At 39.0% G+C, this 72,089-nt stretch overlaps 1 protein-coding gene and 3 pseudogenes across 7 annotated transcripts in view; 3 read left to right on the top strand and 1 right to left on the bottom strand.

Annotated features, from left to right (window-relative positions):
• Window positions 1–2,529, top strand: part of LOC100397046 (protein C-ets-2-like) — a 5,030-nt pseudogene extending 2,501 nt beyond the window's left edge. The window contains exon 2 of the transcript XR_013522282.1: window positions 1–2,529. This exon is cut by the window's left edge and continues 1,718 nt beyond it. The product of XR_013522282.1 is annotated as a protein C-ets-2-like (transcript).
• Window positions 2,530–3,119: 590 nt separating this feature from the next.
• On the top strand, window positions 3,120–7,191 carry LOC128928529 (keratin, type II cytoskeletal 8 pseudogene; annotated as a pseudogene).
• A 26,278-nt stretch (window positions 7,192–33,469) lies between these two features.
• Window positions 33,470–71,232, top strand: CD163 (CD163 molecule). 6 transcript variants are annotated; one of them, XM_078337977.1, is made up of 17 exons: window positions 33,470–33,603; window positions 34,677–34,763; window positions 35,781–36,104; window positions 38,697–39,017; window positions 40,658–40,978; window positions 42,380–42,700; window positions 54,324–54,638; window positions 54,738–55,052; window positions 55,419–55,511; window positions 55,607–55,921; window positions 57,071–57,391; window positions 58,159–58,467; window positions 58,830–58,868; window positions 59,068–59,187; window positions 60,592–60,687; window positions 61,943–61,993; window positions 71,015–71,232. In XM_078337977.1, exons 1-16 carry the CDS (start codon window positions 33,558–33,560, stop codon window positions 61,960–61,962), a joined length of 3,363 nt encoding a protein of 1,120 aa, XP_078194103.1. In that variant the 5' UTR covers window positions 33,470–33,557; the 3' UTR covers window positions 61,963–61,993; window positions 71,015–71,232. The 6 variants fall into 6 exon arrangements, with proteins under 6 accessions (XP_078194103.1, XP_009001776.2, XP_002752343.2 ...); XM_009003528.4 differs by having other exon boundaries at window positions 61,940–61,993; XM_002752297.6 differs by having other exon boundaries at window positions 61,857–61,993.
• LOC108593106 (uncharacterized) lies at window positions 51,745–53,222 on the bottom strand (annotated as a pseudogene).
• Window positions 71,233–72,089: the final 857 nt, after the last annotated feature.

The following is a 72,089-nucleotide window of genomic DNA, read 5'->3' as shown; positions in this document are numbered from 1 at the left end:
TAAGAATTCAGACATCTAAGGTTTTATTTCATTCTTCAACAGCACATATGGAATTTTGCAAAGATTTAATCTGCCAAGGGCCAAATAAGAGAACTTGTAAAGTATGTGTCATTTACATTTAATAGACTTACAGGGATAAGGCCTCTGCAGGGTAATCCCCTCTTTTTGTGTTTTTTGTTTTTGGGGGTTTTCTTGCCTTGGTTGTCTGGCAAGGACTTTGCACATTTAGGGATTTTTATGAGAAACCTAAATGTTATTATCTGGGGTTATATCTGGCCTCTGCTTTTTCCTTTAATTGTAGTCGAAGCTATAAAGCAGTATTTTTCTTGACAAATGGCATGTTTTCCACTTGTGCATGCCTTTCAGTCAGTTTATACACAAAATAGACTTTGTTTTTTAGTTTAACTGCGTTTCTCCAACAGCTCACCTCTCCCTGACCAACCAGCCATTTCCTTCCTGTGCTCCACGTTCTTCTGTATGATTAAAATAAGAATACTAGTTTTGGAAATAGGCAACTCCTTTTCAGAGATCAGGAGGGATTTATGTAGCAGCTATTTTTACTGCAAAAGTAATTCACTGGAAAAAAAATGTAATTTGTAAAAAAGCTTTATTTTTATCTCAGCTCCATGTAAAGTTAAACTTACTGTACAGAGCTGAAGGACGGTGGGCAGTGGGGGTCTCAATGAGACCTCTTCAAGGAAGCACGGTTTGTCCCATCTGTCTTCACTTGCGTGTCTCAAACCATCTGAATAGCATGCTGCCCCTTTCTGCTCAGTGCCCACAGTGCCCTTATTCTTGTTTTCTTGGACTCAGAATGTTCTGAGGCACAGAGCAGGTACTTAAGATGGGAAAGAGAACGCATCGGAGCCATTCGTTCGGAGAAATTGTTTTGATCGAGATGGAGACTTTTGTAGTCATTTCAAAAGAGTACCTGAGTCATGTGTATTCCTGGCCTTTATAAATGACCTGGTCAAGTTGGTTTCAAAGTCTGATGGGCTTGACTGTTTACTAGCTGTGTGGCCTTGGACCGGTGGCTGACATCTGTAAAGAATCCTCCTGTGATGAAACTGAGGAATTGGGTGGCCTGGCAAGCTGGGAAGAGCAAAACCAGAGCTGCAAAGCCTAAATACCCACAAAAGAACATTTCCAGTATACTTAAACACAGGATGTTTTTCTCAAGAGGAACGTGTTTATCACTCACACATTTGTTTATAATATAAACAGATGATATATCTGTTTTTGATATAAACAGACACGTGACTGGGAACATCTTGCTGCCAAAAGAAGAGAAGCCATTGGCTCATTGGATGTGAGGTTGAGCCATGCGAAATTGTCAATATTAGACTGGTTTTTATCTAAGGAGTTTCATGGGGTTCAACCTAATAGCTATGGAAACTAAAGTCCTTATAAACCATTGGCATGGTAATGAACGGATCTTAAGTATAAAAGTTTTGTAATTGGGCCTTTACTCTCTCAGTAATAAAGTATTTTGTTTATATATAAAAAAATTACATAAGATTGAATAATTGATGAAAATATTACTTTTATAACTTTTATTTTAAACATTGCAAGAGGGAGAAAACAAAGGAGAGAACAAGAGTCTCTGCCTAGTAATACAGATAATTCTCACAGATCTTGTCCAAGACCATCAGTGTGACACATCTACAAGTTTGCAAGAAGCACAGTATTACTGGGCTTGAGGTGCTCCCTAAAGCAAATACAGCTTAGATCACAACACTCAAGCCCTGTGGAATATCTGGAAAGCCTTCCCAAGAAGGATGGGTACAAATAAGCCAAGACAGTGAAGACTACAGTAATTCCTCCATGGCTACAAATCAAAGAACATCTATGAGCATCAACGCCATCCAGAAAACATCACTTCCCCAAGTAAATTAAATAAAACACCAGGAACCAATCCTGGAGATACTGAGATATATGACCTTTCAGACAGAGTATTCAAAATAGCTCTGTTGAGAAAATGCAAAGAAATTTAAGATAGCACCAAGAAGAAATTCAGATTTCTGTTAGATAAATTTAACAGAGATTGAAATAATTAAAAAGAATCAAGCAGAAATTCTGGAGCAAATAATTGCAGTTGTCATACTGAAGAACACAATATAATCTTTTAATAGCATAATTGATCAAGCAGAAGAAAGAATTAGTGAGTCTGAAGACAGGCTATTTGAAAATACACAGTCAGAGGAGAAAAAACAACAGCAACAATAGCAAAGCATGCCTACAGAATCTAGAAAATAGACTAAAAGGGTAATTCTCAGAGTTATTGGCATTAAAGAGAAGGAGAGAAAAATATAGAAATAGAAAGTTTATTCAAAGAAATAATAATAGAGAACTTTTTTTTCAAAGTGATAAGAACAGAGAACTTCTCTTAAGAACCTAGAGAAAAGATATTAATATCAACAATACATCAAGCAACTTTAACCCAAAGAAGACTACCTCAGGCATTTAATAATCAAAATTCCAAAGTTTAAGAAAAAAGGATTCTAAAAGCAGCAAAAGAAAAGAAGAAAATAACAAACAAGGGACCTCCAATACATCTGGCAGCAGACTTTTCAGTGGAAATTTTACATGCAAAAGAGAGTGGAATTACATATTTGAAGTGTCAAGAGAAACAACAACTTTTACCCTAGCTTAGTGTATCTGGTGAAAATATTCTTCAGACACGAAGAAGGAATAAAGACTTTCCCCAAACAAACCAAACTTGAGATGCTTTATCAACAGTAGACCTGTCTTATAAGAAATGCTAAAGACAGTACTTCAATCAGAAATAAAAAGACATTAATGAGCAATAAGTAATTATATGAAGGTATAAAACTCACTGGTAATAGTAAATACACAGAAAACCAGAATATTATAACACTGCAAGTGTATTTTGTACACTACTTAGGATAACTAAGTAGAAAGACTAAGCAATGAACCAATAAAAAATGATAACTACAAGACATAGTTAACTTTTCAAGACATAGTTAAGACAAAAAGATATTGATAGAAACAAGAAAAAGTTAAAAAGTGGAAGGATGAAGTTAAGGCATAGAATTTTTTTTCTGTTTTGTTTGTTTATGCAAACAGTGGTGGGTTATCAGGTTAAAATAATGGGATATGGTCTAAGAAGCAGCTTCTCCGCTCCTTCTGGAATCTCTCCCTAGTTCAGCCCACCTATCTCCACTCCTGCCTCTACCATGTCCATCAGGGTGACCCAGAAGTCCTACAAGGTGTCCACCTCTGGCCCCGGGGCCTTCAGCAGCTGCTCCTTAATGAGTGGACCCAGTGCCCGCTTGAGCTTCTCCCGAGTGAGCAGTAGTGGCTTCTGGGGTGGCCTGGGTGCAGGCTATTTTGGGGCCAGCGGCATAGGCATGGGAGGTATCACCACCGTCACCATCAACCAGAGCCTGCTGAACCCCATTAAGGTGGATGTGGACCCCAACATCCAGGCCGTGCGTACCCAGGAGAAGGAGCAGATCAAGACCCTCAACAACAAGTTTGCTTCCTTCATCGACAAGGTGCGGTTCCTGGAGCAGCAGAACAAGATGCTGGAGACCAAGTGGAGCCTCCTGCAGCAGCAGAAAATGGCTAGGAGCAACATGGACAACATGTTTGAGAACTACATCAACAACCTGAGGCGGCAGCTGGAGACTCTGGGCCAGGAGAAGCTGAAGCTAGAGGCGGAGCTTGGCAACATGCAGGGGCTGGTGGAGGACTTCAAGAACAAGTATGAGGAAGAGATCAATAAGTGTACAGAGATGGAGAATGAATTTGTCCTCATCAAGAAGGATGTGGATGAAGCTTACATGAACAAGGTAGAGCTGGAGTCTCGCCTGGAAGGACTGACTGACGAGATCAACTTCCTCAGGCAGCTGTATGAAGAGGAGATCCAGGAGCTGCAGTCCCAGATCTCCGACACATCTGTGGTGCTGTCCATAGACAACAGCCACTCTCTGGACATGGACGGCATCATTGCCGAGGTCAAGGCGCAGTATGAGGAGATTGCCAACCACAGCCGGGCTGAGGTGGAGAGCATATACCAGATCAAGTATGAGGAGTTGCAGATGCTGGCTGGGAAGCACGGGGATGACCTGCGGCGTACGAAGACTGAGATCTCCAAGATGAACCGGAACATCAGCTAGCTCCAGGCTGAGATCGAGGGCCTCAAAGGCCAGAGGGCTTCCCTGGATGCCGCAATTGCAGATGCTCAGCAGTGCGGGGATCAGGCACTCAAGGATGCTCATGACAAGCAGAAGGAGCTGGAGGCCGCCCTGCAGCAGGCCAAGCAGGACATGGCAAAGCAGCTCCGTGAGTACCAGGAGTTGATGAATGTCAAACTGGCCCTGGACATCAAGAACACCACCTACCACAAGCTACTGGAGGGCGAGGAGAGCCGGCTGGAGTCTGGGATGCAGAACATGAGTATCCACACGAAGACCACCAGCGGCTATGCAGGTGGACTGAGCTCTGCCTATGGGGGCTTAACAAGCCCCAGCCTCAGCTACAGCCTGGGCTCCAGCTTTGGCTCTGTCATGGGCTCCAGCTCCATCAGCCGCATCAGCTCCACCAAGGCTGTGGTTGTGAAGATTGAGACCCGCGATGGGAGGCTGGTGTCTGAGTCCTCTGACGTCCTGCCCAAGTGAACAGCTGCAATAGCCCCTCCCAGCCTGCCCCTCCTGAGGCTGCCCCAGAGCCCAGGAGGGAGGTTGCTGTGCAGAGGAGCGCAGGGAACAGGAGACCCACCTGACCCTCAGCCCTAGCCCTCAGCCCACCAGCAGGGAGTTTACTGCCTGGGGACCCCCCTGGCCCATGCCTCCAGCTGCAAAACAATTCAATTGCTTTTTTTTTTTGGTCCAAAAATAAAATCTCAGCTAGCTCAGAAAAAAAAATAAAATAATGGGTTATAAGAGTATTTGCAAGCCTCATGGTAACTTCAAACAAGAAAACACACAAGCAATAAAAAAAAAAAAGGAAGAAACCTTCACTAAAGGAAAGAAAGAAGGAAGAAAAAGCCACAGATAATCAGAAGACAATAAAATGGTGGAGTTAGTTCTTACTTATTAATAATACATTAAATGTAACTAGACTAAATTCTCCAATTGAAAGAGACATAGACTGGCTGAATAGATGAAAAAGCAAGATCGATTGATTGGCTGTCAATAAGAAACACATTTCACCTATAAAGACACCAAAGGACTGAAAATAAAGGGATGGAAAATGAGATTTCAATTCAATGGAAACCGGAAAAGAGCAGGAGTAGGTAAAGTTATACCAGAAAAAATAGATTTCAAGACAAAAACTGAAGAGAAAAATAAAGTCACTATAGGAGGACAAAGTGGTCAATTCAGCAAGAGGATATAAAAATTTAAAATATATGTACACCCAACATGGGAGTACTCAGATATATAAAGTAAATATTATTAGCACTGAAAGGAGAGAGAAGCTCTAATACAATCATAGCTGGAAACTTCAACATCCCATTTTCAGCACTGGACAGATATCCAGACAGAAAATCAACAAAGAAACATCAAACTTAATCTGCACTATAGACCAAACATTTCATCCAACATAGTAAATGAAAACTTAGAAAAACTGAAATAATACTAAGTGTCTTTTTGTCCACAATGGAATAAAACCAGAAATCAATAACAAGAGGAATCTTGGAAACTATATAATACATACAAATTAAGCCATGTGCCCCTTAATGACTAGTGGGCCAATGCAAAAATTAAGAAAATGTAAAAATGAAAAAAAAAAAAAAAGACATTTGAAAAAGGAAAAGGCGAACAACCCAGGATTGGAGCTCTCCTTGAATCCGTGGAGAGGTGAGTCGGAGCTGCATTTCCAGACTGATCTTTGTTGCCCACAGAATGGGGAAATTCCTAAGTATAAAGGAGACGCGGGACGCCTGGCAGTACCTCTGCCTGGCAAAGCCGGCAGCCTGGGTGGCGGCGGCCGGCCCTACCCATCGCTCCCCACAGGGCGCGCTTGTCAGGGTGCCCTGTTGAACCAGCAACCTGAGACTTGAGAGGGCTGGACTTGAGACTGAACGAGACTTGCACAGTGGGCCAGCCCAGGGGATTGCAGGGACAGAGCGTTTGGGCTAGCCCAGTGGGACGAACAAAACCGCGATTTCAAACGATCCCTGTGCAGTTGGTCTGAGACGCTCTGTGGGGGAGGGGCATCCACCATTACCGAGGCAACCCGCCCCAACTGAGATACACGCCCACTGCTGATGCAGCCAGCCGTTGCCGAGGCAACCCGTCCCTACTGAGATACACGCCCACTGCTGACGCAGCCTGCCGTTGCCGAGGCAACCCGCTACAACAGAGAGACTCCTCCTCAGGGCGTGGCGGAGACCACAGCAGAACAGCAGAGCCTGCCCCAACAGGGCGAGCCCCACAACAGCAGGGCGGAGCCTCGGCAGGCAAACAGTGGCTAGTCTGCCTTCTAGCTGGGCAGGACACCTCAATGAACATCCAAAAATAAAGCCCGAACCCCCCACCACAGAGCATTTGAGAAACAAAGGGTTTTTAAAATGAGCTCTGTTGCAGCAGAATCAAACATAGCAGCCTAACAGCCCTGAATGAACAACAGAGATCACAGCTCAGCAATTGAGCTCCTATAAAGTACGGACTGTCTCTTCAAGCAGCTCCCTGACCCCCTCTATATCCAAAAGACTGACACTTTGCAGGCATCATCCTGGGACAAAGATAGCAGAAAAAGAAACTGGTAGCATCCCTCACTGTGCCACAGCTGCTAGAGGTGCACCCCAGACAAGCAGGGCCTGGAGTGGACCTCAGCAGTTGTACAGCGAAGGGGCTAGACTGGGAGAAGGAAAACCAAGTAACAGAAACACTTCATCAACAATCTGGGTGTCCACTCAGAGACCCAATCGAAAAGTCAGCAACTACGCAGATGACAAGCGGATAAATCCACAAAGATGGGAAGAAACCAGCACAAAAAGGAGGAAAACAACCAAAACCAGACCACCTCGCCTCCTAGAAAGGACCAAAACTCCTCCCAGCAAGGGAACAAAGCTGGACGGAGAATGACTGTGACGAAATGACGGAATTAGACTTCAGAAGGTGGATAATGAGAAACTTTTGTGAGCTAAAAGAACATGTATTAAATCAATGCAAAGAAACTAAGGAACTTGAAAAAAGATATGAGGAAATGATAACAAGAATGGATAACTTAGAGAGGAATATGAATGAATTAAAGGAGCTGAAAAACACAATACGAGAACTTTGCGAAGCAAACACAAGTTTCAATAGCCGAATTGACCAAGCAGAAGAAAGAATATCTGAAGTCGAAGACCAACTCAATGAAATAAAACGAGAAACCAAGATTAGAGAAAAAAGCGCAAAAAGGAATGAACAAAGTCTCCAAGAAATGTGGGACTATGTGAAAAGACCTAACCTACGTTTGATAGGTGTACCAGAAGGGGACGAAGAGAATGAATCCAAGCTTGAAAATACTCTTCAGGGCATCATCCAGGAAAATTTCCCCCACCTAGCAAGACAGGCCAACACTCAAATACAGGAAATACAGAGAACACCACAAAGATATTCCGCAAGAAGAGCAACCCCAAGGCACATAATCATCAGATTCAACAAGGTTGAAATAAAGGAGAAAATACTAAGGGCAGCCAGAGAGAAAGGTCGGGTCACCCACAAAGGGAAGCCCATCAGACTCACAGCAGATCTCTCATCAGAAACACTACAAGCCAGAAGAGAGTGGGGGCCAATATTCAACATTCTTAAAGAAAAGAACTTTCAACCCAGAATTTCATATCCAGCCAAACTGAGCTTCGTAAATGAAGGAAACATAAAATCCTTTGTGAACAAGCAAGCACTCAGAAATTTTGTCACCACCAGGCCTGCTTTACAAGAGCTCCTAAAAGAGGCCCTACACATAGAAAGGATCAACCAGTACCAGCCATTCCAAAATCACACCAAATGCTAAAGAGCATCAACATAATGAAGAATCTACAGCAACTAACAGGCAAAACAGCCAGCTACCATCAAAATGGCAGGATCAAATTCACACATAACAATATTAACCCTAAATGTAAATGAACTAAACGCACCAATCAAAAGACACAGACTGGCAAATTGGATAAAAATCCAAAACCCATCAGTGAGCTGTATCCAGGAAACCCATCTCACATGCAAGGATACACAAAGGCTCAATATAAAGGGATGGAGGAAGATTTACCAAGCAAATGGAGAGCAAAAGAAAGCAGGAGTTGCAATTGTCATCTCTGATAAAATAGACTTTAAAGCAACAAAGATCAAAAGAGACAAAGAAGGACATTACATAATGGTAAAAGGATCGATACAACAAGAAGAGCTAACGATCCTGAACATATATGGACCCAATGCAGGAGCACCCAGATACATAAGGCAAGTTCTTAATGACTTACAAAGAGACTTAGACTCCCACACAATAATAGTGGGAGACTTTAACACTCCACTGTCAATATTAGACAGATCAACCAGACAGAAAATCAACAAGGATATCCAGGGCTTGAACTCAGACCTGGAGCAAGCAAACCTGATAGACATTTACAGAACTCTCCACCCCAAATCCACAGAATACACATTCTTCTCAGCACCACATCACACCTACTCTAAAATTGACCACATCATTGGAAGGAAAGCACTGCTCAGCAAATGCAAAACAACTGAAATAATAACAAACAGCCTCTCAGACCATAGTGCAATCAAGTCAGAACTCAGAATACAGAAACCAACCCAGAACCGCACAGCTTCATGGAAACTGAACAACTGGCTCTTGAATGTTGACTGGGTAAACAATGAAATGAAGACAGAAATAAAGAAGTTCTTTGAAACCAAGGAGAACGAAGACACAGCATGTCAGAACCTCTGGGACACATTTAAAGCAGTCTCTAGAGGAAAGTATATAGCAATAAGTGCCCATATGAGGAGAATGGAGAGATCCAAAATTGACACCCTATCGTCAAAAGTGAAAGAGCTAGAGGAGCAAGATCAAAAAAACTCAAAACCCAGCAGAAGACAAGAAATAACTAAGATCAGAGCTGAACTGAAGGAGATAGAGACACGAAAAACCCTTCAAAAAATCAATAAATCCAAGAGCTGGTTTTTTGAAAAGATCAACAAAATAGACAGACCACTAGCCAGATTGATAAAAAAGAAAAGAGAGAACAACCAAGTAGATGCAATAAAAAATGATAAAGGGGAAATCACCACAGACTCCACAGAAATTCAAACGATCATCAGAGAATATTACAAACAACTCTATGCACATAAACTAGTAAACCTGGAAGAAATGGATAAATTCCTGGACTCCTGTGTCCTTCCAAGCCTAAACCAGGAGGAAGCTGAAACTATGAATAGACCAATAACAAGGTCAGAAGTCGAGGCAGCAATTAAGAGCCTACCACTCAAAAAAAGCCCAGGTCCAGACGGGTTCACAGCCGAATTCTACCAGACACACAAAGAGGAGCTGGTACCATTCCTTCTAAAACTATTTCAAACAATCCAAAAAGAGGGAATCCTTCCCAAATCATTTTATGAGACCAATGTCATCCTGATACCAAAACCCGGCAGAGACCCAACAAGAAAAGAAAACTTCAGGCCAATATCCATGATGAACATAGATGCAAAAATCTTCAATAAAATATTGGCAAGCCGATTGCAACAGCAAATCAAAAATCTTATTCATCATGATCAAGTAGGATTCATCCTGGGGATGCAAGGCTGGTTCAACATACGCAAGTCTATCAACGTAATTCACCACATAAACAGAACCAAAAACAAAAACCACATCATTATCTCAATTGATGCAGAGAAGGCATTCGACAAAATTCAACAGCCCTTTATGCTAAAAACCCTCAATAAACTCGGTATTGATGGAACGTATCTCAAAGTAATAAAAGCTATTTATGACAAACCAACAGCCAATATCATACTGAATGGGCAAAAACTGGAAGCATTCCCTTTGAAATCTGGCACTAGACAAGGATGCCCTCTTTCACCACTCCTATTCAATATAGTGCTGGAAGTTCTAGCCAGAGCAATCAGGCAAGAAAAAGAAATAAAGGGTATTCAAATAGGAAAGGTGGAAGCCAAATTGTCTCTATTTGCAGACGACATGATAGTATACCTAGAAGACCCCATCGCCTCAGCCCAAAAACTCCTGATACTGATAAGCAGCTTCAGCAAAGTCTCAGGATATAAAATCAATGTGCAAAAATCGCAAGCATTCGTCTACTCCAATAACAGACTTTAAGAAAGCCAAATCAAGAACGAACTGCTATTCACAATTGCTACAAAAAGAATAAAATACCTTGGAATACAACTAACAAGGAACGTAAGGGACCTCTTCAAGGAGAACTACAAACCACTGCTCAACGAAATAAGAGAGAACACAAACAGATGGAGAAACATTTCATGTTCATGGTTAGGAAGAATTAATATCATGAAAATGGCTATACTGCCCAAAGTAATTTACAGAATCAACGCCATCCCCATCAAGCTACCATTGACTTTCTTCACAGAACTGGAAAAAACCACCATGAACTTCATATGGAACCAAAAGAGAGCCCGCATAGCCAAGTCAATTCTAAGAAAAAAGAACACAGCGGGGGGCATCACACTACTGGATTTCAAACTATACTACAAGGCTACAGTAATCAAAACAGCACGGTACTGGTACCAAAACAGAGATATAGACCAATGGAACAAAACAGAGGCACCGGAGGCAACACAACATATCTACAACTATACAATTTTTGACAAACCTGACAAGAACAAGCAAGGGGGAAAGGATTCCCTGTTTAACAAATGGTGTTGGGAAAACTGGCTAGCCATGTGCAGAAAGCAGAAACTGGACCCCTTCCTGACACCTTACACTAAAATTAACTCCAGATGGATTAAAGACTTAAACATAAGACCTGGCACCATAAAAACCCTAGAAGGAAATCTAGGCAAAACCATCCAGGACATAGGAGTAGGCAAGGACTTCATGAACAAAACACCAAAAGCATTGGCAACAAAAGCCAAAATAGACAAATGGGACCTAATGAAACTCCACAGCTTCTGCACGGCAAAAGAAACAGTCACTAGAGTGGATCGGCAACCAACAGAATGGGAAAAAATTTTTGCAGTTTACCCATCTGACAAAGAGCTGATATCCAGAATTTACAAAGAACTCAAACGGATTTACAGGAAAAAAACAAACAAGCCCATTCAAAAATGGGCAAAGGATATGAACAGACACTTTACGAAAGAAGACATATATGAGGCCAACAATCATATGAAAAAATGCTCATCGTCACTGGTCATCAGAGAGATGCAAATCAAAACCACATTGAGATACCATCTCACGCCAGTTAGAATGGCGATCATTAAAAAATCTGGAGACAACAGATGCTGGAGAGGATGTGGAGAAAAAGGAACACTTTTACACTGTTGGTGGGAGTGTAAATTAGTTCAACCATTGTGGAAGACAGTGTGGCGATTCCTCAAGGCCTTAGAAATAGAAATTCCATTTGAGCCAGCAATCCTATTACTGGGTATATATCCAAAAGACTATAAATCGTTCTACTATAAAAAAGTGGCACATATACACCATGGAATATTATGCAGCAATCAGAAATGATGAGTTTGTGTGGTTTGTAGGGACATGGATGAATCTGGAGAACATCATCCTCAGCAAACTGACACAAGAACAGAAAATGAAACACTGCATATTCTCACTCATAGGCGGGTGATGGAAAATGAGAACACATGGACACAGAGAGGGGAGTACTAAACACTGGGGTGTATTGGGGGGAAAAGGGGAGGGCTAGTGGGAGGGGGAGGTGGGGAGGGATAGCCTGGGGAGAAATGCCAAATGTGGGTGAAGGGGAGTAGCAAAGCAAAGCACACTGCCATGTGCATACCTACGCAACTGTCTTGCACGCTCTGCTCATGTACCCCAAAACCTAAAATCCAATAAAAAATAAAAAAAAAAAAAAAAGAAAAAGGAAAAGGCAAAAAAAAAAAGAAAATGTAAAAATTTCTTGAAACATGATAATAGAAACACAGCACACCAAAACCTATGGAATACAGCAAAAATGAGAACACATGGACACAGGGAGGGGAGTACTAAACACTGGGGTCTATTGGGGGGAAAAGGGGAGGGCCAGTGGGAGGGGGAGGTGGGGAGGGATAGCCTGGGGAGAAATGCCAAATGTGGGTGAAGGGGAGAAAGGAAGCAAAACACACTGCCATGTGTGTACCTACGCAACTGTCTTGCATGTTCTGCTCATGTACCCCAAAACCTAAAATGCAATAAAATATAAAGAAAAAAAAAAAGAAAAGCTATAAAGTACTTATTATTAGATTGTAGCTCTGTGCATTATTTTTGAGTTCTTGTTATTTAACTATGGACTAGAATAGATCCTGAATTCTTTTAGATTCCTCTAATCCAGCTTTCTTTTTCTTTTCTTTTCTTTTCTTTTTCTTGAGACAGAGTTTTGCTCGTTTCCCAGGCTGGAGTGCAACGGCACGATCTCCACTCGCTGCAACCTCTGCCTCCCAAGCGATTCTCCTGCCTCAGCCTTTTAAATAGCTGGGATTACAGGTGTGCACCACCACACCTGGCTAATTTTATGTTTTTAGTAGAGATGGGGTTTCACCATGTTGGTCAGGCTGGTTTGAACTTCTGACCTCAAGTGATCCACCTGCCTCTGCCTCCCAAACTGCTGGGATCACAGGCTTGAGCTACCAGGCCCAGCCCAAACTAGCTTTCTTTCTTGTTTTCTAAAAATGAGAACTGCTCTGTTCCTGAACTCCAGCAAGCTGAAACTAGATGAATTTTAAGGAATAAGTCTCATGCTTGATGCTTGGGTCACAAAAAAGTTACCAAACCACCCAATTCCATAATTCCATCTACAAACCAGGATAAGAAGTTGATGTTTCCATGCTGTCAACAGCTTTTCTGAAGGTTTCACAATAAGACTCTATGTCATAATGAGACTCCTTACCCCTCTTAATGCCCACCTTTTTTACTTGAGAAGATATGGTTACTTGATTTGTTCAATTCATCATTTTAAACCTGGGTTCATGGTTCAAAACCATCATGCAAACTCGGATTATGATCTTAGTATGAATTTTACTTTGTATTTTCCCTTTTAAAACTTCTTATCTGTTACTTGTCATTTTTTTTTTCAGAAGTACAATTCCTGGCAAAATAATACTGGCCTAACACTTTGAGATAATAACAAAAAACTATGAAATAGACAAAATTAAATTTTATAATGGACTTCATCCAGATAGACAGCCTGAGAGTCATCTCCTTCAAAACTTCCTTGTTGCTCAAATGTTACTAAAAGGACTTTGATACTGTTAGCCTCCATTTACTTCCTCCAATGTGAGATTAGATCAGCAACCTAGAACAGGTTCATCCCAGCACTGAGGGACATCAAAACCTAACTACAAGCGGGGCACTGTGGCTCATGCTTGTAATTCCAGCACTTTCAGAGGCTAAGGCAGGATTACCTGAGGTTGAGAGTTTGAGACCAGCCTGATCAACATGGTGAAACCCTGTCTTTACTAAAAGTACAGAATTAGCCATGTGTGGTGGTGCATGCTTGTAATTCCAGCTACTTGGGAGGTTGAGGCAGGAGAATTGCATGAACCCAGGAGGTGGAGGTTGCAATGAGCCGAGATCGTGCCATTACACTCCAGTCTGGGCAACAAGAGTGAAACTCTGCCTCAAAAAGAAAAAAAGAAAATCTAACTATGGGATGATTGATCAATGATGCTTTTGGAGAAAGATCTTGATCAAAAGGGGCAAATTAGAAAATTCTTAGAATCAAAATGGAGTCACTAGTTTTTTTTTGCAAAAACTAAAACAAACCCTGACAAATGGAGCTGGGGAAATCTGTGAAGAGAGTTCTCATGCATAAATGCCTGATGACAAAATTATCACAAAAAACTGCAAAAAACACAAGGCCATCACGGTCATATACACACAAAAAAATACTTCTGCAAGAACATCTGTCCAGCAATTTCCTGTCCAACCTTGAATTGGTATCACTGCTGTTATTGATCTTTGTAGCCAGGAATAATTATATCAAAATAATCAGGTAATACTCCTCATTTTTTCTTTAAACGCCTTTGCCTTGGGCTGGGGGTGGGAGGGATAGCATTAGGAGAAATACCTAATGTAGATGACGGGTTGATGGGTGAAGCAAACCACCATGGCACATGTGTACCTATGTAACAAACCTGCACATTCTGCATACATACCCCAGAACTTAAAAAAAATATATATAAAACCTTTGTCTTTCTTCCCTGAACATGTACATAGTTAACGATGGCATGTGTATTCTCAACGAAATGCCTTATTCCTGAAGAAATGTCATTTTCTTCTAGAAAGCATCTGTTATTTAGGTTGACACACATATATTTTTATTTTCTGTTTTTTCTACTTTTGGATTTCAAGTGGACATAACTGAATCCATGATAATTTTTGGGACATGGAATATTATTATTATTGGTACATGTATATACTTTATTTGGCCAGATAGGCAGTCATTTATTCTAGTAATAATTAAACACCGGTGAGCCCACCTCTGTATTCTATTATTTCTATCATTTAGTCATTGTCACTAAACACTATATGACCCTTCTATAAGGCATTATTACATCTACTTTTGCCCTTTGCAAGCTCTCTTTTATATCATATCACAGTCATTGTTGAAACAGAAATTTGATTATATCATTACGCTGTTTGCAATCTTCCTTATTACCCTGTGTTCTATTTCCATAAATATTTTTTGGAAAGCAAGACTCACAGTCATGAATCACCCCTTGATCTGTAGAGACAGTCAAGGCAACAAGGGAAATATAAGTGAATCATATGAAACAAATTCCTGGAATTGGTACTTCACACAAACTTTGTCACAAGGCACAAACAAAACGGAAATCCAATTACTAGAACCAGGCAAAAAAACCAGAACATTTTGAAATCAAAGCTAACCATTAGTCAGTAAGAGGCCCACAGTGAATGCAGTAGGCAATACGCATATGCTGTATGAGTTTCCAAATGCATAGCTTAAATTTGTGTTCAGCATGCCAGAATACTAAGGGGGAAAAATCTGAGATAATGAACAAAACTGAGTTAATTAAAGTAAAGAGTATAGAGGAGTCAGAAGACACTGTGCTATGGGGTTTTGGTGGGAAAAAAATCAGATATGAGAGATGAAGAACTTTAAAAAATGACTAAAAAATGATAGTTGAAGAAATTGAAACCATAGTTCTAACGCTGTAGCACAAAGGATAATTAAGTCTAGATGGCCGTTCTCCCTCACCTGCAACAGATGGCTGGACACTTAAATGTATTCAATGATTAGGCTGGGCGTAGTGGCTCAGGCCTATAATCCTGGCACTTTGGGAGGCCGAGGCAGGGTGGATCACTTGAGATCAGGATCACTTGAGGTCAGCCGGGTCAACAGGGTGAAACCCTGTCTCTACTGAAAATACAAAAGTTAGCAGGGTGTGGCGGCACATGCCTGTAATCATGTTGAGATGAGAATAGCTTGAACCTGGAAGGTAGAGGTTGCAATAAGCTGAAATCATGGCACTGCACTCCAACCTGGGCAACAGAGTGAGACTTTGTCTCAATAATGATAATAATAATAAAAAATAATGAAATAAAGCAAAGACCTGGAATCAACCCAAATGCCCACTGATAATAGACTGGATTGGAAAAATGTGGCACATATACACCATGGAATATTATGCAGCAATCAGAAATGATGAGTTTGTGTCGTTTGTAGGGACATGGATGAATCTGGAGAACATCATCCTCAGCAAACTGACACAAGAACAGAAAATGAAACACCGCATATTCTCACTCATAGGTGGGTGATGAAAAATGAGAACACATGGACACAGAAAGGGGAGTACTAAACACTGGGGTGTATTGGGGGGAAAAGGGGAGGGCCAGTGGGAGGGGGAGGTGGGGAGGGATAGCCTGGGGAGAAATGCCAAATGTGGGTGAAGGGGAGAAGGAAAGAAAAGCACACTGCCATGTGTGTACCTACGCAACTGTCTTGCATGCTCTGCTCATGTACCCCAAAACCTAAAATCCAATAAAAAATTAAAAAAAATAAAATAAAAAATGAATGCAGCTTTAAAATATGTTTTATATTCTGTGAATTTACTGAATTCATTTATTAGTTCTAACAGCTTTTTTTTTTTTTTGGTAAAGTCTCTAGAGTTTACTGTATATTCAAAAAAACATTATTCAATGATTGGTTAAACCTAAGAAAAAGAAAAAGTTGAACTTGAGTTTGCTCAGTATTCCAAAGAGGCTATATATTGGACAAATTAAGAAGACAGCAGAGATTCTGTCTTGGATGGTAGAAAACTGAGTGAGAAAAAGGCACGGGTTTGTTCCAGAATTCATATAATAATATCATACACTTACAATTTATATCTAGAGATTTTCAACACAGCAATACAGAAACTTAGTTCACAATTAAAAACCTATCTGACTTTGACAAAATTAGTGACTTTATTCAGAAAAGGGACACAGTGAGATTACTAACAAGCCTCAAATCTATTCCAAAAGTCAAAACAAGTTTCAAAATCTGATACCACCCCCTTTATTTATTCCTCTTCTTTTTCTTATTCCCTGTGAATATGCCCACATAAAAATGTCACAGATTTCTGAGTAAATTATCTGCTAACTTCCAGGTCCACTCAATTATTTTATTTCTTCAGCTTCCCCCAAGCCTGGCCCTTCTTGGAGGCTTTGGTCTGTACCATAATTTTTGTAAACCTTAAAGACGGAGCTGCTGCAGAGGCTTATGAACTGCAATTTACTTCTCTGTTTTGGAGGCTGGGAAGTCTGCTGGCAGATTAAGTGTCTGGTGAGAGTTCACTTCCGGGGTTATAGATTACCATCTTTTAGCTGTGCTTCCCATGACAAAGGGATCAGACCGTCTCTCAGGGATCTCTTTCATGAGGGCAATAATCCCATTCATAAAGGCAGAGCCCTCACGACCTAATTATCTCCCAAAGGCCCTACCTACCTGCTAATACCTTGGGGGTTAGGATTTCAACATATGAATTTTTTTTAATGAGAAATCTTGTTTTTAATTTTACACATATATCATAAAAAATCTTGTTTTTAATTTTACACACATATATCATAAAAAATCTTGTTTTTAATTTTACACACATATATCATTAAAAAATCTTGTTTTAAATTTTACACACATATATCATTAAAAACAGCTTGAAACATTTTTACAAAATGCATACACTATGAACCCAGGGCCCAGTGATGGAAGAGTGGGAACAGCCTGGACACTCTCTCTTTTTTTTTTAATTCTCCCTTTCAGTCACTATTCCCAAGAGTGACTTATATCCTAGCTTTTAATTATTTTATTTGAGACAGAGTCTTGCCCTGTCACCCAGGCTGGAGTGCAGTGGTGCGACCTTGGCTCACTGCAACCTCCACCTCCTGGATTCAAGTGATTCTCTTGTCTCAGCCTCCCAACCAGCTGGGATCACAGGTGCCCACCACTATGCCCAGCCAATTTTTATATTATTTCAGTAGAGATGGGACTTCACAATATTGGCCAGGCTGGTCTCAAACTTCTGACCTCAGGTGATCCACTGGCCTTGGCCTCTCAAAGTGCTGGGATCACAGGCATGAGCTCCCACACCTGGCCTGATTTTTAATACAATAAATAAGATTTGCCTGTTTTTGAACTTTAAATAAATAGATTAAAACAATAAGTTCTCATTCTTGGTCATCTTATTTTACTCAACGTTGTGAAATTGATCTCTGTTGATGTCTGTAGTTGTGCTTTATCCACATTTATTGCTCTCCACTGTGAGGTGATATAAATACACTACGATTTGTTTATTGACTGTTCATAAACATTTTGGTGATTTTTCAGATATTTTAGTGTTTCTATAAACTGTCTCGGGCATTTTTATTTTATTTTATTTTATTCGTTATTTTCTAAGATGGGGTTCACCATGATGGCCAGGCTGGTTTTGAACTCCTGACCTCAGGTGATCCACCCACCTCGGCCTCCCAAAGTTCTAGAATTACAGGCGTGAGCCACCTTGCATTTTTGGTAGAGACGGGGTTTCACTGTGTTAGCCAAGATGGTCCCGATCTGCTAATCTGGTGATCCATCCACCTCAGCCTCCCAAAGTGCTGGGATCACAGGCGTGAGCCACCAAGCCCCACTCACAGCTCTGTTTCTTAACACAGGATTTCTCGGTCAGATTTTTTTTTCTTTTTTTGACCATTCTAAGTCAGGGTCACTTTTTAAAAAAGATACTGTAACCAAGCAGGTGCAATTTCAGCACAGATTTGAAAAAGATAGGCCTTGGCTAACCAGGTAAGCTCTAAGCAATTGTAAATCACTACCTTGTAATGATGTATAATTACCAGCCTCTGTGGCTCACGGGTGTAATCTCAACACATTGGGAGGCCGAGGCAGGTGGATCACTTCAGACCAGGATTCTGAGAGAAGCCTGACCAACATGGTGAAACCCCAAAAATTCAAAAATTAGCTAAGTTGTTGGTGGAAAACGAGGCTACACCTATTATTTTATAATGGTATAACTGTACTTCAAATAATCAAAAATAAAATTATTATCAAATACAGCAATTCCATTTATGAATCTATATATAAAACATGCAACGTGGGACCCTTGAAGACATATTTAATACAATGGAATATTATTCAGTCTTAAAAAAAATCTTGTGACATTTAAAGATACACTTTGAGAATATATTTCAAGTGAAATAAGCCAGTAACAAAATGATGGATATTATAATTTCACTTATATGAGATATAAAATAGTCACACTCATAAAAACAATGTGAAATGGTGTTTGTCAAGGGTTCAAGACAGCATAAAATGGGTAAATGTTATTTAATGCATATTGAGTTTTAGTTTTACAAGAAGTAAAATTTCAAGAAGTGTATTGTGTAATGAGGTGAATGCAGTTCACATGCCTGAAATATACAGTTTTGTTTTTTTTTGAGACAAGGTCTCAATCTGTCACCCAAATTTGAGTGCAATGGCACAATTATGGCTCACTTCAGCCTCACACTCCCAGGCTCAAATAATCCTGCCCCTCAATCTCTCAAGTTGCTGGGACCACAGGTACACACCACCATGCCTGGTCATTTCTTATAAAAAAATGTTTGTAGAGAGGATGTCTCCATATTTTGCCCAGGCTGTTCTCGAACTTTTGGCCTCAAACAGTCCTCCTGTTCTGGCCTCTCAAAATCCTGGTTTTACAGATGTGACCCACCACCATGTATTCTCCTGACATGTACATTTAAATCAATTTAAGAAGGAACTAAGGGCCAGGCGTGGTGGCTCATGCCTGTAATCCAAGCACTTTGGAGGTCAGGGCAGGCAGATCACCTGAGGTTGGGAGTTCAAGACCAGCCTGACCAACATGGTGAAACCCCGCCTTTAAAAAAAAAGGGGGGGGGAAAAGAGAAGGAAATTATATATTATGTCTTTACAATTTTTTTAAACTTGAAAAAATACAGATTTATAAATCTTTTTAAAAATTACCTTAAATTTTGGGATGTCGTGGCTCATGCCTGTAATACCAACACTTTGGGAAACTGAGGTGGGTGGATCATGAGGTCAGGAGTTCAAGACCATCCTGACTAACGTGGTGAAACCCCCATGTCTACTAAAAATGCAAAAATTAGCCGGGGGTGGTGGTGTTGACTGTAGTCCCAGATACTTGGGAGGATGAGGCAGGAGAATTGCTTGAACACAGGAGGTGGAGGTTGCAGTGAGCTGAGATCGCGCCATTGCATTCCAGCCTGGGTGACAGAGCAAGACTCCATCTCAAAAAAAAAAATTACCAAGGGGGTTTTCAAGATGGCACAGTGAGAACAACTCGGGATTGCAGCTCTCAGCGAATGCTCAGAGGGTGAGTCAATGCCGCATTTCCAGATGGATCTTTGTTGCCCACAGAATGGGGAAAGTCCCAGGTGTAGGAAAGACACGGGATGCAAGCGCAGCCCTTTCGGCTGTTGCGGCTGCTTCAGCCGGTGCTGCAGCACAGGCACTCCCCAACAATTCGCACAAAACACATGGGCCTGGGTGCCCTGCCAAACTGGCAATATGAGGTTTGGGAGGGCAGATTAGCATATCCATCTGATTAAACAGGACTTGGACAGTGAGCCAGACCAGGAGATTCCTGGGAAGTGGCATTTGAGCCAGCGCAGTGGCTAGCTGCATGGGAAATCACACAGATCCTGGTGCTCTAACAGTGGGCGACTGAAACACCTGGGAGAGAGCCATTCGTTCAACTTAAAAAAAAAAAAAAAAAAGAAAGGTGCTCTGAGGCAGGGAGCCAGGCGAGCGGGCTCGGCGGGTTTCACCCCCACAGGGACAAACAAAACGGCAACTCAAAACGCTCTGGGTGGAGAGTTTCACTGCGAGCACAGCTGAACCCAGGACGGTGCAGCTCCGTGGGGGAGGGGCGTTCGCCATTACTGACAATATCCGCCCCTATGGAGGTACACTCCCATTGCTGACGCAGCCTGCTGTTGCTGAGGCAACACGCCATAACAGAGAGACTCTGCTGCAGGGCGGAGCTGGTGGCAGCAGGGCAGAGCCTGCCGCAGAGTCCGCGGCTGCAGGGCAGAGCCCGCAGCAACAGGGCCCATGCCACATCAGCTGTGCAGAGCCTCGGCAGGCAAATAGTGACTAGACTGCCTCCTAGCTGGGCAGGATAGTGCCACGGACACTCATAAAGACAGCCCCAACCCCCCTCCCTGAGACAGAGCATCTGAGGAAAAAAAAGTGTTCTAAGACTTGTGCTGCAGCAGAATTAAATGCACCTGCCTAACAGCCCTGAATGAACAACGGAGCTCACAGCTCAGCACTTGAGCTCCTATAAAGTACAGACTGTCTCCTCAAGCAGCTCCCTGACTCCTGTATATCCAGAGTCATCTCAAAAAGGACTGATCAGACCGACATTAGGCGGGCATCATTCTGGGACAAAGATGGCAGAAGAAGAAACTGGTAGCATCCCTCACCGTTCTGCAGCTGCTACAGGTGTATCCCAGACAAGCAGGGCCTGGAGTGGACCTCAGCAGTCGTACAGCGAAGGGGCTAGACTGGGAGAAGGAAAACCAAGTAACAGAGACCTCATCATCAACAATCTGGGAGTCCACTCAGAGACCCAATTGAAAAGTCAGCAACTACTCAGACGACAGGTGGATAAATCCACAAAGATGGGAAGAAACCAGCGCAAAAAAAAGGAAAACACACGAAACCAGAACACCTTGCCTCCTAGAAAGGACCAAAACTCCTCACCAGCAAGGGAACAAAGCTGGATGGAGAATGAGTGTGATGAAATGACGGAATCAGACTTCAGAAGGTGGGTAATGAGAAACTTCCGTGAGCTAAAAGAACGTGTTCTAAATCAATGCAAAGAAACTAAGAACCTTGAAAAAAATTCGAGGAAATGATAACAAGAATGGATAACTTAGAGAGGAATATGAATGAATTGAAGGAGCTGAAAAACACAATACGAGAACTTCAAGAAGCATGCACAAGTTTCAACAGCTGAATTGACCAAGCAGAAGAAAGAATATCAGAAGTGGAGGATCAACTCAATGAAATAAAATGAGAAACCAAGATTAGAGAAAAAAACGCAAAAAGGAATGAACAAAGTCTCCAAGAAATGTGGGACTATGTGAAGAGACCTAACCTACGTTTGATAGGTGTACCAGAAGGGGACGAAGAGAATGAATCCAAGCTGGAAAATACTCTTCAGGATATTATCCAGGAAAATTTCCCCCACCTAGCAAGGCAGGCCAACTCTCAAATTCAGGAAATACAGAGAACACTGCAGAGATATTCCACAAGAAGAGCAACCACAAGGCACATAATCAGATTCACAGGGTTGAAAGAAAGGAGAAAATGCTAAGGGTAGCCAGAGAGAAAGGTCGGGTCACCCACAAAGGGAAGGTCATCAGACTCACAGAAGATCTCTCAGCAGAAACTCTACAAGCCAGAGGAGAGTGGGGGCCAATATTCAACATCCTTAAAGAAAAGAACTTTCAACCAAGAATTTCATATCCAGCCAAACTGAGCTTCATAAATGAAGGAAACATAAAATCCTTTGTGAACAAGCAAGTACTCAGAGATTTTGTCACCACCAGGCTTGCTTTACAAGAGCTCCTGAAAGAGGCACTACACACAGAAAAGAACAACCAGTACCAGCCATTCCAAAATCACACTAAATGCTAAAGAGCATCAGCATAATGGAGAATCTACATCAACTAATGGGCAAAACAGCCAGCTAGCATCAAAATGGCAGTATCAAATTCACACATAACAATATTAACTCTAAATATAAATGGACTAAATGCACCAATCAAAAGACACAGACTGGCAAACTGGATAAAGAAACAAAACCCATCAGTGTGCTGTATCCAGGAAACCCATCTCACATGCAAGGATACACAAAGGCTCAAAATAAAGGGATGGAGGAAGATTTACCAAGCAAATGGAGAGCAAAAAAAAAAAAAAAAAAAAACACACACACAAAAAAAACAACAAAAATAAACACAGGAGTTGCAATTCTCATCTCTCATAAAACAGACTTTAAAGCAACAAAGATCAAAAGAGACAAAGAAGGTCATTACATAATGGTAAAAGGATCGATACAACAAGAAGAGCTAACGATCCTAAACATATATGGACCCAATACAGGAGCACCCAGATACATAAGGCAAGTTCTTAATGACTTACAAAGAGACTTAGGCTCCCACACAATAATAGTGGGAGACTTTAACACTCCACTGTCAATATTAGACAGATCAACCAGACAGAAAATCAATAAGGATATCCAGGGCTTGAACTCAGACCTGGAGCAAGCAAACCTGATAGACATTTACAGAACTCTCCACCCCAAATCCACAGAATATACATTCTTCTCAGCACCACATCACACCTACTCTATAATAGACCACATAATTGGAAGTAAAGCACTCCTCCAAAAATGCAAAACAACTGAAATCATAACAGTCTCTCAGACCATAGTGCAATCAAGTTAGAACTCAGAATTCAGAAACCAACCCAGAACCGCACAGCTTCATGGAAACTGAACAACTGGCTCTTGAATGCTGACTGGATAAACAATGAAATGAATACAGAAATAAAGAAGTTCTTCGAAACCAATGAGAATGAAGACACAACATGCCAGAATCTTTGGGACACATTTAAAGCAGTCTCCAGAGGAAAATATATAGCAGTAAGTGCCCATATGAGGAGAATGGAGAGATCCAAAATTGACACCCTATCGTCAAAATTGAAAGAGCTAGAGGAGCAAGATCAAAAAAACTCAAAACCTAGCAGAAGACAAGAAATAATTAAGATCAGAGCAGAACTGAAGGAGATAGAGACACGAAAAACCCTTCAAAAAATCAATAAATTCAAGAGCTGGTTTTTTGAAAAGATCAACAAAATAGACAAACCACTAGCCAGATTAATAAAAAAGAAAAGAGAGGACAACCAAATAGATGCAATAAAAAACAATAAAGGGGAAATCACCACAGATTCCACAAAAATTCAAACCATCATCAGAGAATATTACAAACAACTCTATGCACATAAACTAGTAAACCTGGAAGAAATGGATAAATTCCTGGACTCCTGTGTCCTCCCAAGCCTAAACCAGGAGGAGGCTGAAACTATGAATAGACCAATAACAACGTCTGAAGTTGAGGCAGCAATTAAGAGCCTACCACACAAAAAAAGCCCAGGTCCAGACAGATTCACAGCCGAATTCTACCAGACACACAAAGGAGTTGGCACCATTTCTTCTGAAACTATTTCAAATAATCCAAAAAGAGGGAATCCTTCCCAAATCATTTTATGAGACCAATGTCATCCTGATACCAAAACCCGGCAGAGACTCAACAAGAAAAGAAAACTTCAGGCCAATATCCATGATGAACATAGATGCAAAAATCTTCAATAAAATATTGGCAAGCCTATTGCAACAGCATATCAAAAAACTTATCCATCATAATCAAGTAGGATTCATCCTGGGGATGCAAGGCTGGTTCAACATAGGCAAGTCTATAAACGTAATTCACCACATAAACAGAACCAAAAACAAAAACCACATCATTATCTCAATTGACACAGAGAAGGCATTCGACAAAATTCAACAGCGCTTTATGCAAAAAACCCTCAATAAACTCGGTATCAATGGAACGTATCTCAAAGTAATAAAAGCTATTTACGACAAACCAACAGCCAATATCATACTGAATGGGCGAAAACTGGAAGCATTCCCTTTGAAATCCGACTCTAGACAAGGATGCCCTCTTTCACCACTCCTATTTAATATAGTACTGGAAGTTCTAGCCAGAGCAATCAGGCAAGAAAAAGAAATAAAGGGGATTCAAATAGGAAAGGTGGAAGCCAAATTGTCTCTATTTGCAGACGACATGATAGTATACCTAGAAGACCCCATCGCCTCAGCCCCAAAACTCCTGAAACTGATAAGCAACTCCAGGAAAGTCTCAGGATATAAAATCAATGTGCAAAAATCACAAGCATTCCTATACACCAACAACAGACTTAAAGCCAAATCAAGAACGAACTGCCATTCACAATTGCTACAAAAAGAATAAAATACCTAGGAATACAACTCACAAAGAACGTAAGGGACCTCTTCAAGTAAAACTACAAACCACTGCTCAACGAAATCAGAGAGGACACAAACAGATGGAGAAACATTCCATGTTCATGGTTAGGAAGAATTAATATTGTGAAAATGGTTATACTGCCCAAAGTAATTTACAGAATCAATGCCATCCCCATCAAGCTACCATTGACTTTCTTCACAGAACTGGAAAAAACCACCACGAACTTCATATGGAACCAAAAGAGAGCCCACATAGCCAAGCCAATTCTAAGGAAAAAGAACACAGCGGCGGGTATCACACTACTGGATTTCAAACTATACTACAAGCCTACAGTAATAAAAACAGCATGGTACTGGTACCAAAACAGAGATATACACCAATGGAACAAAACAGAGGCACCGGAGGCAACACAACATATCTACAACCATACAATCTTTGATAAACCTGACAAAAACAAGAAATGGGGAAAGGATTCCCTGTTTAATAAATGGTGTTGGGAAAACTGGCTAGCCATGTGCAGAAAGCAGAAACTGGACCCCTTCCTGACACCTTACACTAAAATTAACTCCAGATGGATTAAAGACTTAAATATAAGACCTGGCACCATAAAAACCCTAGAAGAAAATCTAGGCAAAACCATCCAGGACATAGGAGTAGGCAAGGACTTCATGAACAAAACACCAAAAGCATTGGCAACAAAAGCCAAAATAGACAAATGGGACCTAATCAAACTCCACAGCTTCTGCATGGCAAAAGAAACAGTCACTAGAGTGAATCGGCAACTAACAGAATGGGAAAAAATTTTTGCACTTTACCCATCTGACAAAGGGCTGATATCCAGAATTTACAAAGAACTCAAACGGATTTACAGGAAAAAAACAAACAAGCCCATTCAAAAATGGGCAAAGGAAATGAACAGACACTTTACAAAAGAAGACATATATGAGGCCAACAAACATATGAAAAAATGCTCATCATCACTGGTCATCAGAGAGATGCAAATCAAAACCACATTGAGATACCATCTCACGCCAGTTAGAATGGAGATCATTAAAAAATCTGGAGACAACAGATGCTGGAGAGGATGTGGAGAAAAAGGAACACTTTTACACTGTTGGTGGGAGTGTAAATTAGTTCAACCATTGTGGAAGACAGTGTGGCGATTCCTCAAGGCCTCAGATATAGAAATTCCATTTGACCCAGCAATCCCATTACTGGGTATGTATCCAAAGGACTATAAATCGTTCTACTATAAGGACACATGCACACGAATGTTCATTGCAGCACTGTTTACACTAGCAAAGACCTGGAACCAACCCAAATGCCCATTGATGATAGACTGGACTGGGAAAATGTGGCACATATACACCATGGAATATTATGCAGCAATCAGAAATGATGAGTTCGTGTCATTTGTAGGGACATGGATGAATCTGGAGAACATCATTCTCAGCAAACTGACACAAGAACCGAAAATGAAACACCGCATATTCTCACTTATGGGTGGGTGATGAAAAATGAGAACACATAGACACAGGGAGGGGAGTACTAAACACTGGGATTTATTGGGGGGAAAAGGGGAGGGCCAGTGGGGGGGGAGCTGGGGAGGGATAACCTGGGGAAAAAATGCCAAATGTGGGTGAAGGGGAGAAAGGAAGCAAAACATGCTGCCATGTGTGTACCTATGCAACTGTCTTGCACGTTCTGCACATGTACCCCAAAACCTAAAATGCAATAAAAAATTAAAAAAATTACCTTTAAATCATAAAAGTGTTTTTCTTGCACAGAGGATATACATATTTATCATTAAACGCATGGTTAAAATAATACTATTTCCAAGGCTACTCACTTAGACAAGATAAAACCAACACTGAAAATGAGCTAAGGGACTAGGCAAGGTGGCTCATGCCTGTAATCCCAGCACTTTGGGGTACCGAGGCAGGTAGAACACCTAAGGTCAGGAGTTCAAGATCAGTTTGATCAACATGGGGAAACAGTGTCTCTACTAAAAATAAAAATTAAAAATTAGCGGTGCATCGTGGCACATGCCTATAATCCCAGCAATGTGAGGCTGAAGCAGGAGAATGGCCGAGATTGTGCCATTGCACTCCAGCCTCAGCAACAAGAGCAAAACTCAATTTCAATGAAAAAATAAAGAAAACGACCTAAGAAATAATATATACAAGATAAGGTATAACCAGAATTGGGGTCATATCTGTAGATATAAACACGCACATATATATAATCTGATGGTGATATACATATGGCTAATTTCTCTTTTAATTAAACCCCACATTAACTTAAAGTATACAAACAATTGTAAATTATCTAAAATTATAATACATAATTAAAACCAACAGACACAATAAACTGATGTTAAGAAATTACACTAAAAAAACACACTAATATAGAACTTCAAGACAATAATAACAGAAATGTTTACTCATAAAATCTAGTTTGCAACATTAATGTACATTAACAATAGGCCCGTCACGGCAGCTTACGCCTGTAATCCCAATAATATGGGAGGCCAAAGTGGGCAGATCAGCCGAGGTCCAGAGTTTGACACCAGCCTGACCAACACGGAGAAATCTTGTCTCTACTAAAAATACAAAATTAGCTGGGTGTGGTGACACATGCCTGTAATCCCAGCTACTTGGGAGGCTGAGGCAGGAGAATCGCTTGAACTTGGGAGGCGGAGGTTGTTGTCAGCCTAGAACCTGCCACTGCACTCCAGCCTGCACAACTCCATCTCAAAAAAATAAATATTTTGTCTAGATAACTGCAATGTTTGACTGTCACTATGCATTTGGGGAAGGCAGGGATTTTAAATTACTGGCATCTATTGTATAGCAATAAAATTTCAGGGAAAATGCACTACAATCAGAAATAGGAGATGCTAATGAGAAACTTTACTTGATAAGCATTAAAAAAAACTAGTGTCAATTTTTAAGTTTTAAATATATACCATTTTTACACAAAATAAAACTACTCCAAGTTTAGAAGCAAAGAATAGCCTTGCACTGCTAAGATATATATACAGACACATATTTAGCAGAGTATGGTAAGAGTCTCATATAAAAAACAAATATTTGGGGAATAAATCATCTTCTTTAGATATAGGCTAATGGAAGCACTTTAAAATTTTATAATTCCTTTTTGCCTGCCTGCATACTAATTATCTAATTTAATTCAGGCACAACATGTAAATTCTAGTATATTGCCATAAATGTCTGAATCCAAAATTACAGACAAATTTGAAGTAGAAAATAAAAAGTAAAAATTCATATGGACAGTGACATTAATAAGACAAGAAAGTAAAGCTTGCTGTATTTGCTTATCTTCTGACACCAAGAAAATCTGTCACTGATTCCTGAAAAAATCCCTTTATGAGAGAACCAGGCATCATGGTTCACACCTGTAATAATAGCTACGTGATACATTAAAGTTGGAGAATTGCTTCTGGCCAAAACACTAAGATCTGCTTGGGTTATGTAGCAAGACCCCATCTCAAACATAAGTCCCTTTTTTTTTTTGACAGACTTTCGCTCTGTTGCCCAGGCTAGAGTGCAGTGGCACTATCTCGGCTCACTACAACCTCCACCTCCCAGGTTCAAGCAGTTCTCAGCCTCCTGAGTAGCTGAGATTACAGGCAGGCATCACCATGTCTGGCTATTTTGTATTTTTTAAAATTAATTTATTTACTTTAGGTGCATACTATATCTGGCATTTCTCCCCATGTTATCCCTCCCCACCCTTTCCTCCCTCCCCAACCCCTGCTGTCTCTCCCTACCCCCCTCAACTGCCCCCAGTGTGTGATGCTCCTCCCCCTGAGTCCACGTGTTCTTGTTGTTCAACACCCATCTATGAGTGAGAACATACGGTGTTTGGCTTTCTGTTCCTGTGTTAGTTTGCTGAGAATGATGGTTTCCAGATTCATCCCAGTCCCTACAAAGGACACAAACTCATTTTTTATGGCTGTGTAGTATTCCATGGTGTATATGTACCGCATTTTCTTTGTCCAGTCTATCATTGATGGGCATTTGGATTGATTCTACGGAAGTCTAATATTTCTTTTTTTTTTGAGACAGAGTTTCCAGTCAACACTCAGAAACAGGTTATTCAGTTTCCAAGTGGTTGTGCGGGTTTGCATGTGTTTCTTGATTCTGAGTCCTAGACTGACTGCTCTGTGGTCTGATAGACTGTTATGATTTCTGTTCTTTTGCATTTGCTGAGGAGTGATTTGCTTCCAATGATGTGGTCCATTTTAGAGTATGTGCAATGTGGGGCTAAGAAAAATGTATATTCTGTGAATTTGGGGTCGAGCATTCTGTATATGTGTATTAGGTCCACTTGGTCCAGCTCTGCATTCAAGTCCTGGATATCCTTGTTAATTTTCTGTCTCATTGATCTGTCTAATATTGACAGTGGAGTGTTGAAGTCTCCCACTATTATTGTGTGGGAGTCTAAATCTCATTTTAGGTCATTAAGAACTTGCTTTATGTATCTGGGTGCTCCTGTGGCGGGGGCATATGAATTTAGGATACTTAGCTCTTCCTGTTGTATTGATCCTTTTACCATTATGTAGTGTCCTTCTTTGTCTCTTTTGATCTTTGTTGGTTTGAAGTCCATTTTATCAGAGACTAGGATTGCACCCCTGCTTTTTTTTGTTCTCCATTTGCTTGGTAAATCTTCTTCCATCCCTTTATTTTGAGTCCATGTGTGTCTTTGTATGTGAGATGGGTTTCCTGAATACAGCACACCGATTGGTTCTGACTTTTTATCCAGTTTGCCAGTCTTTGTCTTTTGATTGGGGTGTTTAGGCAATTTACATTCAATGTTAATACTGTTATGTGTGGATTTGATTCTGCCATTTTGTTGCTGACTGGTTTTCTTTCCCATCAGTTGACTCATTTTCTTCATTGCATTTTTGGTCTTTGCCAACTGGTTTGCTTTTGCAGTGACTGGTACTTGTTCCTTTCCATGGTTAGTGTTTCTTTCAGGAGCTCTTGTAGGGCAGGAATGGTGGTGACAAAATCTCTCAATAATTGCTTGTTCATAAAGGATTTTATTTCTCCTTTACTTATGAAACTTGGTTTGGCTGGATATGAGATTCTGGGTTGAAGGTTCTTTTCTTTAAGGATGTTGAATATTGGCCCCCACTGTCTTCTGGCCTGTAGGGTTTCTGCAGAGAGATCTGCTGTGAGTCTGATTGGCTTCCCCCTGTGGGTACCTGGCCTTTCTCTCTGGCTACCCTTAGCATTTTTTCCTTCATTTCAACCTGGTGAATCTGACAATTATGTGCCTTGGGATTGCTCTTCTTGAGGAATATCTTTGGGGAGTTCTCTGTATTTCTTGAATTTGAAATTTGGACTGCCTCGCTAGGCTTGGGAAGTTCTCCTGGATAATATTCTGGCCCATGTTTTCCAGCTTGGATTCGTTCTCCCCATCATATTCAGTTACACTGATCAAGCGTAGATTAGGTCTTTTCACATAATCCCATATTTCTTGGAGGCTTTGTTCATTTCTTTTCACTCTTTTTTCTCGTCTTGCCCTCTCTTTTTATTTCATTGAGTTAATCTTCAATCTCTCATATCCTTTTCTCCTTGATCGATCTGGCTATTAAAACTTTTGTTTGCTTCACATAGTTCTTGTGCCATGTTTTTCAACTCCATCAAGTGGTTTATGTTCTTCTCTAGGCTGGTTATCCAATTAGCATTTGAAAAAAAGTTATTTTCAAGGTTTTTGGTTTCTTTGCATTGAGTTAGAACATGTTCCTTTAGCTCAGAAATGTTTGTTATTAGCCACCTTCTGAAGTCTGTTTCTGTCAATTCACCACACTCCTTGGTCAAGTTGTGATTCTGTGTTGTTGAGGAGTTGTGATGCCTTGAAGGAAAAGAGGTGTTCTGGTGTTTGATAGTTTTATCTTTTTTGTGCTGGTTTTTCCCCATCTTTGTGGATTTACCTGGCTGTGGTGTCAGGGAGCTGCTAGATGAGGTTGCTTGTCTGCCCAGGAAGGCCAGGTTTCTTTAGTTCTCTAACATCACATTCCTATATAAATTCTGCTGTGCAGTGTCCAGGCATTGCCACTCCTCCACAGGGAATTCTATGGCCACATCCCTAAATGTCAACGGTTCCATTTCTAGGCTTCCAGGTGATCCTGGCATCTTAGCTGTGGATCTCCAATACCTGCAGGTCACAGGGCCACACAAGCTAGGAGTCTAGGAGAAGAGGACACAGAGAAGTGAAGACGAGACCTTGAGCTGTGGCTCTCAACATATGAATTTTGAGGAGACGCACACATTCAGACCACAGCACTAAGTAATATTTTGTTTAATTCCAGACATTGTAAACTAAGCCTTGCTGAGTTTTAAATTATTTTTCTTCTTTTAGGTATTCTTAAGTTTTAGTCTAGGATGCTGTAATGTTCTTAGAAACAATTTGATTCTTTGGGTCTTGCCTTTAAAATTTGTTAGGTGGGATCCAGTCAACAAGTAGCTAGGACTAATTGCCCACCTCTGTGCTAAGACTCACCTGTGAACTCTGGCCAATACCCCATGAATTGTGAATTTTCTATGTGAACAGTCACTTTTCCTGGCCCTTCGTGTAACTCTAATCCTTTATCATTCTTTCCCCAGGCTCAGGTAATTTCCCCACAGGCACGCACTTATCAACACTCAGCTAAATACTCAAAGGGGACTCTACAGAGATGCAGGTCTATCTCCTTGCCTCCTCCCTACTCTCTCTCCCTCTCTTCTCTCTCTCTCTCTCTCTCTCTTCCTGCAACTCTCTCCTCTATGAGACTATTTCCTGTGAATTCTAGCCACCTTAGTCTCCAGGATTCTCAGTTTCTTCTCCCCAACTCTGGGAATCCTCTGAACATTCTCTGGGTTTCCTATTCCATGGTACCCTGGAAACTATCTAAAGGCAGTAAACTCAGCTTAGCTTCTCATCTCATGGATCATTATCCTTGAGATCCAGGCAACAACTATTCTTGCTGCCTGATTTTCAGTGTCTTGAAAATCATTGCTACACATGTTTGGTTTCATTTTTAGTTGTTTCAGGTGGGAAGCACACTTCCCATTTCTTCATTTTGAATAGAAGCAACGATGTCTTGTTCACCTAGCTTTTTAATTTTCACCAATCTATTTCTTCCATTCTTCTACTGCAACTTTTCAATTGGGCTCTTATGCTACTAGATTTTTGCTATAATATTCTACTTCCTCTGCATTTACTCTTGCTCTGATTTCCATTGTTAGCCTGGCCATAAACCATCCTCAACATCGCCACCAAGATGAGATATGTAAAAGACAAAGCACTTTAATACTCATGTTTTAAACTATTTAATGCCATTACTTGCCTACAGTGTAAAATTACAATCATTTAAAATGGTATATAAAACTCCTCTTTATGTAGCCCTTGTTTACAATAATAACAACATTATCAACAACAGCAACAAAACAGGTAATATTGAGTACTTCCCATCTGACAGGGACAGGTAGATGTCTTTTTTGAAAAAGAGGTAGTTCCTATCCTGATATCTTAAGTCTAGCAAGGAAGATAAATGATAAATACAAAAAAGTATAATTGACAATCCTTATAAGTATAGGCCATCATGAGTGCATACTTTCTGGGGTCATTCAGGGTTAGAGTTATTTCTCCTAGTGAAGTGATGTTTACTGAGAAATAAAGTATATGTGAATAAGAGTTAGCTTAGAGAAAGGTACTGGTAGGGAGGCAGTAAACACAGAAGGAACAATATGTATGACATACCATGAGGCAGGGAAAGATTTGGCAGGCCCAAGAAATGGAAGACAGTCAGGGTGCGTTTGTTGCCTGGGTTCTAGTGACTTTCTTTGTGGAAGGCTGGAGATGCTCCTTTAATTCCCCATTTCAGGCCCATCCCTAACACCTGACTGTATGTATTCCACAATGAACTATTAGTAGTTCTTTTGAGCTTGTATGTTTTATACACAAATATTCATTTGTATGTGCTATTTCTTGTGCCTTAAACTCCTTTATCATTTGTCAATATTCTTTGGCAATATTCTTCTCATCTTTTCAGATACAATTTAAGCCTCTCCTTAGAGAAAAGACTTTTCTGACTGTTCATTCTTTTCTCTCATATGTAGGACTAATTTGTCCATTATTTTTAACCGTGTGCTTTGACCCTATGTTTATCATTGTCATCATATGTGTTTCTCTTACTTGAATCTGAGTTAAATAGAGCTGAAACCATGTTTTGTTAATTTTTGTTTCACCATTTGTAAAATCAGTAATAGTCTTGGCTAATTCTCTTGGTGTATTTCATCCGTTAGAAAAGAAATGACAAATGCTGTGTCTCCACAACTTACACAAAATTACTCATTAGACACATTTGATTATGGAAATAATATTAAAAATGGATACAATAAAACATTATTTTATTATGCTTTGCCTGTTTTGCTTTAGTTTTTTAACATAACTTTTCTACATAACAATTACTACTTTTTTGTGTGTCTTATATATTTGTCCGAAATGAAGTTCAAAAATGTAAACTATTTAATTCAGCAACAGCAGCATATTAGTATTTCCCCTAATTTTTCGAAATCTGTGTGAAGTGTTTCCCAATTTCCTCTGGTTGTTTCATGTCACATAGTGAAGGAAACATGAGTATGAAATGGAACCTCAGCTCTTTCAATGACTTCCCTTTTTGGGTTGACTCCACCTCTATATGTGGGCTTTTCATTTTCATGAGAGTGAAGTGATTTTTAGAATTCTTAGTCCTTTCCTTTAGAAGAACATTTCTATGGAATAATACAAGAAGATTTAGGAAATCACTGAAGTTATAAAACTTTGGAATGAACAAACTCAGAATGATGCTACTTGAAGACTCTGGATCTGCTGGTAAAAGCTTCTCATTCTACATTTCCTCTTTAATGGGTTATACAATTATTATGACAGTTAATGGATGTGATTTAAAAGTGGCACCAGGAGAGTAAGGAGTGAAAAAAGGACATAGACTTATACGGCAGCACCTGTGATCTGCCAGAGATTCAAAATTGAAGACATGATCAGAGTTGGCATTAATTTTGTAAAACTGCTGAGGTAAAATTAAGTCATGAACTAAGGTTAACTGAAATGTATTGAGTATGAAAAAAATGGTTGTTAGAAAATATGAATTTGCAGAAATGAATATTGATAGAGAGTTAATTACATAAAGAAGGTGTCTACTCTGATAAGTGAGTTATCTACTTTAAGACTTACATGGACATGTTAAAATCATTTAGCATTTTTAGTTTCAAATTAGTGTGGGGTTAAAGTAACAAGAAGACATGGGAGTGATAACAGCATTAAAGAGTGTATTATGTGATAATGATATAGGTAGAGATGACAAGGTTTAATATTTGGGTTTTTCAGATATGAGCATCGTCATTTTAGTCCATCAAGGTATTGTTCAGCTAGCTACTATTTGGCAAGCATCAAGCCAGGTACTGATGAAATTATGGTGAATGTGATAGATATAATGCATTTACTCATAGAACTTATCCTCTGTTAGTGCGGCCCAGGTAGACTTGAAGATGGGGGCATCTGTTATTGAATATAGAGGTGGTTAGGGAATATGGAAGTCTCAGGATAGCTTCCCTGTGCCCGCTGGAAGAATTGTCCACTACTAAGTTTCATTGATATTGTTTCCATTTTCTAGGTTTTAAGGGTTGTCTTTGCAATTCTTATTTCCACCACCAACTTTCTTCTCATCCCTTACCTCTAGGTTGCCTATAAACATGAACGTTTTCAAAGCTATTCGCAGAAACTATATGATCCTGGGTATGAATGTTTCCTGCTTGCTTGCAATTTAGAAGGAAGGGTTTTCTGTCTTGGTTTGACCTTTTTTGTTAATTAACCTCTGAAACCCATCTATCTTCTCCAAAGTCTCTTTTTGGGAAGATGCTACTTTTGCCTTCTGTCCTTTTTCACAGACTTCAGAAGACATTTCGTCAATGTGAGTCCCTTCACTATTGCTGTGGTTTTACTTCTCAGTGCCTGTTTTTTCACCAGTTCTCGTGGTGAGTACTTTGTCAAATTTACTTACAGCCTTAGCCCATTCTGACAATGAATGGTTAAAAAGCAAACAATTTTTCTGAAGGCGGAGTAGCATCTAAAAACTAGGTGGCATGTTCCATGCATTCAAAGGATTAGATATTATTAAAAACACACAATAAAAATATAACCATGCAACACCAAAGAAAATAAACTCAGAGGAGAAAAATGAATTTTACTTAAAGATTGGAAATAATGTTGAGCTGAAAAATAGGAAAGAATACAAAGGAAGAGAAACTTCAGAATTATTAGAACAAAAGTGAGTTTGGGGAACACATTAGTAAATTCAAATGCCAAAATTTATCTAAAAATGTTTTGAGAGATGCCAGGTTGGTGGGACCACCAGGTTCCTAAATAAAGCTAAAATATGCCAAGGAGGCAACTGAAATCATCTATCATCTGTGGGTGGGAGCAGAGTACAAAGAGGTTTATTTTATGGAAGAAAATAACAGGAAAATATCTTCATCTTAATTTTTATTTAAGTAGATGAATTTCAGTCAGATTTCAACTAGTGTTTTTAAGATTTATGCTATTTTGCATATATGTATGAAATAAGGGTGAAATTTCTTACAACTAGTCTTTTCATCTTCATAAATTCTCTATCAGCCTTCTTTCTATTGATCTTAGGATTCTGGAGAAACTTGTAAAGCTCATCCCTCTAACATTTTGTAGCAGCTTATTTAACTCAAAAATGCTTCATGTAAATTATATAAATTGCCATTATTAGTACTGTCCAGCCATAAAATAAATATATTAAACACAGTTGTGTTACTTACCTTTACTGGTTATATAGCACTGCTTAATGTGAAGCCAGTGCTACTGACATTTATATATGAATGCCTGTGAAATATCATTTTTCTATTTTATCATGGATAGGACTAGGATGGTTTTCAAATCTGACTTTGAAGGATTAAGTAAGTAATGTAATTTTCTACCTACTCTTTGCAACCTTGGCCAATTACCGTCTTAATCCATTGTTGCAGGAGGAACAGACAAGGAGTTGAGGCTAACTGACGGTGAAAACAAGTGTAGTGGGAGAGTGGAAGTGAAAGTCCAAGAGGAGTGGGGAACGGTGTGTAATAATGGCTGGAACATGGAAGCAGTCTCTGTGGTTTGTAAGCAGCTGGGATGTCCAACTACCATCAAAGCCACTGGATGGGCTAATTCCAGTGCAGGTTCTGGACGCATTTGGATGGATCATATTTCTTGTCGTGGGAATGAGTCAGCTCTTTGGGATTGCAAACATGATGGATGGGGAAAGCATAGTAACTGTACTCACCAACAAGATGCTGGAGTGACCTGCTCAGGTAAGACTTGCATTAGTCAAAGCCTCCACACAAAATCCTTGGTGGGAAAGAAATTATGGGTTAAAACCTAGAAAAAGCCACTTTCCTGTCAACAATCTAGTTCATGTATAAAATTACTCAATCCATTTCTAGAAAGCCATAAAACACAAGCTGATTTTTTAATTAAAAAAATTCTGAGCACTGTGATTAATGAGGAAGTGACTGGCTTCAATTTTATCCACAATCGTAGACAAAAGGCCAAGAAATGGTGGCTTAAATTTTATATTCAGTAAGCTTACTGTAGCCTCCTACTCCTGAATCATAAAAATATCATGACATCTAAGTTATTTCCTTGCTTTCCTTCCAAGTCACTTGTTTTGATGTGTTGACCCACAAATTATTACCCTTTTGTCCATTAACTGAGAATCAATTTAGTGAATCAAAAACCAACGATTTCTAGCATTAATATATCATTTCTTGTTGTAGGAAGGATTCTTTGAAAGTTGCTTGATCCACCATACAATGCTATTCATTTCATTTACATTGTGGTTTTAATTTACAAAACATTTTCATATGTTTTATTGCAATTGACACCACAATAACTGAGAAAGTCATGTGTCAGGCTTTTCTGCTGACAAATCTGAAGGGCATGCTTTTGACCCAATTCAGATTCTTGGGCTCCCCATTTCTCCTTGTTTGTTTCATTAATTTTTATGCAGCCTCTCTTGTAGAGACTATCTCTTCCATAAGAGATAGAGAGGACTTATCTCTACCTAGACATCATGATGTGATAAGAAACCCATGGTAATATCTAGAAAAATGCTGAAATAAATTCTCACATAGCTAAAGCATGTATCATATGATTTTGTGCAAGTTGTCAAATCTCTCTAAATTTCAGTTTCTGAGGACTTAATGATATAATACATGTAAAACTACTGGCACGCTGTTTGGTATGTATCAAGTGCTGAAGATCCTCATGGCTCAGTTCTCTTGGTGACTCAGTTCTCTTTCTTCTCTTCCTCTTCCTTCTCCTCCCCCTTTCCTTTTATTTTTAATTACCATGGGAGGTGTGAAATGGGGAATAACAAAAGTAACATTTACAACAAAGTTTAAAATCATCATAAATTTTACCAGGCTCTTACCATAATTATTGCAGTCTAGAGAACTGGCTGTTTAGCTAAAACATCAGTGTAGTACTTTCAGCTCTTCTTTTCTGTTGTTTTATAACTACCAGTGGAGTTAATCAATTTGCTTTTTGAATTTACACACCTAAAGCTTTAACTGGAGCATAGTAATAGAAAAGAACCAACAGCCATTCAAAGACCCACTAATTTCATGTGGTTACAGAGTCTTCATTTCTGAGAGTCTCCTCCCTAATTAATGCTCAATCCTCAGAGCCTCTACCTCTTGGGAGGTTATGTTATTATTACATGCACTGAGGAGTTACAGTCTAAGAATCAAGAGACTCTGGTGCTAGCTAGACTGCCTTTTGCCCTATATCCTATCTATTATTTTCTAGGTATTTGACCCTGTGCCAATTATTTAACCTCATTTTACTTATCCTTGAAGTGGGGATAATGATAATAGCATATAATGCCTAAACTTGTTGTGAGGACTAAATAAGATAGCATGTGTGATGCAGTAAGAACAGCATATCCATATGTTGACTGTGAATTCTTATTCTAATTAATTGTTATTATTTGCTCATAATAAAAATTCTTGTTAAGTAGTGGTCTTTTCCTGGAGTTTAGAGCTCTTAAAATTAAACTCCTGTTTTCAAGAAGAGCTTCTAAACATTTTCTTCAACCACAAAGAGTTGTTTTTTTTCCGGTGTCTCAAAATTTTATCCAAAATTTTCTTTTCTTGGGTATTTTAGGCCTCATGGAGGATCTAAGGGATTGTGTATAGTGAGAAATTTCTTCATGAAAAAGCTACTTGTTGATTAAAAAATGGTACCAGATGCTTTGGGGAGGAAAAAAAGGCTTTGGTTCAAACAGGAAATTGGTAAAAAATGAATATTTTGATCGATTTTTCCCTCAATTTTTAAGAATTTGGTATACCACAAGGTATTTTTGCAAACTATTATGCTTGTTTATGCATTTTGGTCTTTGCTTTTTCTTACTTTCTGATTTCAAATTCAACGTTAGTCAATCATCATGTTTTGAACTATTTATAATAAAGAAAAGCTAAAAGAAATGATCAACTGATGACCAGTTTGTTGTTTTTACTTCCTTGGTGTATGGGCCAATTTTCTTTTTTTAAATAAATAACTTGAGTCAAATTTATCTATTTCTATTTAAAAAGAGTATTAAAAAAATTTTTTTAAATACTGTCCTAGTAATGGAAGGAAACAAAAGAAAACAAAAGAGAAAGTTTAAAACTTTAATTTGTAAAACATTTTCCTTTGTAAGTAGTTATAGATAAAAATCCTAATTGCTTCCCGGATTGTATCATATTAAAATTCTCCACTTTGTGTGTGGAGCTGGGCAATATCTATTATCAGGCACCATTTTAAGGGCAACATCAAATCCCAGGTTTCCAGAGGAAACTGATTTTCTAAAATAACTTCTAAATGAACATAATTTCTGAACTCTGGTCTTTTCTCTGCTCCAGATGGATCCGATTTGGAGATGAGGCTGATGAGTGGAGGCAATAAGTGTTCTGGAAGAATAGAGATCAAATTCCAAGGACAGTGGGGAACAGTGTGTGATGATAACTTCAACATGGATCATGCATCTGTGGTTTGTAAACAACTTGAATGTGGAAGTGCTATCAGTTTCTCTGGTTCAGCTCATTTTGGCGAAGGCTCTGGACCAATCTGGTTCGATGACCTTGTATGCAGTGGAAATGAGTCAACTCTCTGGAACTGCAAACATCAAGGATGGGGAAAGCATAACTGTGATCATGCTGAGGATGCTGGAGTGATTTGTTCAAGTAAGGACTGATCTTGGCTCCTTCTGTTCTCCAGGAGAGGACAAAAGTAGGGGGTCATAAATCTTAAGAGCCTGAACTCTTAACTTCTAGTTCCAGTTCTGATACCTGTGGACTTTTTACCTTGACTGAAATTAGGAGAAATAGGTTAGGGATGAAGGGTGTATAGCGAAACTGAGATCCAGATCATAAGAAAAGAAGAATGTGTTTAGGAAAATCCCATAAATAAAGGGAGAGACTGAAAAGAAAGAGGAAAAAGGAAAGACGGAAGGGCTTTACTAGGAAATTCTGCTCTATGAAGGAGTTTTAAGCGCAAACCACTCCAGTTATCATCTAACCCACAAAAGCCTCCTTTTTCGCTGTATTAACCCAATTCTTCCCAAATCATTTTTCAAGTTCATGGAATCAAATCACTTTTTAAAAATTGATATTGGTTTCCCACTAAAACTTTACTTATACTAGACATGCATTGTGTCTGTCTGGAGACTTTCACACTGTGTACTCAGACTGGGGGCAGGGACAATGGGTTTTTGGGTGCAGTGATACCACTCTTCGTTTTTCAATTGAATTCTTAGTATGAAAGGAGATTGAGTGTGTCCTGAACCCCAGAGAACACTTAGGAAAATAAGAGTAAAAAATCCCTATCTTCACCAGGTCTCTCTCTCTCTCTCTGCAAATAAAGGAACATCCATCCAAATTCATTTAAAAAGAAGAGAATACTGGCTTCCCAAACTGGGAAATCCAGAGGGTATATTTAGCTTCATGCATGGTTGGACTCAGGTTTCGAAAAACGTCATCTGGGTTCTATCTCTTTCTCCACGTCTTGAACAGGCTTTTTCTTGTTGAACAATGTAATCCGCTATAGCCTGAGCCATAATGAATGGAACTCCTAAAGAAAGATAGATTTTATTTGCTGAAGAATGTGAAGAATCGGAGTAGAAAAAGCACAGACTGTACCTTCCATTCTTTTTTACCCATCAAAGTTTCCCCAGGCTCCCAGTCAGCACATGCTGAGGAATCACAATAAATAATATTGTGGGAATGAAAACTGAAGCTGCCAGAGGAATTTTATTACAGAATATTCTTCAGAATTAACAACTGTTCTTTGAAGAGTATTGATTTGGGGAAGGCAATAATTTTAGTAATGAAGTGTTCTTTCTCTTTGCTTTGCTTTTAAACTAAGGAAGTGGTCACAAAAGGTTCAGGTATACAACACAGACTAGATAGTATCAATGGAGAGTGCAGTCAGAGGCAGAAGGGAGTGCTAAGTGTGGAGGCAAACTGAAGGATGTGGGTGCCACCTGAACATATGCAAACATATTTTAACCAGGAAAAGTAAACAGTTTTAAGAAGAACTCTGTGGTGGTCAAATAAGCAGGTCCCTCGATGAGATTCGGCCCATGGATCTCCTGTTAGGAACACTTCCTGTAGTATGTGCTGTCTATACTGGAAAGTCCCATCTTCCTGCCTGATCCACTCCTTCTCCAATCTTGAATGATTTCCAGTGGTAGTATAGTACATCACAGTTTTCTCTGTCTATATTTATATCTCTCCCTTTTTCTTTAACTCATCTCAGGTACAGTTATTTATAGTCTCTTGTTCTTGCTTCCTTATCCCAGACCGGTTGTGTGTCTCTGTTACAGGTGGAGCAGATCTGAGCTTGAGACTGGTAGGTGGAGTCAATAAATGTTCTGGAAGATTAGAAGTGAGATTCCAAGGAGAATGGGGGACAATATGTGACGATGGCTGGGATAGTAGTGATGCTGCTGTGGCATGCAAACAACTGGGATGTCCAACTGCCATCACTGCTGTTGGTCGAGTTAACGCCAGTGAGGGATCGGGACACATCTGGCTTGACAGTGTTTCTTGCCAGGGACATGAATCTGCTATCTGGGAATGTAAACACCATGAATGGGGAAAGCATTATTGCAATCACATTGAAGATGCTGGTGTGACATGTTCTGGTAAGTTAAAACCAAACCAAAACCAAAAAACTAAGCAAAAGGAAAAGCAGAAAGAGAAAGCCCTACACTCCTTAGGAGTAAAAATAGATGTAAGAGGTAGAAACAACTAGGAAATTCCTTGCTGGATTTTTTTTATACTTGTAATCTTTGGCATGTTCTTTATTCAACTAGTTTGGAGGGTTGTGTGATGTTATTCTCTGTAGGAATTATTCAGACTGCTGTTATGGAGCATGCTTCAAACTCAGAATCCACATAGAGCCCAGAGAGACAAAATTTCATAGTACTCTCTTTTTAAAAAATTTTTTATTTACTTAGTTTTTTACTTTAGGTTCTGGGACACATTTGCTGAATGTGCAGGTTTATTACATAGGTATACACGTGCCATGGAGGTCTCCCGCATCTATCAACATGTCATCTAGGTTTTAAGCCTCACATGCATTGGGTATTTGTCCTAATGCTCTCCCTCCCCTTTCCCTCCACCTCCCAACAGCCCCTGGTATGTGTGTTCCCCTCCCAGTGTCCATGTGTTCTCATGGTTCAACTCCCACTTATGAGTGAGAATATGTGGTATTTGGTTTTCTGTTCTTGTGTTAGTTTGCAAGGGTGATGATTTCCAGCTTCATCCATGTCCCTGCAAAAGACGTGAATTCATCTTTTTTTGTGGCTGCATAGTATTCCACGATGTATATGTGCCACATTTTCTTTATCCAGTTTATTATTGATGGGTATTTGGGTTGGTTCCAAGTCTTTGCTGTTGTAAATATTGCTTCAGTAAACATACCTGTGCATGTGTCTTTGGAGTAGAATGATTTATAATCCTTTGAGTATATATCCAGTAATGGCATTGCTGGGTCAAATAGTATTTCTGGTTCTAGATCCTTGAGGAATCACCACACTGTCTTCTTCCACTCCACAATAGTTGAACTAATTTACACTCCCACCAGCAGTGTAAAAGTGTTCCTATTTCTCCACATCCTCTCCAGCATTTGTTGTTTCCAGACTTTTTAGTGATCACCATTCCAACTGGCATGAGATGGTATCTCATTGTGGTTTTGATTTGCATTTCTCTAATGACAAGTGATGATGAGCTTTTTTTCATACGTTTCTTGGCCACATAAATAAATGTCTTCTTAGAAGTGTCTGTTCATATCCTTCACCCACTTTTTGAGGAATCTCTTTTAAAGCTAAATTGCTCATATTTTTCTGCCATTGACAATTTTTATCAACTCTTGAAACTATAGTCCCATTTCTAACAAAAATTTATGGTCTATATTATTGTTTCTTAAAAAGTCGGAAAATCGGTAAGCCATAATTTCCAATCAGAGAAAACGAAAGACAAAAAAAAAAATGGAAGCTAACTTCCATACATATCAATGATTTAAGTTCATGTTTCTTTTGCAGATGGATCAGATCTGGAGCTAAGACTTAGAGGTGGAGGCAGCCGCTGTGCTGGGACAGTTGAGGTGGAGATTCAGAGCCTATTAGGGAAGGTGTGTGACAGAGGATGGGGACTGAAAGAAGCTAATGTGATTTGCAGGCAGCTGGGATGTGGATCTGCCCTCAAAACAGCCTACCAAGCGTACTCCAAAATGCCGGCAACAAGCACATGGCTGTTTCTAAGCAGCTATAATGGAAATGAAAGTTCGATTTGGGACCGCAAGAACTGGCAGTGGGGTGGACTTAACTGTGATCACTACGAAGAAGCCAAAATTACCTGCTCAGGTATGACTTTCAACCAACTTGTTAAGAAGAAGAGTGTAAATTTCCAGTAATACCTTTGAAATTCAAAAGAAACATTGGTCCTTATGGCTAGATCACTCTCAAGAAACTAGAAAATAGCTACACAAATTCCACTGTGAGAGTCAGATAAGTTTATAATCCATGCTGCACTTTGGATAGAAGTCTTTGGGTTTTGCTCACTTTGGTTTTTGAGTAATTTTTAAATCAACAGAGGTATAAGAGATTAAGGAGGATTAAAATTTAAAAAATAGAATTCAATACTTTTTTCACAGGATGTCACCAAAAGATTTAAAAAATAGCTGTTGGATAAACTGACATAACCTTTAGCTCCCTCTATTGTACTGTGAAATAATTTTCTTCTTTTTGAAAACCTGTGGCTATTTCACTGCAACCTCTTTAAAAAGCTCAAAAATGATTTGTGAACTGGTTAGGTTTGTGGATAATCTTTAGTATTTTATGCTAATCATATTTATACAAACGCTAACTGTGTTAAGTGATGCTTTTTAAAATAACTCTAAAGTAAAAGTAACTTTTACTCATGCAACAAAACGGCTTTAGAAGACCCAGTATGTGAGAAAGCCATTAAACATGTAGAGACCTCATAGCATGAAAACTGACATGTGCTGTACTTCCTCTAACCAACGGTATGGCTCCAGATATCTCTCAACCTATGCATGCAGCAAGGGGCATTTCCCTGACGTTACAAACTGTGTTTACCTTTAGTTAAGTGGAAATTATTCTCCGATTGAAAAAAAGGCAATCATTTAAGACATGAATTTAAATTGCCATATTGCTTTTTAAAAACTATTCTTGACTAGGCAATATAATCATATGGTTTAAACTTCAAAATAAAAAAGTATATCCTGTTCCCCCACTACAGTCCAATTCTTTTGCTCACAGACAATTTGTGTGTTTGGAATATTTATATGTTATTTGAGATATTTCATGTAAATACAAGAAAATACAAGCAAATCTCTATATAGCTATCATTCGCTTTTATTATACAAATGGTGTCATGTTTTAGAAATTGTTTTGTACCGTAAGTATTCATTTAGTAAAATTTCTTGATCGTAATTTCACAGTAGTATTTGAAGAGCTTTCTGAAATTACTTCTGTATCTATAACATTTCTCTTCTTATCACTTATTGCCATGTGTATTCATTAACTCTTTTAATTTCTTTTACCTGACAAATTTTCCATTCTTTTGGCTAATTAAAAAAAAAATCATTTGAATTTTAAAAACTTAAATGTTACCTTTATTTGCTTTCAAATTCCTTAAAATTTACTTTTCTTTCTAATAATTCTCTTCAGATTTCTTAAAGTTTGATTTCTTTTTTGCACCTAACTTCTTGAGTTGATTCTTAAGTTTTATTTCTTCTGATTTACTAATATAAATATTTTAGGTTTTAGGTTTTCCTTCTAATTTACAAAGGTTTGTATATTTTCTTATTAATTATATTTCACATTGATTACCATGAAGTTCTGTTGTATCTAAAGAGAAACAAATAATAGTGGCTGAAGAAAGACAAGTGTTAACTTTTTCTCATTTAAAATTAGTCAAATAGGTAAGCAGTTTAAGGCTATTTTGGTGGCTCTGCAGTCATCAAGAAACCTCCAGAATACATTTGCTGCAATAATTACCAAATCCTCCAGGACAGGAAGAATGAGCCACCCTGTGAGCCACCCTGCAGCTCAGTGAGTTCCTTGTAGACAATCTAGTAGACAAGGCGCTGCCATCTGAGAAGGTGTCTTCTGTGCAATGTCCTTCATGGCCCAGTGTTGCTCTCAGGGCAGTTCTACTGGTGCATTATTCTTCCTTGTTACATCCTAGTTTGATTTGGAGAGTATTTCTATCTAATGACAACGCAACTTTCACAACCCACTTTCTGCTAATACCATTTTATGGACCTTTGGATTACATTAAAGATTGACTAATTACTTTAAAGATTGAGCTACCCTCGAATTCAACAGAAAAGTTCTTTCCAAAGGTACTAAGCTTCTAGTCTACTTGCTTTGTAATCCAATGCCATCTGAAAGTAACTATAGTCCAAGAGCATATGAATATACTTTTATCTATGCTGTGACTAGCCATTCTCTTTAATTATTGACCACTGCCTTAAGGCCATTTGAAACTGTGGATTTGGGAGGAAGGACAAGACCTAAATTATGTCTTTGCTGGTAAACTCATTGTCTTTCTATCTGGAGCATCAAATTTTTTTAAAATTGCATTTTAGGTTTTGGGGTACATGTGCAGAACATGCAAGATAGTTGCATAGGTACACACATGGCAGTGTGTTTTGCTGCCTTCCTCCCCTTCACCCACATTTGGCATTTCTCCCCAGGTTATCCCTCCCCAGCTCCCCTCCTCTGTCCCTCCCCTATTCCCCCCAGTAGACCCCAGTGTATAGTACTCCCTTCCCTGTGTCCATGTGTTCTCATTTTTCATCACCCGCCTATGAGTGAGAATATGCGGTGTTTCATTTTCTGTTCTTGTGCCAGTTTGCTAAGAATGATGTTCTCCAGATTCATCCATGTCCCTACAAAGGACATGAACTCATCATTTTTGATTGCTGCATAATATTCCATGGTATATATGTGCCACATTTTCTCAGTCCAGTCTATCATCAATGGGCATTTGGGTTGGTTCCAGGTCTTTGCTAGTGTAAACAGTGCTGCAATGAACATTCGTGTGCATTTGTCCTTATGGTAGAACAATTTATAGTCCTTTGGATATATACCCAGTAATGGGATTGCTGGCTCAAATGGAATTTCTATTTCTAAGGCCTTGAGGAATCGCCACACTGTCTTCCACAATGGTTCAACTAGTTTATGCTCCCACCAACAGTGTAAAAGTGTTCCTATTTCTCCATATCCTCTCCAGCATCTGTTGTCTCCAGATTTTTTGATGATCGCCATTCTAACTGTCATGAGATGGTATCTCAATGTGGTTTTGATTTGCATCTCTCTAATGACCAGTGATGATGAGCATTTTTTCATATGTTTGTTGGCCTCATGTATGTCTTCTTTTGTAAAGTGTCTGTTCATATCCTTTGCCCATTTTTGAATGGGCTTGTTTGTTTTTTTTCCTGTAAATCTGTTTGAGTTGTTTGTAAATTCTGGATATCAGCCCTTTGTCAGATGGGTAAACTGCAAAAATTTTTCCCATTCTGTTAGTTGCCGATTCACTCTAGTGACTGTTTCTTTTGCCGTGCAGAAGCTGTGGAGTTTGATTAGGTCCCATTTGTCTATTTTGGCTTTTGTTGCCAATGCTTTTGGTGTTTTGGTCATGAAGTCCTTGCCTACTCCTATGTCCTGGATGGTTTTGCCTAGATTTTCTTCTAGGATTTTTATGGTGCCAGGTCTTATGTCTAAGTCTTTAATCCATCTGGAGTTAATTTTAGTGTAAGGTGTCAGGAAGGGGTCCAATTTCTGCTTTCTGCACATGGCTAGCCAGTTTTCCCAACACCATTTATTAAACAGGGAATCCTTTCCCCATTGCTTGTTTTTGTCAGGTTTATCCAAGATTGTATGGTTGTAGATATGTGGTGTTGCCTCCGATGCCTCTGTTCTGTTCCATTGGTGTATATCTCTGTTTTGGTACCAGTACCATGCTATTTTGATTACTATAGCCTTGTAGTATAGTTTGAAGTCTGGTAGTTTGATGCCTCCCACTGTGTTCTTGGAGCATCAATTTTATCTTCTGATAAGGCTATGGTTTTACCACCACCTCAATTTGGGGGACAGGATACATAAAGTTTTTTCTTGAATTCTTCAATTTCAAATTGTAGGACTCTTTGCTATATACAACACCTGCAGTCAGACCATACCTCCTTATAAAATTGATATTTTTCCTCTCATTTCTGATTGTACTCTGACTACTTACAGTCTGAATTTCTCATCTCTCCTGTAAATGCTAAAATTGGCAAGGAGGATCCACATCATGCAAACATTCTGATATTTTTTGTAGTTTTTTTCTTGTACTTTGCCCAATAAATTCTGCATTTTTTTTTCTTAAGAAAGAGTCTTGCTCAGTCACCCAGGCAGATGTGCAGTGGCATGATCTCAGCTCACTGCAACCTCTGCCTCCCACATTCAAGCAATTATCCTGCCTCATCCTCCAGAGTAGCTGTGATTACAGACACCCACCTCCACACCTGGCTAATTTTTGTATTTTTAGCAGAGATGGGATTTTACCATGTTGGCCAGGCTGGTCATGAACTCCTGACCTCAGTTGATCCACCTGCCTAGGCATCTCAAAGTGCTGGGATTATAGGCATGAGCCACTTGCCCTGGCCAAACTGCATTTTTTAAGCTTCAGTGAGCACGTGGTTTTCTTTTCAAAGTGAGGTTTGCCCCAAAATTTTACCATGTGTAATAAGACTCATTTGCTTTTTCGCCTCTCATATCTGAGTCATTAGTCCATTCTGCCCATCAACTCCATTCGACCACGCCCATATTTTAGGTTGCATTACTAGATTCCCTTAGTTATGGCAACATGTTCTGAATTATTTGATTCCATTCAGCTGCATATAAGGGAAATCATAAATAATATTAATTTGCCACTTAAGATGGGCTCCTTGCTTCACAGAGCTGTATTTTTATTTGCTATTTGCCATGTGCACTTTTTGCTTCCTTTTGCAAACTCTTTTGTTATATTTCTGTAGGTTTTGGAAGTTCTTCAACTTATGTTGGGGGCATTGGTTTTTAGCTTTTTACATATTTTGTTAGTAATAGAGTTTGTAATTTTGTTTATTTACTTGACACTTTCATTGATGACATGCAGTCTCTTTCAATGATGGACATGCTGCCTCTGTGCCTGCCAAATTCAAACTATGAATCTGATAATCTGTTTAAATTCTTTAACTTTTATATGGCACAGGGCTATATAGTTGGAAAGAACCAGAAGAATTCAACTAAGCAGGACAACTGGAAATAATTTAAGATACATTGTTGACAGAGAAAGGTCCAGGAAATTTTGGTCACAAAATTATTTTGAATCTCAAACATTTTGTGATATCTGTATATGTACTGTAGAGGACATCTGACCTTAAGCAACAGTTCATTTGAGCTGTGCTGTATTTTAATTTAGGATTGAGAAATAATTCTGACATTATGATGATCTATACTTCCTTGGAGTCTGAAAAGCATTAAATGTTGAAAATACATTAGTGCTTCTTTAAATCATGTTGCATATTTTATTTATCAGTAAACAAAAGGAAATAATTCTAGTTAATTATGACTTATTAGCTATTCATTTTTCTAGAGAAAGAAAGAAAAACAGATTTGTTTTCTTATGCCAGAGGAAAACTGAAGTTGTTGATCAATATCGCTAAATCCAGGTGCAAACATTTACTTAATGGCTTTTATATAAAAACACAGTCATAGATTAGCAGAAAAAAATACATTAAAGAGATAAATTTCCAATATTCTAACCATTACTCTGTCTAAAGAGTAATGATACAAGGAAAGCCACCCGTAGGATAGATTAATATGTTACTAGCAGATTCACAAAATAAAGGCTGAGGATGGAGTCTCCAAGTCACTTTCTGAGTGGGAGACTTTCTCCTCTGCCCTGACTCAAATATATTAGAACAAAGAAAACAAGAGAATATAGAAGGGACTTGTTTTTAAATGCTTAATGAGTTTTCACAAGGGAAAAGAAAGTATTTGTTTTTTTGTTTGTTTTTCACTGGTTTTCTTTTACTTTATTTTGTTCAAGGTGGATCCAAATGAAAGAGTGAGATTTTACAAGAAATCAGAATTTGGCTCGATCTAGGCAACTGCCTTTACTTAAAGATTTAGGGCATCCAAAAGGGATTGGGATCATATGAATACTAGTTAATGCTATCTTAAGAGAAATTTCATGCTTGAATAAAGATTCAAAAAGAAGAAATGAAGAACCATCCAACTCAAGGGTCATTAATTGTGTTGTAGAGGTGTTACCTGCTTTAAACTCTGAGCTATGTTCAGAAAGCGACATGTTTTTTCATCTTGAATTTGGATAGGGATTTGTTTTTGCAGATTTAATGGATAATTGGTGAAATTTTGACATGTTAAGGTATTATATATTGCTGTAGTACAGAATATGTCACACCCAAAACATTTTCTTAGACATTTTAGTATAAGGTGTAGGTTTATGGGAGAAGAAAGGATATCAGAGTATGCAGAATGGCAAGGGCTGATGGTGTATCTGTATCGTGGTGATAGTAACACCAAGAGATTACAAAAATTGTTGATATTCGATAGCAGATATCCATGAACAACTTAACCTTTAGAAGGTCTAGTTTTCAATGGCATTTTCTTTATTTCTTTAAAAAATGAGTTAAAAAATAGTTTATATTTCTTAAGTAATTTATATTGCCTCTGAGTATTTTCAAAGAAACTCACTTATCTTGATGGTTGTGTTTCTTAACCTGACAAAGAGCACCTTCATAATATAAATTCCATTTATTATTTCTGGTGTGTCTTTTCTTTATATTTTAAATTTCAGCTACAGTAAGTTACTTAAAATTCTTCGGTGGCACCAGGCTCTTCCATGACCACATTCCTTAAAGGCTGTTTCACACACTGTGTATTTGGCAAACTCCTCATCTTTTTCCAAAACGCAATTTAGATTTATGGTACTCTCTTCTACATAGCCTAAAACAGAGTGGTTTACTCCTTTGTTTGTTAGTTTTATATCTAATACATATTTCTATTTTTGGGTTCATCACTATTAAAATATGTATATCTGCAGTAAACTCTGTTTGTGGAGGAGAAGGCTATTAGTAAGAAGTTGAACAGAAAAGAAGTAGCCTTTTCCTGGGTACATAAGTTAGGGAAATACATTTTAAGTAGAGAGAAAAGTTTCTGCAGAGCCACAGATGCATGAAAATTATGGCATGCCCAAGCATATTTAGGCTGGAGCATCAGATTTGGTTGATAAAATAATAGATGCTGGTTTTTTTTTTGATGGTTCCTTCTTTTGCCTCAAAGAGTGACATTTATTCAAAGAAAAAAAATGACAAGCTGTCCATCCCTTGGCTCCCTTCCCTCCTCCATCCTGCTGCCCTCAGCTCCACCAAGACTGAACTCTGGCTGGGGCTAGGTGGCAGGACAGCCCCTTAGATAAGATCAGCAGGTGTACTAAGGAATTAGTGTTTATCATCTCTCCTTATTTTACCTTTTAGTTGCCGGATGAAATTAGGGAATCTATAAAAGCTCTTTATGCTGCAGTTTGCTCAGAAGAAAAATGGGAATAGTAATAGGGCCCACCTCACAGGAATTACACAGTGAGCTATAAAATCATGTGAGCTAATATGATTATAACTATTGTTTTTAGTATTATCTATCTTCAATGACAGACTGAACTCTGTGGCAGCCTTTTTAACCCACCCATCCTCAAATGCCTTAAGGAGAGTCAGACGACTTACATTATAAGTCGTTACATTGATACTTTTGGATTAATTAATGTATACATAATTATATAAAATTATGTAAGAGATTATTGCATAAATTATAAGGAAACATTGTCATCTAAAGATAAAACATCACATGAAAATATTTGAAATTTATTAATATATGTTTATAATCATGGCATAAATTTCTTGGAGAAAGGAAACAATTTAGGAAGCTATTATAGAGGTCTGCCTGACAGATGATGACAAATCACTTTATGGCAATAAATATGGGGAAGAAGAAATACGCTGGACTGAGATATGGTGGTTTTCTATGTGCGTAATGTATTGTGAGGGTCAACACTGTAGGCTCTGGAATACAGTCTGACTTCAAATTCTGTCCCCTTACTAATTCTGTAGTAATTTGCTGTGTGACCTTAGCAAATCACTACACCCCACCTCTCTATGTTTCAGATTCCTTGTCTATAAAATCAGAATTACATTAACAATTATCTCCTAAGGCAATTTTAAGGATTAAATGAAATAATGTTTGTTAAATGCTCATTGGAATGCCATATATATAATATAATAGATGCTCACTTAATGCTCAATGTTCACTACTATCATTTTTTTCCCCCAGGATAAAGGATTTAATTCAGTATTTATTCCACACTCATGATGGTTCTCTGTAATCAGAATACATGTCATAAGAACAATCTATCAAATAATTTGCTGATAGTCTTAAATAATGCAGCATAGCATTACTTTTAATACTCCTCTTTTCTAGATTAACTTAACTCCAATAGCAATCTCCATAATCAATTTTAAAAGTTCTGAATTTAAAAAAAAAGACACTATATCGAGCTGTTTCATAATTTAAGGATTTTCCACTTATAAAAATGTTTTGGAAGCTTGGGGCTTGAATCTGTTTCTCTACTCATTTGCCCCACTATCTCCCTGAACATGTTAGTACAGGGTTCTGCAAGAATGCTAGGCTTTAGACATTAATTTTTTTCTTTAATGTAGTACTTCAAAATCTGAGGAAGAATTCAAGAAAAAAGATTACATGTCATGTATTTTTTCAAATAAAAAAGGAAAACTAAGTGAATAAATTTTAGGAGTACTAAGTGTCCCTTTGAGGTAAAATGCTAAAAGGACTTTTCATGAAATCACAGCCAAAAAAACCTCTGCATCAGAAACTAACTTCTCATAAATTCTCCCTAAGGGTAGCTGTGGAGAATATTAAGCATAGCATATTAATAAGAGCCTTCCAAGATACTATACAATGGACAAGAATGTTAATCCTACAATGCTGCCTTCCTGTCTATTGACAGCACGTATTTCTCCTATAACAGACATCCAAGATCCATTCTCAAAGTCTTTAGCATTCTATTATGAAAGGCACAGCCATGCTAACTTCAGTACACAAGCCATAATCCCACACCTACAAAACAAAGATAGATTAGTGGCAGTTTTTTGCCTTATACAAATTTGACCAACATGGAAACCATGCCAAAAGAATTAAAACATTTCCGGACATATGTACAGACTGTACCTTTCAAAAACAAGCAATAAAAATGCAAGAACAATCCGTGCATCATGTACCAAACTTAACACTGAGTGAAAACATCAATGCAGTAAATGGAATTACAAAGGCACTTCCCTACACAAAAGAGGAAATGAAAATGCAGCCTACAGGGAGAGCTTGAGGAGTGCGAACTACTGCACAGCCTCAACTTGGGAGAAAAATAGCAGATTTAATCATTTATAGGATTCAATGTGATCCACTTGTACAAAATATTTTCTCAGAGTCTCCTCTTCGTTTTTGTGTTGTTTTTCTTGGCTCTCTCGTTCTATACTTTGGCTCCTTCGACGATCATGTTTGTCTGACTGGTCCTTACTATCACTGTGATCTCGTTTGTGGGAACGTTCTTTGCTTCCACTGCGCTTTGTAGATTTTTCTTTGCTGGGGCTATGTTCCCATGGTTTTGATTTTTCGAGACTGTCAGTTCTTCCTTGACTGCCACTTCTACTTCGTTTATTTGATTTTTCTTTACTTTCATTTTTATGTTTACTTCATTTCTTTTTGCTTCTACTACTTCGTTTCCCTGCATTTCTACTTCGACTCCTACTTCTGTGTTTCCTTTCTCTGCTTCTGCTTCTCCTGTGTTTTTTCTTTCTTGGAATCTTTTTTGTCGTCTCTGTGCCGCCTGTCATCTTTGTCTTCTTTATGTTTCTTGTCTTCTACCTCTCCCCTACTTCTCTGTTCCGTGGACAGTTCTCTTGATCGCTCTCTCTTTCTCGGTCGTTTCCTCTTTCCTTATCATAGTCACGATCTCGTCTTCTACCTCTCTCACTTTCTTTTTCTCTTTCCCGATCCCTGTCCCTTCTATCCCCTTTCCTATCATGACTCCGGCTGCGACTTCTGTGCCTTTTTCTGCTTCTGCTGTTCTAACCCCCGATCAATACCTCGAGATCTTCGGCGTTCTTTCTCCCTTTCTTTGGCTTCACGCTCTAGTCGCTGACGTTCTTTCTCTGTCAAATTCTTTCTAATTCTCTGTCAAAACTAGAAGACCCATGGCCCTCTCAATGATGACTTCTACTTCTTGATCTTCTTGGGGACCTCCGTGGACTCAGAGATCTCCTTGGAGACCTTGAACTTCTGCGTTTAACATGTCTGTCTATTTCCTCAACGCCTTCCTTCCCTTCTTTCTTAATTTTTCTAGGTCGGGTTTTAATCTGTTGATCAATATTCTTTTGAACTGGAACTGGAATTCTTGGAAACAAGGTAGAAAACCGTTCCAGTTTTGTGAGAAAAGATGGTAGCATTTCTCCAATGGTCATCACACAGCCTCCACCAGCCTTCACTTCTAGGTCCTCTTCATCATCAAGGAAGGATTCAAACCAGTCCCATAGATCTGTAGTGGGCTGTGTATATCTTATATACATCAATCCAAGTGCTCTAATATATGGAGGGTCTGTGTGTGTTATAAGACCCATCACTTGCTTTCAGGTTGAGGATAAATAATTTGTATGACAGGCAAAATTCTGTAGAAACAATTCCTCCTGTTCCAACACCTCGAACCCCTCTGCACATCCCTGTCTGGCCCGCTGTTTTCCTGCTTCCTTTCTCCCATGGTTCAACATGCGTGACTGTTTCCCTGTCTGGATCAGATAGTGAGTACCAGCAACATCCGGCCAACACTGTAGTCATTACACGCCCTGGCCAGGCGTGAGTGGGAGAAGCACCAAGTTGGCGCTCAGTAGATCCACGTTAGAAGGAATAATTTTAAAGCTGTAAAGTGGAAAGGTTTCTGTTACTCTTTCTTCCTCTCCCCCACCCTTCCTGCCCAACTTCCCCCAAGGGTGGGCAGGAGGTTGGGGGAGGAGAGAGATCAATCACTGCTATCATTACCGTTATTTGTGGCAAGATAAAGTGGTTCAATTTAGATGAATCTAGTTTGGTCTAGATATCACTAATTAAGTAAATAATACAGTGGACTTGTCGTACAATAATTCATTCAGCTTTGAATACTTTAAGTTCCACATGTCTTAGCAGATGTGTTTGTGAATCTAAAATTAAAGAAAAAAGTATAGATTATTGGCAGTTGAGACATGTCCATTGAGCAGATGAGAAGGTTATGGACAGAACTTTGACTCAAGGAATACATGAAATGTTTTGATAAAGCACTGTCAGAAAGGGAAGAGGAGAAAATGGGAGAAAGAAGGGTCACGTATACCAAGTGTAACAGGCATCAAAAGGAAGAAGTCTGATGTTCATTTTGAAAATTAGCAGCATATTGAAAAACTTGACAGAACAATTCAAAAAGGTTGAGCAAACCCCAGACTGCAGCACATGGAGGAATGAGTGCAAGATTGAGATAGAGATAGTGTGTATATATATATATATTGTTTGTGGTCTCTAATGTTATTATGAATAAATTAAGCAACATGTTTGAAGACCAGAGTTATCATTGGCTCTGAGGATTGTTGACCGCACAAGGTAAATTCTCAGAATCCTCTCAGGTGGACGAGTTCAGCTAGGAATAGGGAGGTCTAGAATTATCCATACCCAACTCCAGGCAGAAAAGCCAAGACAAACAAATGTAGGAAATCACTGAACACACTCCGGTCTCCATTTCCCACTCCTCACCACCTTCCTAACCCTCATCGTGAATGGAAATTTGGAAATCATGTTGTCTCTCACTGAAATGATATTTATTTTTCAGCCCACAGGGAACCCAGACTGGTTGGAGGGGACATCCCCTGTTCTGGACGTGTTGAAGTGAAGCATGGCGACTCATGGGGCTCCGTCTGTGATTCTGATTTCTCTCTGGAAGCTGCCAGTGTGCTATGCAGGGAATTACAGTGTGGCACAGTTGTCTCTATCCTTGGGGGAGCTCACTTTGGAGAGGGAAGCGGACAGATCTGGGCTGAAGAATTCCAGTGTGAGGGACATGAGTCCCATCTTTCACTCTGCCCCGTAGCATCCCGCCCAGATGGAACTTGTAGCCACAGCAGGGATGTTGGAGTAGTCTGCTCAAGTAAGACCCAGATAACATCTTTAATCAGTTCCCATACTGTGAAAGGGATAGGGTTAGGGAGTCATAGTCAACTTTTTCTAAAGCCGTGTCTCCTTGCAGGATACACAGAAATTCGCTTGGTGAATGGCAAGACCCCATGTGAGGGCAGAGTGGAGCTCAAAACCCTTGGGACCTGGGGATCCCTCTGTAACTCTCACTGGGACATAGAAGATGCCCACGTTCTTTGCCAGCAGCTTAAATGTGGAGTTGCCCTTTCTACCCCAAAAGGAGCACGTTTTGGAAAAGGAAATGGTCAGGTCTGGAGACATATGTTTTACTGCACTGGGACTGAGCGGCACATAGGAGATTGTCCTGTAACTGCTCTGGGTGCCTCACTATGTCCTTCAGGGCAAGTGGCCTCTGTGATCTGCTCAGGTAAGAGAATGAAGGGCAGCCAGTGACGGGTCTTAAGAGCAGGTGTACATAGGGATGAAGAACAAAAGTGAAAGATAATGATCCATTTTGAAGGGTCATGAGAAGAATGAATACTGATTCATGCTTCAGAATATTAACCTCATTTGTCTTTTCAGAGAGTGAGCAAACCTAATTTTGATGGAGTCATAGTTATCCAGTGCTTACTCTGTGAAGCCCATCTCAAAGCACCTGATTTATTCCAAACTCGTCCACCTTCCCCTCTCTCTCTCTTACTCTTCCCTCTTTCCCCTCACTCATCCAGATAACCTTCCATCTGACCCCCCAACCTTTTGTATCTTGTATGACTGAGTACTTTGGTGTTTGCAGGAAACCAGTCCCAAACACTATCCCCATGCAATTCATCATCTTTGGGCCCGACAAGGCCTACCACTCCAGAAGAAAGTGCTGTGCCCTGCATAGGTGAGACTCTGTGACCAATCTATGAAAATATTAATAACATGCATTCCAAAGGATTGAGGAATGCATGTTATTAATATTTTCATTTCTCTTTGCAGAGAGTGGTCAACTTCGCCTGGTAAATGGAGGAGGTCGCTGTGCTGGGAGAGTAGAGATCTATCATGAGGGCTCCTGGGGCACCATCTGTGATGACAGCTGGGACCTGAGTGATGCCCATGTCGTGTGCAGACAGCTGGGCTGTGGAGAGGCCGTTAATGCCACTGGTTCTGCTTATTTTGGGGAAGGAACAGGGCCCATCTGGCTGGATGAGATGAAATGCAATGGAAAAGAATCCCGCATTTGGCAGTGCCATTCACATGGCTGGGGGCAGCAAAATTGCAGGCACAAGGAGGATGCAGGAGTTATCTGCTCAGGTAAATTATGCATATAACCTCTGGTCACAATTACATAGAGAAAGGCCTGAAGAAGAGAAGTGAGGGATATTAATCTTAAAGATTTTCCTGAAAAGCAGGTCCAAAAGGAATGAGCTCAGGAGTCAGGATACCAGAAGCTTGAGTTTGATGTGCCAGTGCTACTTCATGTGCAATGTGGTGTGATATTGCAGAGAGAAAAGACCAGAAATGGTCTTGTAGATAATGAAGACGACAACAGAGTTAATAATGAAGGTTTTTAATAAATATGTTTGGAGCTGGATATTAGACAGCGATCAAATGGCACCACTTGATAATTACAGTATTAATAAAGAAGTAGATTTAATGGGACAAGAAGAAATACACATGGTGCATCATTCTACATTAAAAAAAGATAATTACCATGCCCAAGAAATTTTTCATGGCAGATAAATGAGATTTACTTGTCATAGAAACAAAAATTAGCATGAGATTACTGCTAATCTCCATTCTGCTAAAATTCCATTCTGCAGCCCCACTCTCTTGCTTTGTATACATGATGAGTTTTAGAAAACATTCTGAAATTTAAAAATGTACTATTTCATAATATATTGGGAGAAACAGTACTGTGACTCGGTAACTTAAGGAAGTGAAAAACTCTGTATGCCAGAAGTGATTTATTACTATTTTAATGGCATAAGTCTGGTAGAAGACATGCACAGCAAAACTGTGAAGTGTCAGCAAATGAACTATGTCATTTTAAGACATGTAGACAAAACACTGATTTTAGTGCCGAAGTGTCTAACAATTTTAACTATCAAAGACTTGCAAAACAACAACCACCACCAGAGTATTTTTGGGAAAAAAAAATCCAAACTATGTAATTGAAAAAGGCTTTTAGCCTTTGAGATCTGGAAAGCCTCTTAGAATCATTGAGGGTAATCTAAAGAGGTCCCTGAGTACAAAACCTAAGACTAAAAAACTGTGACATATTTGTAGTATAAATACTCTGTTTTAATAACATCTATGAAATTATCCAGAAGTTACTAAAGAATTATTAGTAACTGACATATTGTACCTATTTTTAAAGGCATTCTTACATCACGGTAAAGGGAAGGAGTCTCTAAATCTTCAGGAAAGATGCAAAACTACTAATTCTGTGTTTCACTGCAGAGTTCATGTCTCTTAGACTGACCAGTGAAGCCAGCAGAGAGGCCTGTGCAGGCCGTTTGGAAGTTTTTTACAATGGAGCCTGGGGCAGTGTTGGCAGGAGTGGCATGTCTGAAACCACTGTGAGTGTGGTGTGCAGGCAGCTGGGCTGTGCAGACAGAGGGAAAATCAACGCTGCATCTTTAGACAAGGCAACGTCCATTCCCATGTGGGTGGACAATGTTCAGTGCCCAAAAGGACCTGACGCGCTGTGGCAGTGCCTATCATCTCCATGGGAGCAGAGACTGGCCAACCCCTCGGAGGAGACCTGGATCACATGTGACAGTGAGTCTCCATCGACCCACATGAAAATTCCATTCTGCAGCCCCACTCTCATCTTCTGATAAGGCACATTGGATTTTATTTTTCTATTCTCATACTGGCTTAAGGTGTTAGATCTAATTAAGCAAGGATGGGTAACCTGTGGGTAATATCTATTCTACTTGGATGGTGTAGTTGATTTTATTTAATTTGACCTGTAGATATTCAGGAACAGCGATTATTATTCCAAAGGATATCATACTTCCCATGGTCTGCTGGAAAGATTTTTTTTCAATTGCCTTCTCTGAGGAGGAGAGAATATGTGATTTAATATTTGACTGTTGAATGGTCTACTTTACCTTACCCATTTTTCAAATATTATCTTGTTATACTAATATAAGGAGAAAAGCAGTCAGAAAGATCAGTCCTGAAGTATTTCTACACTCTACATCTTCTTGAAATGTGAGATTTCTATCAACCTGGCAATTTCCCAAGATCTTGTCTACTTGAAAGAAACTGACATCACATATTTATAATGTTAACTTTAATCATTTAACATTTACTGAGTCACACCATGTATCTTACATGCAGGATGAAATACACCTAGTTTGCTGAAATGACAAGTCCTCTCATAAAAGATAAATTTTGTAAAAATAGAAATTTTAAAATGCACATTCAGTAGCATTTTAAATAGTTTTTTTTTTTTAAGTTTCAAATCTCTCTTTTCCCCTGTGAACTCTTGGAAGCTTTTAGAAATCTTAGAAATAGCCTACATGTCTCTCATTTTTCAGACAAGATAAGACTTCAAGAAGGACCTACTTCCTGTTCTGGGCGTGTGGAGATCTGGCATGGAGGCTCCTGGGGGACAGTGTGTGATGACTCCTGGGACTTGGATGATGCTCATGTGGTGTGTCAACAACTTGGCTGTGGTCCAGCTTTGAAAGCATTCAAAGAAGCAGAGTTTGGTCAGGGGACTGGTCCCATATGGCTCAATGAAGTCAAGTGCAAAGGGAATGAGTCTTCCTTGTGGGATTGTCCTGCCAGACGCTGGGGCCACAGTGAATGTGGGCACAAGGAAGACGCTGCAGTGAATTGTACAAGTAAGTGCCAGAAGCCTGCATTGAACTTGTAATCTCTGGCAGCAAAGGGGTTGGGCAGTGATGTGTGTTGTGTAAAAATCAGACGTATCGACACAGGGATCTGGTGGGGATTCTCATTAGAAAAGCATAATGTCTCTACTAAAAGAATGATGAAAATAATTGTTATATACTGGCCTTCACCAAGGAGAAGCATATGACCTCTATCCATTGTGCAGAGAAAAAAAGACTAGAGGACTCTAGTTTTAGGTGGGAAAGAGTTATTTACTTGGTTGAGAGGGACTAAGAATTCAGACAAGGAAATAAAAATGTTTGTTCTATATATTACTCAAAAGAATTAAGCCTCTTTCTCTTTTCTCCTACAGATATTTCAGAGCACAAAAACGCACAAAAGGCCACAACAGGTATATTATGGAGTTTACGATCATGGGACCAGTTATCTGCATACATAGAGTTTTTTTTGTCGTTGTTTAGAAATTTTAGGTCAGAAGAGGTTCTGTGGATTTGACTCAGGGATCCTGTATTTGACCAAAGAGAGAGTCGGTGACTAGGAACCTTGGTATTTTCGATAAGACATAATCCAATCTCTTGATATTTACTTAGGTCACTCATCACGTCAGTCATCTCTTACTGCAGTCGGGATCCTTGGGGTTGTTCTGTTGGTCATTTTCGTCACATTATTCTTCTTGACTCGAAAGCGAAGACAAAGACAGCGGCTTGCAGGTTTGAGTCAAATTAGGGTTTATCTAATGTGTCTACAGGATAAGGAAGTTCTTGGGAAGAAAAAAATATTAGACTTAAGTCTGATGACCAGAAAGATGGAATCTAAAATATTTGAGGTTTGAGCAGTTTCTCAAAATAAAGGGAAGGACCAGGCATGGTGGCTCCCACCTGTAATCCTAGCACTTTGGGAGGCCAAGACAGGAGGATCACCTGAGTCCAGGAGTTCAAGACCAGCTTTGACAACACAGGGAGCACTATTTCTACAGATTTTTTTTCTGTTTTTAAATAGAGGGAATATGATTTCTGAGGAGAAATGGGGCTTTAGGTTGCATTGATGATTCTTGTGCTCTATCTACATGCTTAATTAGAGCATTATAGAATTGAAAGTTCAGAATGACTATCTTGTATATTGTTTAGGATGACATTTTGCCTCAACATTTATTTTCTCTTACTATAATCAATCACCTTATTAGAAATTTTGCTGTTCTGTTGAGCAATGTATTAGGCTCTGAAGATACAGATATAGGCAATAAATCTTGGTGGAACTTCAAGGCTAGTGGTAGAGATACATATGTAAACAAATACACTACAATGTAGCCATTATACTTATACATTAATAGGAATGAGGAGCAGAAGTGGCACAGAGAAGGTAGTAATTAACTGAAAAAGGAGGGGAATTACTGGAGGCTTCAAAGAGGCTTGGGAGACAAATTTTCAACATAGAGGCTCAGAGAATTGGGTGAGGAACATTCTAGAAAAGAAGATGTACAAGTGGAGAGAAGCCTGAAGGATGAAGCATTTCTTTTTTTTTTTTTTTCCTGCGGGGCGGAGGGAGTAAAAGTTGAGTGTAAGGAGAGAGGCTGCTAAGTCTGAAGAAGAGAAAAGGCACAAATCATGAAATTCTTATGTTTCACAGTAAGATTCATAGTCATTAAAGAGTATTATGTAGGGGGGTGAAATGGTCAGAGGTCTTTTAGAAAGATCTTTCGGCAACAGGATGTATGAAGGATTCAAAGAAAACCAAGTGACTGACAGGAATGGCATTTTCTAACAGTTGAGGTGAAAAATGAAAAGTACTAAAACTATAGTGAGAATGGAGGGGAGAGAAAAGACTTTTACAGAGACTTAAGAAAAGCTCCAGTGAGTTATGGAAGACTGCTGGCTTACTTGGGGAAAAAAAGTGGGTTGTTACATTACTACAATGGCAGTGGGGAAGATTTAGCCTTGTGCCTATTTCATTTGAGTGTGTGGCATTATAAGGGAAGAGCGTGGTGGTAGAATGGGGTAGAAACAATAGCGTGGATAAAAATGAGGTATGTTTGCAGCGCTGGGAGAAAGCACACATCCAGGAAAGAAAATTTTTATTATGATGGCTGATATCTAACCTAGGATCTCTGTTGTCAGTTTCCTCAAGAGGAGAGAATGTTGTCCACCAGATTCAATACCGGGAGATGAATTCTTGCCTGAATGCAGATGATCTGGACCTAATAAATTCCTCAGGTCTGTAGGTTCTTGGAGGGTCTGTTGCCCTGGGGTTCAGACCAGTGGCCTCAATTGAGGCCTAGACATTTTACTTTGATAAACAGTTTAAAAAATCTAAACATGTAGTAGGAAGCTTAGATGCACATAAGGGACAAGAATGACTGAAAATTATTCTTAGTGAACATCAAAATTGCAAGCACAGGGAGGCCTTTAGCTTATGAGGCCTGTGATTATTCCTGACCAGAGGTATGCAAAACACCATGCAGCGGAATATTCTGACTTGGTCCTCCTTTTATTAAAATGGATACTAATCTTTATTAATCTTACAAAAGACTGTCATAAGTGACAGTTTAAGTTTTTTCTTTAAATAAATTTTGTGTATATTTAAGGTATCCAACAAGATTTTATGGGATGTATATAGACAGTAAAAAGCTTACTACAGCAAAGCAAATGAACACATCCATCATCTGACATAGTTACTTTTTTGTGTGTTTTTCTTGTGGCAAGAGCCGCTAAAACCTCCTCACTTACCATGAATCCTATATACAGTACAATTTTATTACCTATAATCCTCATGTTGTACATTAGACCTCTAGACTCTTCATCCTACATATCTGCTACTTTGTATCCTCTGACCTGGGTATGTTTTTCACAGTTTCTTGCATTCCCATTTCCTGTTATTTTTTTTCTATAGCTTGATATTTATTATATTTTCCCCAAAAGCCTAAAAGCTTAAATTTTCCATATCTTTATTGCATGAGAAACCATCAAAATCCATAGGACTAGCCTTATTTTTCATCACATCATGCTGCTTTGCTCTTGAACTTCAATTTAGCATGGATGCACTAATTCTGCCTCTGGGCAGCATAAATTTTCAGAGTTGGAAGAAATATCCAAAAACCCACTGTCTTTACTCCATGAAGGGTCCCTGACTTTCTGAGAGAGGGCTTCCTCACTTCCTCAATCCAAAGAATTATGCATCTGCTACTGTGTCAGGGATCACATTTAAGGTATAAGAAACATGTACTGTTACTTTGTCAGGAAACATATTTAAGGAATAGGAGAGACTTTATCTGCCCTCTAAATCACACATGCTTGTGGCTAGTGTTTTTAGTTGCTCAAAGAGGCTCACAGTTACTTGAGGAGAGGTCTGGTTTATTTCCCAGTAATTATTTTCTTCCTTTCAGAAAATTCCAATGAGTCAGCTGATTTCAATGCTGCTGAACTAATTTCTGTGTCTAAATTTCTTCCTATTTCTGGAATGAAAAAGAAGGCCATTCTGAGGCACACTGAAAAGGAAAATGGGAATTTATAACCCAGTGAGGTGAGTGATGAGAATTTATTAGTCCTTGTTCAAAATAGCCACATTTCTTTTGAGGACTGAGAGCTCCTCTGGCATTAGAAAGAAAGAATGTATGTATACATACGTTATATGCTTATGTGCATATATTTGTATACATATATATCTATATTGAGAATATGTAAAAACTTATAAAATGACTCATTCATCTCTTAATTATACATACACACATATATAGTAAGCAATAATACATCCATAGAGCTAAGGAGAAACTGAGTAAATAAATGTAAATAAATCTTTTGAAGACTTACAGTATCATTTAAGGAAAAAGATAAGACATACTATTCATCTGCATTGTATAATACATGCTATGGCAATGATTACTGAAGACACCACAAGAATACAGAAAGTTTGCCTAATAAAATTTGGGGTTGCTGTAAGATGATGAGATATTTAAGGTAAACTTTAAAAATAACTGAAAAATAGACAATTCCACAGAAAGGACACAGTATGTGCAAACTAGAGGCAGAAAAAAGAACCATGCCTTTAGGGAACTATAAGAAGTTTTTTATTCAAGAACATATATTGAACATATTTATGGTAACAAGTAGTGCCTTGAGCACTCAAGAGACAGAGATAAAAGATACTATTGGCAAAGACATGATTGTTTAATAAAAGATGTCATAGGCTATAGGTAGTAATATCAAGAGGTCATGTGGACAGAAATAGGTGGTGAGAATCTAAGCTGAAAAGGCTGCATAGAGCCCTATAATGAATGGTCTTAACTGCTATATTTTATGTTCATATTTCATTTTGGGGTCTGTTGAGGAGGTGGTGAAGAACTTTGAAAGGTTCAAATGAGACAAGATGATTAGAATTGCATTTTACAACTTGCTTTCATGAGAAAAACATAAAAGAGAAAAAATTCAAAATGTGAACAAGATGTATAGTTAAGCTATACATCAAAAGCAAAGGATTGTGAAATGAGTTACTGGATAGATTTCTGTTTTTAAAATGACAATTTGGGGACAACTACATCTAGAATTGAAATGTAGAAGAAGTATTTCTTATAGAAATATTATTTATGGCATATAAGAAATATAGATGAGACAAAGGACAAGAGTTGGAACTCAAAGTATACAAAACATAAATTGTGAGCATCTATAAAATGCAGAGCTAATTTTGCATACTACACACACACACGTATACATGGAGTCTTTATAAACTGTACAGAGCACAAAAGGGTTAATATATATGAATGTAAATTGTGTGTATGTATGTGTATGTGTAACATCCAATGGATAATTGGGCAAAGCTATGAAAAGACAATTTGCACAAAATGAATTTCAAATGACAGATACTTTTAAGTGTCTGGAGGACTGAAACTATAATTAACAATGAGGTATCACTTTATACAAATCAGACTAACAAAAATATAAAATACCATTAATAGTGATTACTGGTGGGAATACAGAGAAAAAGGTCATTTCAAAAACTGCTCTTGGAAGTGTGAGATATGGTAACATTTGGAGAAAGCAATCTGGCAAGAAAGGGAGAGTTGAGAGCAGGGAAATAGGAGACATGGCTTGGCAGGTCCCACCCCGACAAAGTTCAGCAAATCGAAGCCCTCTTGCTAGAGTTTTGCAGCCAGCACATCAGTTTGAACTCCCGCCAGGAAGATGGAGCTTGGTGGGAGGAATGCCGCCCGCCATTGGGAAGGCAGGTCTAACCTCACCAGTGTAAACAAAACCCAGAGGAAGACTACCCAGCAGCCGCAGCCCGAGGCAGCCCAGCAGCGCCTCTTCAGATGGGCTTATCAAGCGGCTTCCAGACAATTGCATAACCAAAAAACCGCCTCATACAGGACAAATTATTTTCAAAGCTTCACAGATCCTTTGACCCAACAATTCCATCCCTGAGAATTTCTTCCAATACCAATAAAGTCACTAGTATGGAATGACAAATACACAAACATTTCTTTTTGCAATGTTGTTGATAGTGGCAAAAAACTGGAAACAAAGTGATTGCTGATTGATGGAGTAATGGCTGGAAAAATTATGATTTATCCAATCAAAAAAGGAAAAATCACCTATAAAATATGACAACATGATTCGATTATATGTTGGCTATAATTAAATATAATGTTTACATGTATAAAATTATGCATTTATATGTGCATAAAGAAGCTAAATATTCTAGCAGTGTTGTAAAATGAGAACTATGAATAAGTTTTGATTTATAATCTGAAGCATATGTTTTCTGATGTGATAAATAATAATCGAAATACTTTTTCCTTAATGAGTAATCACTGCTTAATAACTTCTTCAGAATCACATGAGGTGATTTTGAAAATAATGTTTCTTTTGTTAAAACACTTTACTTTAAGTGATGGGAGACATGCGCAGAACATGCAGGTGTGTTTCATGTGGTTTGCTGCACCTATCAATACATCATCTAGGTTTTAGGCCCCATGTACATTAGGTATTTGTCCTAATGCTCTCCCTGCCTTTACCTTCCAGCCCCTCGCGGGGCCTGGGGTGCGATGTTCCCCTCCCTGTGTCCACTTGTTCTCATTGTTCAACTCCCACTTATGAGTGAGTATATGCAGTATTTGGTTTTCTGTTCTTGTGTCAGTTTGCTGAGAATGATGGTTTCCAGCTTCATCCATGTCCCTTCAAAGAACATGAACTCATCCTTTTTTATGGCTGCATGGTATTCCATGGTGTATATGTGCCACATTTTCTTTATCCAGTCTATTTTTGATGGGCATTTAAGTTGGTTCCATGTCTTTGCTATTGTAAATAGTGCTGCAATAAACATATGTGTGCATGTGTCTTTATCATAGAATTATTTATAATTATTTGGGTATATACCCAGTAATGGGTTTGCTGGGCCAAATGGCATTTCTGGTCTTAGATCCTTGAGGAATTGCTATGTTGTCTTCCACAATGGCTGAACTAATTTACACTGCCACCAACAGTGTAAAAGCATTCCTATTTCTCCACATCCTATTCAGCATCTGTTGTTTCCTGACTTTTTAATGATCGCCATTCTACCTAGCATGAGATAGTATCTCACTGTGGTTTGATGTGCATTTCTCTAATGATCAGTGATGATGAGCTTTTTTTCATATGTTTGTTGGCAACATAAATGTCTTTTTTTGAGAAGTGTCTGTTCATATTCCCACTTTTTGATGGGATTGTTTTTTTCTTATAAATTTGTTTAAGTTCCTTGTAGATTCTGGATGCTAAACTTGTCAGATGCATAGATTGCAAAAATTTTCTCTCACTCTGTAGGTTGCCTGTTCACTCTGATGATAGTTTCTTTTGCTGTGTAGAAGCTCTTTAGATTAATTAGGTCCCATTTGTCAAACGTTGCTTTTGTTGCGATTCCTTTCAGTGTTTTAGTCTTGAAGCCTTTGCCCATGCCTATGTACTGAATGGTATTGTCTAGGTTTTCTTCTCGCATTTTTGTGGTTGTAGGTGTTATGTTTAAATCTTTAATGCATCTTGAGTTAGTTTTTATATAAGCTGTAAGGAAGGGGTCCAGTTTGTTTACTGTATATGGCTAGCCAATCTTCCCAGCACCATTTATTAAATAGGGAGTCTTTTCCCCATTGTTAGTTTTTGTCAGGTTTGTTGAAGACCAGATGGTTGTAGATGTGTGGTGTCATTTCTGAGGCCCCTGTTCTGTTCCATTGGTCTATATCCGTTTGGGTACCAATACTGTGCTGTTTTGGTTACTGTAGCCTTGTAGTATAGTTTGAAGTCAGGTAGTATGATGCCTTCACCTTTGTACTTTTTGCTTAGGATCATCTTGGCTGTACAGTCCCTTTTCTGGTTCCATATGAAATTTAAAGTAGTTTTTTATAATTCTGTGAAGAAAGCCAATGGTAGCTTGATGGGGATAGCATTGAATCTATAAATAATTTTGGGCAAAATGGCCATTTTAACAATATTGACTCTTTTTAACTATAAGCATGAATGTTTTTTCATTTGTTTGTGTCCTTATTTATTTCCTTGAGCACTGGTTTGTATTTCTCCTTGAAGAGGTCCTTTATATCCCTTGTAAGTTGCATTCCTAGTTATATTATTCCCTTTGTAGCAATTGTGAATGGGAGTTCACTCATGATTTTATTCTCTGCTTAGCTATTATTGGTATACAGAAATGCTTGTGATTTCTGCTCGTTGATTTTGTATCCTGAGGCTTTGCTGAAGTTGCTTATCAGCTTACGGAGATTTTGGGCTGAGACAATGGGATTTTCTAAATGTACAAGCATGTCATCCATAAACAGATAATTTGAGTTTCTCTTTTTCTATCTGAATATCCTTTATTTCCTTCTCTTGCCTGATTGCCCCGGCCAAAACTTCCAATATACTCTGTTGAATAGGAGTGGTGAGAGAGGGCATCCTTGTCTTGTGCCAGTTTTCAAAAGGTATGCTTCCAGCTTTTGCCCACTCAGTATGACACTGGCCATGGGTTTGTCATAAATAGCTTTTATTATTTTGAGATATGTTCCATCAATACCTAGTTTATTGAGAGTTTTTAGCATGAAAAAGTGTTGAATTTTATCAAAGGCCTTTTCTGTAACTATTGAGATAATCATGTCATTTCGGTCTGTGGTTCTGTTTATATGATGGATTACATTTATTGATTTTTGTATTTTGAACCAGCCTTGCATCCTAGGAATGAAACCAACTTGATCATGGTAGGTAAGCTTTTTGATGTGCTGCTGGATTCAGTTTGCAAGTATTTTATTAAGGATTTTCCCATCAATGTTCGTTAGCGATATTGGCCTAAAATTTCCTTTTCGTGTGTGTGTCTCTTCCAGGTTTTGGTATCAGGATGATGCTGACCTCATAACAGGAGTCAGGGAGGAGGCCCTTCCTTTATAATTTGGAAATAGTTTCAGAAGGAATGGTATTAGCTTTTCTTTGTACTTGTGGCAAAATTTGGCTGTGAATTCATCTGGTCCTGGGCTTTTTTTGTTTGTTCGTTTTGGATGATAGGCTATTAATTACTTCCTCAATTTCATAACTTGTTATTATTCTATTCAGAGATTCGACTTCTTCCTGATTTAGTCTTGGGAGGATGTGTTGAGGAATTTATCTATTTATTCTAGATTTTCTAGCTTATTTGTTTAGATGTGTTTATAGTATTCTCTGATGGTAATTTGTAATTCTGTGGGATCAGTGGTGATATCCCCTTTATTGTTTTTACTGTATCTATTTGATTATTCTCTCTTCTATTCTTTATTAGTCTGGCTAGCAGTCTATTTTGTCTTTTCAAAAAACCAGGTCCTGGATTGATTGATTTTTTTGAAGGTTTTTTTTCTGTCTCTATCTAGTTCAGTTCTGCTGATCTTAGTGATTTCTTGTCTTCTGCTAGCTTTTGAATTTGTTTGCTCTTGCTTCTCTAGTTCCTTTAATTGTGATGTCAGGATGTTGATTTTAGATATTTCCTGCTTTCTGATGTGTGCATTTAGTGCTATAAATTTCCCTCTTAACACTGCTTTAGCTCTGTCCAGATTCTGGTATGTTGTGTCTCTGTTCTTATTGGTTTCAAAGAACTTCATTATTTCTGCCTTAATTTTGTTATTTACCCGGTAGTCATTCAGGAGCAGGTTGTTCAGTTTGCATGCAGTTGTGTGGTTTTGAGTGAGTTTCTTTTTTTTTCTTGTGTGTGTGTGTGTGTGTTTTGTTGTTGTTGAGTGAGTTTCTTAATCTTGAGTTCTAATTTGATGGCACTGTGGTCTGAGAGACTTTGTTATGCTTTCCATTCTTTTGCATTTGCTGAGGAGTGTTTTATTTCCGATTATGAGGTTGATTTTAGAAAAAGTGCTATGTGGTGCTGAGAAGAATGTATATTCTGTTGATTTGGGGTGGAGAGTTTTGTAGATGTCTATTAGGTCCATTTGCTCCAGAGCTGAGTTCAAGTCCTGAGTATCCTTGTTAATTTTCTGCCTCATTGATCCATCTGATATTGACAATGGGGTATTGAAGTTTCCCACTATTATTGTATGGTAGTCTAAGTCTTTTTATAGGTCTCTAAGATCTTGTTTTATAAACTGGGTGTTCCTGTATTGGGTGCATATATATTGAGGATAGTTATCTCTTCTTGTTGCATGGATCCCTTTACTGTTATGTAATGCCCTTCTTTGTCTTTTTTCATCTTTGTTGATTTAAAGTCTGTTTTATCAGACTAGGATTGCAACCTCAGCTTTTTTCTTGCTTTCCATTTGCTTGTTAAGTCTCCATCCGTTTATTTTGAGCCTATGTGTGTTTTCACATGTGATATGGGTCTCCTGAATACAGCACACTGATGAGTCTTGACTCTTTATCCAATTTGCCAGTCTGTATCTTTTAATTGGGGGCATTTAGCCCATTTACATTTAAAGTTAATATGATTATGTGTGAATTTGATCCTGTCATCAAGATGCTAGCTGGTTATTTTGCACATTAGTTGATGCAGTTTCTTCATAGTATCATTGATCTTTATATTTTGGTTTGTTCTTACAGTGGTGGTACTGGTTTTTCCTTTCCATATTTAGTGCTTCCTTCAGGAGCTCTTGTAAGGCAGGCCTGGTGGTGACAAAATCCCTCAGCATTTACTTGTCTGTACAGGATCTTATTTCTCCTTTGCTTATGAAACTTAGTTTGGCTGGATATGAAACTTTGGATTGAAAATTTTTTTCTTTGAGAATGTTGAATATTGGCCTCCACTCTCATCTGGCTTGTATGGTGTCTGCAGAAAGATTTGCTGTTGGTCTGATTGGCTTCCCTTTGTAGGTAACCTGACCTTTCTCTCTGGCTGCCCTTAACATTTTTTCCTTAATTTCAACCTTGGTGAATCTGATGATTATGGGTCTTGGGGTTGCTCTTCTTTTTTTTTTGAGATGGAGTTTTGCTCTTGTTACCCAGACTGGAGTGCAATGGCACGATCTCGCTCACCGCAACCTCCGCCTCCTAGGTTCAGGCAATTCTCCCACCTCAGCCTCCTGAGTAGCTGGGATTACAGGCATGTGCCACCATGCACCGCTAATTTTTTGTATTTTTAGTAGAGATGGGGTTTCACCATGTTGACCAGGATGGTCTCGATCTCTTGACCTCGTGATCCACACACCTCAGCCTCCCAAAGTGCTGGGATTGCAGGCTTGAACCACTGTGCCTGCCTGGGGTTGCTGTTCTTGAGGAGTATCTTTGTGGTGTTCTCTATATTTCCTGAATTTGAATGTTGGCCTGTCTTGCTAGTTTGGAGAAAGTCTTCTGGATAATACCCTGAAGTGTATTTTCCAACTTCATTCTATTCTCCCTGTCACTTTTAGGTACACTAATCAATCATAGGTTTAGTCTTTTCACATAGTCCCACATTTCTTGGAGGCTTTGTTTGTTTGTTTTCATTCTTTTTTCTCTGATCTTGTCTTCATGCCTTTTTTCAGTAAGTTGTTCTTCAATCTCTAATATTCTTTCTTCCACTTAGTTGATTCAGCTATTGATATTTGTGTATGATTCAGAAAGTTCTCATGCTGTATTTTTCAGCTCCATCAGATCATTTAGTTTCTTCTGTAAACTGGTTATTCTAGTGTTAGCAGTTCCTGTAACCGTTTTCAAAGTTCTTAGCTTCCTTGCATTGGGTTAGAATGTGTTCCTTTAGCTTGGAGGAGTTTGTTATTGCCCATTTTCTGAAGCCTACTTCTGTCAATTCGTCAAATTCATTTTCTGCACAGTTTTGTGCCCTTGCTGGAGAGGAGTTGTGATCATTTAGAAGAAGAGCCATTCTGGTTTTTGGAATTTTCAGCACTTATGCACAGTTTTTTTCTGTCTTCATTGATTTATCTACCTTCGATGTTTGAGGTGATGACCTTTGGTTGGGGTTTTTGTGTGGGTATCCTTTTGGTTGAGGTTGATGTTATTGCTTTCTGTTTGTTAGTTTTCCTTCTAACAGTCAGGCCTCTCTGCAGCAGGTCTGCTGCAGTTTGCTGGTGGTCCACTCCAGACTCTATTTGCCTAGGTATCACCAGCAGAGGCTGCAGAACAGCCAAGATTTCTTGCCTGTTCCTTCCTGTGGAAACTTCATCCCAGAGGGGCACTGGCCTGATGCCAGCCAGAGCTCTACTATATGAGGTGTCTGTTAATCCCTGATGGGAGGTCTCTCCCAGTCTGGAGGCATGGGGGTCAGGGATCCACCTGAGGAGGCAGTCTGTCCCTAGCAGAGCTCCAGCGCTGTGCTGGGACAATTCTCTGTCAGGAGTCCCTGCTAGCCTCAGAGCCAGCAGCCGGGAACATTTAAGTTTGCTGAAGCTATGCCCATAGCTACGCTTTCCCTCAGGTTCTCTGTCCCAGGGAGATGGGAATTTTATCTATACCCTTCTGACTAGGGCTGATGCCTTTCTTTCAGAGATGCCCTGCCCAGTGAAGAGGAATCTAGAGAGGCAGTCTGGTCACAGCCGCTTTGCCGTGCTGTGGTGAGTTCTGCTCAGACTGAACTCCCTGGCCTCCTTAGCACTGTCAGGCAAAACCCGCCTACTCAAGCCTCAGTAATGGCAGACGTCCCTTGCCCACCAAGCCTGATTGTCCGATTGACTTCAGATGGCTGTGCTAGCAGTGTTTCAAGCCAGTGGTTCATAGCTTGCTGTGCTCAGTGGGAGTGGGACCTGCTGAGTAAGACCACTTGGCTCTCTGGCTTTAGCCCCCTTTACAGTGGAGTGAATGGTTCGGTCTCCCTGGGGCTCCAGGCACCACTCAGTTGGAAATGCAGAAATCACCCACTTTTTGCTTTGATCTCACTGGGAGCTGCAGACTGGAGCTGTTTCTATTCAGCCATCTTGCCAGCTCCTAAAAATGACATTTGTTAATTCCTCTGTATTTCCATGGGCTAAAAGTAATTCTTATGCACACAGAAGTTTAAAAAAAATAACATTTAAGGTTTCTTATCAGGAAAGTAGTATAATTTTTAACATAAGCAAGTCTGTCTCTGTGTTATAATGTAACGAATTCTTATATGCATATGGAGAGGAAAATGACATTTTTCTATTTATGGTTTTAGTTCAGCCTTGAAGATACCTTGATGAAGACCTGGACTATTGAATGGAGCAGAAATTCACCTCCCTCACTGAATATTACAGTTGCATTTCTATGGAGTTCTTCTTCTCCTAGTATTCCTAAGACTGCTGCTGAATTTGTGAAAGTTAAGTTTGTGAATGTGACTACTTAATGGTGTATATGAGACTTTCAAGGGAATTAAATAAATAATTAAGAATACTACTGATTTGAGTATGTGTTAACTATTTTTCTTAATTCTATTAATTTCTAAATGGGCTTCTTAATTTTTTCTAGAGTTTCCTAAGTATATTATAAGGTCTTTTATTTGACAGACAGTGTTTCAATTTGCATATACAGTACTATATATTTTTTCTTATTTGGTTTGAATAATGTAAAACCTAAAACTTAAAAAAAAAACCCTGGAAGACAACCTAGGCAATACAATTAGGGACATGGACAAGGCAAAGATTCTATGATGAAGCCAAAAGCAATTGCAATACAAAAAAAATTGACAAATTGGATTTAACTAAAGAGCTTCTTCACAGCAAAATAAACTATCAAGACAGTAAACAGACAACCTACAGAATGGGAGAAAATGTTTGCAAACTATGCATCTAACAAAAGTGTAATATCCAGCCTCTGTAAGAAACTTAAATTCACAAGAAGAAAACAACCCCATTAAAGAATGGTCAAAGGACAAGAACAAACACTTCTCAATAGACGACATACATGCAGCCAACATGCATATGAAAAAAACTCAATATCACTAATTGTTAGAGAAACGCAAATTAAAACCACAATGAGATACTATGTCACACCAGTCAAAATGATTATTAAAAAGTAAAAAAAAAAAAAAAAAAATAACAGATACTGGTAAGATTGTGGAGAGAAAAGAATGCTGTTGGTGGGAGTGTAAATTAGTTCAACCATTGTGGAAGACAATGTGGCGATTCCTCAAAGACCTTAAAGACAGAAATACCATTTGACTCAGCAATGCCGTTACTGTGTATATACCCAAGGAATATGTCATTCTATTATAAAGACACATGCACGTGTGTGTTCTTAGCAACGCCATTCCC

Source organism: Callithrix jacchus, chromosome 9 (genome assembly GCF_049354715.1).
Source record: "Callithrix jacchus isolate 240 chromosome 9, calJac240_pri, whole genome shotgun sequence".
Taxonomy (NCBI): Eukaryota; Metazoa; Chordata; class Mammalia; order Primates; family Cebidae; genus Callithrix; species Callithrix jacchus.
The sequence above is the reverse complement of the archived record's forward strand: the minus strand, read 5'-3'. Positions and strand labels throughout refer to the sequence as shown.

Bases quoted from the DNA above. Each gene is read 5' to 3' on its own strand.
- CD163 (XM_009003525.4), top strand. From the start codon at position 33,558: ATGAACAAACTCAGAATGATGCTACTTGAAGACTCTGGATCTGCTG. The intron at 34,764-35,780 runs GTGAGTACTTTG...CCATTGTTGCAG, and splicing joins TTTTTTCACCAGTTCTCGTG to GAGGAACAGACAAGGAGTTG. The intron at 57,392-58,158 runs GTGAGTCTCCAT...CTCATTTTTCAG, and splicing joins GACCTGGATCACATGTGACA to ACAAGATAAGACTTCAAGAA.